The sequence below is a fragment of the Tiliqua scincoides genome, chromosome 2 (assembly GCF_035046505.1).
Source record: "Tiliqua scincoides isolate rTilSci1 chromosome 2, rTilSci1.hap2, whole genome shotgun sequence".
NCBI lineage: Eukaryota > Metazoa > Chordata > Lepidosauria > Squamata > Scincidae > Tiliqua > Tiliqua scincoides.
The window spans coordinates 20922849-20994937 of record NC_089822.1 but is presented as its reverse complement, the minus strand read 5'-3'; the positions used below and the strand labels follow the sequence as shown (position 1 = coordinate 20994937).

Genomic DNA, 72089 nt, shown 5'->3' with positions numbered 1-72089 from the left:
ATTCCATATTCAATCTCTGTGTCAGCTGCCAATTGACTCCATGGAAAGCTGTTGAAAGTCCACTGAACACTATCACAAGTGATACTTCATTCAGCTCAGTGCCATTGTGAAGCGCAAAGGTTGACAGATCTTGCACATCCACCACCTACAGACCTTGTAGCACTTACTCATCTCAAGCACCCATGCCCAGAGGAAAAGAAAAACAATTATCTTGACTTGTCGGGTTTTAAAAATCCATATTGCATACACACAACTAAAAAAATCCCTCGTACTGGCTGAGCTGACGACAAACAAAAAAGAGCAAGCAAACAAATGTGAAGAAAAACATTATGCAGACAACATTCCAATATTCAAAATCCTATCCAAAGGATGTGAAAAGCTGTAGAGATAAAAAGCAGCAATGTGCTAGTTAGATTTCAACATTGCTACTGCAAGCAATAGGAAACTACAGAAGGAGAGGCAACAAATAAGCAAGAAGAAGAGTGAGAAGGAAGCGAACATTCCGGGTTAATGTACTGGGCCATTAATAGTTACTAGGCACACTGTGAATCTAAAGTTGTGAATGAGCCAGGCGCTAAGGCGGGGTTCCCAAAGTGTGTGTTGTGACTTACGGCATGGTGGTATGCTCACAGGTGCGCTGCAGGATGTCCATAGTCACCCCTCCTACCTGTTTCCCCTGAATCTTGAATCTCATGAAATCTTGCAAGATTTGGGTGCCACCATCTTGGATCTTGTGAGATACTGCGAGATCCGAGATGGTGGAACCCGGCTAACGTGGGAAGAGGCTGCGGGGGCGCTGTGACGCTGGTACTCTTGGCAATGCCCAGTGTGCCTGGGCTCAGTGTGCCTGGCAATGCCCAGTGTCCCTGGTAACTATTGGCCCAAGAGATGTCTTTAATGGAAAATCTCTGTGGAAGGTGGGAAAGTTGCTGAGTGTGATGGAAGCGATAAAAATTGACTCTTCCTTCCTTCCCCTACCACTGTTCAAGGAGGAAGATGTATGAACACAACAAAGTGATTTTTCTAGCAGCTTCTGACTATGAAAAGACAGGCATAGTTTCTGCTGAATGAGACAGGTAGAGACAGAATGAATGGAGAAGGTGAGAGAGAGCAAAGTAAGCACTGAAGCACCTTGGGGTGCACTGCCTCTTTCTGGGAAGCTGATGAAAATGGAAGCTGTTGTTGTTTGTAGGACTGCTCTGCTTGCTATCCACAATCATCCAATGGGCAACATGAATATTTATAAATACAGCAAATTTTACAAAGACACCATAATCATCTAGTGATCTTTCTGCCAAAGGAAGCCAGAGAGTAGTTGGCACTACCCATGGAATTTCTTACCACCCAGGGAAGTTGGGAGCAAATTCCTCCAAATGGTTAACCATCCTCTTTGCTTTCCCCCTAATCTCTAAGCAGTTGGTGTTGTTTGATTATGCACAGTTGACCCTTAGGATCCTCGGAGGATCTGATCCTGGAGCTGCTATGGATATTGATATCCATGGACAATGAAATCCATAGATAATGGAAGGACCTCCTGAATGTGACTTGAAGGGTCTTTCGGTCACATCGAGGAGCTTCTTTTGAAGTGCGCGAAGGCAACCTGCGGCCTCCCTGGGCCACAAAAGGCCTCCTGGAGGCATCTGGAATGCAGTTCCTGAGGCCCAGGGAGGCCACACTTGGCCTTCCCACATCTCCCATCTTCCCAGACCTCCTAGATTTGACCTGAAGATGCTTTCAGTTGCATACAGAAGGTTCTTCCAGACGCAGGGTTGGCATCTGCTTTGAGTCAAGTCTTTCGAAGTAGTTTACATGTCCTATCCATCAGACATAACATAATTGCAAATGAAACTATGAGCTAGGGTGGTGCAATGGTTTAAGATCTGGAAGATCCAGATTCAAATCCCTAACCAACATGAGGGATAGAAATCAGCGGAAGAGGCTTCTGCAAGTTCCACCACTCCCAGGACTGCCGTTCCTCTTGTTCTGCCCTCCATGAGTACTTCCTCTATGCCCTCCCATCACCCTCCTCACACCCCTTCATCACCCAATACTCACCTCTGCTCTGGTGGCATCCAGGGCTTCTTCTACGGCCTTGATGGGGTAGCACAGGCGTTCCTGCCGGTGCTGCTTCCTCTCCAGGTGGTGCAAACGTGTCTTATGGCACATTTGTGACACCCTCCACCAGTGCTTGGATGGCAGTGCCAGCAGTAGGGCAGCCTAGGATTGGGTTGCCTGCTGGGCTGCAGATCTGAGCAAAACCTACAAAGTTAAAATAATTATGTACAGTTAACCTGGAATGTTTATGCAATAACTCTACAACATACGATGTCTCTCTAATACCTTAAAAGACTAGAATTCATAGCAATAGCATGGTCAAAAGAAAAACCCAAATGAATATGAAAATGAATTTGAAAAACTAGGAGAAATAGAATCCCCTTAGATAGTCAGAGGAAAGTTAAATAGGATTGCAGCTCTGTGGAGATAAAGTAGTTAATATGTAGATAGAGCACTTTTACTGAATTAGTTTGGCTTCTGTTCAACTTCTTGCAATATCAATATTAAATTTCCATTTAAATCTCTAGAACAGATGAGTAAGGGGAGATTAATATATTTTCTGGATTTTTATATACATCATAACTCACTATTTTCTGCACGGACATGAACAGAAGCTTCAACTTGGCTTTAAATAGATGCTTTGAAAATCAGAATACGTATATTGTCCATAGGAAAAGAAACTCTTAGTCTTTACCTGCTGCTGAAGCAATAGGCTGTATAGGTAGCTTTACTGAACAGTGTAAAAACCCACAGCTGCCCCCTCTAAGTTTTGCAACTGCAATTCCTGGTTTTGCCCATCTGGGGGATCATCACAGGTACTCCAAGGTGAGCACGCAGAAATCTTCCTGCTGAATTGGCTTCATTCCCTGGGTCTGTTTACACAAGCAACTATAGTATCTGGTAACAATAGTCCTTTGACCAATTTCAGGTGTGATTTGATCTCATTTAGGGGAGAATCAGAGGCTGGAGAGTCAACTACTGCTGCCAATAATCAAAATTTCTTGGCTCATTGACATTTCACACTCAGCTGGTGCAAGCAAGAGTACCAAATCCTTTTTTGGAGAGTGGAATTCCTATCAGGCCTAGAAATGATAGGCCAGGTCCAGTTCCAGGCAGTTGTATTCCAGTACTTGTGGGGTTGTGGACCAGTAGCAGAGTTATTGTCAGGAACCAGAGATATTGTATTTCTGGAGACACAAGTGACACTGGTGTACCTGGAGGGGCGGGAGGCTAAATGTTGCAGCCTCCCTAATGCTGGTTAAAGCGATCCCCTTCCCCTTGCCTGCAGAGCCCCTAATGGCTGTGAAAGCAAAAACTTTTGCAGCCACAACTGGCTCTGCAGGCGAGAGGAAGGGGCTGCTTTACACCATTGTTCAGGAGGCTGCAGTACTTAAGTGTTTTGCCAGGAAAGCCAGTGCTCTGAGATATGAGGTCACAACCGTATCAGGTGCCACTGTGTTGAAATTTGGGATGCGATGCCACCTGTAGGACTCTGGAGGGCAGTATCCTTCCCTCTATGAATCTGAGGGTGCAATCCTAACCCACTTTCCAGCCCTGACATAAGGGGCAATGAAGCTCCTAGGTAAGGAAACAAACATTCCCTTATTTTGAGGAGGCCTCTGCGAGTGCTGTCCAACTGCAGGATGCTACACATGTCCTATTGGCACAGCTGTGCCAGTGCTGGAAAGTGGATTAGGATTTGGGCCTTAGACTCTGAAGGTGTGGTCCTAAGTTAAAAATATTTCCTTCCTTCCCCCCTCTTTCTGTCTCCCCCACCACCATCAGAAGAAGGGTGCAAACTAACCAAGCTCTGTCTCCATAATGGTGGATAGCCATTACGTGTAATATCTCCCCACACACTTTCATTCAAGAAGAGCAGCTTGAGGGTTCTCTGTTCTACAACTATAGGAACCTCTGTTTCAAAAGATGTGTATATGATCGTGAAACAGTAGGTCAAATACTTTTTTTGAAACCTTAACCAGCCTCTGGTGTATGTTAATTGATAGCAACCTAACCGGGTGGTGGATTTTACCATAGGGAAAGGGTCCTTCCACCCTCTGCTCTGCTTCCCCCGCCCCTGCCTTCCAATACTCAGATCATTTTCTGTTGGATAGTAGCCCTGAAGCTTGAGAAAGCCGTCTTGCCTTTGTTTATTTCCCTTCTCAGATCTACAAATTCATTTCAACAGATTCTTTAAATCCTCTCACATTAGCTAGTTTTGGAACTTGCCCACTGCACAGACTGCTTAGCTTTACTTTCATCCTGCCCCTAGGGTGACCAGCTACAATGGAGGACAGAGTGCCCTTATCTCCAACCATTGTATAGAAGAGGGGATTTTGGCAGGTGCAGTTCAACGTGGAAGGGTTTTAAAAGCTGCATCTGCCAAAATCCCCCCTTCTAGACAATGGTTAAAGGTATAGCCACTGTATCCTTCTCTGTATCTGGTCACCCTACCTGCTCCTATTTGTCATTCTCTGTTGGTCATGATTTATGCAAAAATAAGGGCCTAGCTAAACAGTACTTTCAAATAAGTTCAACAGAATTCTGATGGTTACCCCTCCCCCAAAGCAATGAGGTAGACATCAATTCTCAGCAAAAATGTGGCATCTGTGTCTTTTCCCACCTACAACTATCCTGTTGCAACACACCCTTTCACCACATGGCGGTCTTTTCAAACACATGTCTAGAATCCTGCGGGGAGAACCGGACAGTCAGTGTCAGGCAGGAAAAGGGTTAAGAACCCCCTTCCCTCACTGCTTCGCTAAAGAAAACCACTCCTTCCCAAAGTGACTTTTCTGTACTGGAAGTCATCAACACCATTTTGTAACTCATATTGGCATGTAGCTTTTAGTTAGGCCCTTCGACCATTCCTTTGTGGTCTTGTGCAACCTGCCAATATAGTACCAGAGCAAGGGAGGAAAAAAGCCCAACGAGGTCTTCCCAGACCTCCTTCAGCCATCACAATGACAAAATAATTGTAGGACCAGTGCAGATTAGTTAGGAGAGGGCAGGCAGTGTGTGACAGAACCTAGATGGCTATTAAAGAAGTTGCCAAGTAAGGGCATGCTGTTCTGACATTGCCTTTGTTGCCAATGAATATAGAGTGATTTCTCTGAGTGAATGTCACAGCATCAAAATCTGCATAATTGGAATCTGCCTTGGTGGTGGCTTCATTCGACTGCGAGGCTGCAACGTGTAAGGCTCGTTCACAGTTAGCAAATGGTAACATCAGCAAGCTCCAAGTTAGTTTAGGTGGACAGAAAACAATACTGGAAAAAGAGCTCCCTACTTCCTTGCCGGTTTGTCAATTTCAGTATTTAACATGAATCATTCTTTTCTTTGTAAGTGCATAGAAGAGTCTTTTTTTAATGAACACATTAAAAAAAATAACCCAACACAATTTCAAAAGCAGCCTGTGCTCAAATGTTTGAAAATATTTGGTGTGCAACTCTTGGTGCAGCATTGCAGGTTTAACTGACAATATCATAATGCAGTGGTTCTCAAACTTTTTGCACCAGGACCCACTTTTTAGAATGAGACCCATCAGAAGTGATGTCACTACAGGAAGTGACACCATCAAGCAGGAAAATTTTTGACAATCCTAGGCTGCAGTCCTACCCATGCTTACCCAGGAGTAAGTCCCATTTACTATCATTGTTAAAAGCATATACATAGTAGCCTGTTAAAAGTACTGATGTATAACATTTCCCCAAATGCAGTCACATACCATTGTAGCATCAAATCTAATATATTAAAAATAAAATCCCGTTAGGGAGAAGGGCGGGATAAAAATAAAGTTTTATTATTATTATTATTATTATTATTATTATTATTATTAAAATATTAAAATAAATTGGGACCCACCGGAAATTGGCTCATAACCCACATAGTGGGTTCTCACCCATAGTTAGAGAAACACTGTTATAATGCATTCAAGGTATTTGAACTGCATTAACATCTTAATGCAATACTGATAATGAAACGTTCTGCATCCGTAGTTCACAGACTTTTTAGCACTAGAATCCACTTTTTAAAATGGTATGTTATTTGGGACCCACTTTGCTTTACAAGACAGAATGTCAGAATGCCAGATGCAAGGGAGGGCACCAGGATGAGGTCTCTTGTTATCTGATGTGCTCCCTGGGGCATTTGGTGGGCCGCTGTGAGATACAGGAAGCTGGACTAGATGGGCCTATGGTCTGATCCAGTGGGGCTGTTCTTATGTTCTTATGACAAAAAAAAAAAAAAAAAAAAAGGTTTCAAGTCACTCAAGCATCTGTTTTTATCCATTTTACTATGGTTGGGGGGGTGCGTATGTGGAGCTCCAAGTTCATTGAATTGGGATCATTCTAGTGGCCTTGCATTCCCTTTTGCCTGGCTTTTGATAAGAGCTGAAGTACATGTGGCTCGGTTTTGCTTTCCATATGGCTCAGTTCATTTTCCTATTAAGTTTGGAGGGGGAACTTCATTCTTGAGAGTTTGTTGAGGGCTGATTTCATTGGTTTGGATCCCTTTTGAACATAAGAACATAAGAAGAACCCCACTGAAGCAGGCCAAGGGCCCATCTAGTTCAGTTTCTTGTATCTCACAGTGGCCACCAGATGCCTCAGGGAGCACACAGTTTTGGTGGCTTTGTGTTCCCCTCAGCCTGCCCTTCAAAGTTGATCATGGCACATTCACCTACTCATGAATAACTGCACATGTGCTGCTTTGCTTTGGTTTGGTTTCCATAGGGATCAATACACTTTCCTTGTCAGCTACCAGCCTTGCGAACCACCAAAAACTGGGTCACAACCCACTGGTGGGCCCCAACCCACAGTTTGAGAACCACTGCTCAGCATACATCTGACGCAATATGCTTTTGCCTTTGAAATAAACCAATAGTGTCTACCCACAGCAGTCACCTTCTTGCTGCTTATTACTGAACTCCTGTATGCACCTTCCTGGGAGGGGCAAACCAACTCTGAGCTGCCTGTTGTGTGGGGCTGCTGCAGCACTAAAAATGGCAGCTGTGGCATCCTGAGTGTCCCAGGGAGCCACTGGTGTCTCCTTGGGGGAAAGTGACATTTGTCCCCTTCCCCGGGTAAGGAAAATAGCCCCGCAATGGGACTACCCAATTCTGCAGTGGCTCTATAGGGCCACAAGGCCTGACATGGGGCTCTGGATCTGGCAGAGCTGAACTCCTCCAGTCCCACCCCCATCCCACTCCCTCCCACTCCACAACTTCTCCCCGCCTTCCCCCACCCCCTACCCCGTAACACCTACCTCTACCTCCCCCTACACCCACACTTACCTCTCTGTCACTCAGTGCTTTCACGGAGTACCTGGGGGCAGTCCACCAGCCTCCAACCGGCACTGGCCCAAGCACAGGCTCGCGCTGAGCCAGCACCCATGCTCTGCCGGCACTAATGATCACAGGCATGTTTGCAACAGTGCACGCTGGCGATTGTGCCCTAAGTCTCATTGAACTCAATAGAACTGACTTCTGAGGATGTATAAGCTTGCACTGTAAAACTAATATACTACCTTTTGGAGCTTATCATAGATTGTTACATGTAATTGATTCTGAGGCTATGCATGCTTTTAGTTGTTCTTTGTTGATTTTTCACTAAACCATTCATTTTCATTATTAGAAGCATCTTTAATATTGGGCGCAATCCTAACCAACTTTCCAGCACTGAGGTGAGGGCAATGCAACTCTGAGGTGAGGGAACAAACATTGCCTTACCTTAAGGAGGCCTTTGTCTGCCCCCCCCCCCCAACTGCAGGATGCAGCACATACCCCACTGGCACAGCTATTCTAGTGCTGAAAAGTTGGTTAGGATTGCACCCTTAGTTGTTCATATGTTAAATTCAGCTTCATTTCAGTTTCAGTTTTTTTTTAATTCCCATGCATGTTTGTTTCTTTCATAAGAAAAGCCCTGCTGGATAAAGCAAAAAACCCATCTAGTCCTGCCTCTTGTATTTCACAGTGGCCCACCAGATGTCTCAGGTAACACACAAGACAAGAGGAGACCTGCATCCTGGTGCCCTCCCTTGCATCTGGCATTCTGAAGTAGCCTACCTCTAAAATCAGGAGCTTGTACATACCCATCACAGCCTGTAACCTGTGATGGACTTTTCATCCAGAAATTTGTCCAATCCCATTTAAAAGGCATCTAGGCCAGATGCCATCACCACAACTTGTGGCAAGGAGTTCCACAGATTGATTACACTCTGGATAAAGAAATATTTTCTTTTGTCTGTCCTAAGTCTCCCAACAGTCAATTTTATTGTATCTTCCCTGGTTCTGGTGTTGTGTGAGGGGGAAAAGAACACCCCCCTATCCACTCTATCCATCCCCTGCGTAATTTTGTATGTCTCTATCATGTCTCCTCTCCGGCACCATTTTTCTAGAGTGAGGAGCCACAAACACTGTAGCCTCAGCCCAATAATCATTTCGGTCACTCTCTTCTGTTCTTAACTTTTTTTATTCCCATACATTTTTGTTTCTTTCCATGGTGGCCAACTTTTGTTCTAATAGTGCACTAATAATAATAATAACTAACGAGGTATTTATATACTGCCTTTCTGGTCATCAGATTGCTCCTCTGACTTTATTCAAGGCTTTTACGTAGGCAGGCATTTCTAAATCCCTCAAGGGGATTTTTACAATCATAGAGGTTCTCTCTTTCAAGAACCAACAACATTTCAGATGGATCTTCCTGGTTTGGTCTCACTTCTGGCCTCCAGTTCTCCCATGCAGGCTGACAAGCAACTCCATCTCTCACATGGAGGGCAGCCAAGATGCTTCTTGCTCACACCAAGAGCAGGTGGAATCACTCAGCTCGGCTTTGTCAGCTGCTTCAAGGTCTCGCCATTCTCAGCTGTTCAGGGAGCTAGATGTTGTTATGTTTTTCTGGGGCATTCTGGGAAAAAATGGTGACCTCAATTCAGCCTTCATTGGTGGCCTCAAAAAATGGTAGCCTCAAAAAAAAATTACCATTAGCTCAGCTGCCCTGGTTAACAGGTGAACACCCCAAGCACCCAGTGGTCTTCTACAGAAAACATACAGTTAATCCTCATTGTTCATTGATTCTGATCCCTGCAGATTCACTTGTTCACTTATATAAAAGTACAAACTATTTCTCCACACTTGTGTTTTCTTAGCAACCATGCATATTAGTGAAAAAATTCACTAATATGAATTCACTGAGAGAGAATTAACATGCACTCCACATGTAGTGGAAGCAATGTATTCGTAAATCTGTGCATGAATCTACTCTGGAAAGTGCTATATGTATGGGAAGTGTTCTTTATAAGAATGGTACATGAAATAATAAGTTTACGGTAATGAAAAGTGAAAGTGTATAGTGAAGAGGGTCACAGGAACCTAACTCCATTTTCCCCGATAGGATCAATGTTTCAGTAACCATGGTTTCCATTACCATGGGGTTTTTCAGGAGCATAACACCCATGGTTAGCAAGAACTGACTGTGTATTATCTTGACCGGTTTTATTTACGCTATCTTTACTTGTTGAAAAAGCTTGCTTTAATCGAAGACAGTAGATACTTTGCAGTAATATTGCTTGATTCCAGTCACACTGCATCATGGGTTTTGAAGGCTGCGTAAACTATTTCCATGCATCTACATTTTCAATGCTTGTTAGAATGAAGATGGATTGAGATGGATGGTTGAACTATGCTGAGAATTCATATGAATCTGTATCACTAGGGGCGCAATCCTAACCAGCAATCCTAACCTTTCCAGCACTGGCACAAGGGCAATGCAGCTCTGAGGTCTGGGAACAAACATTCCCTTCCTTTGAGGAAGCCTCCGTGCCTGCAGGATGCAGCACACGTCCCATTGGCACCGCTATGCCAGTGCTGGAAAGCACTGACATAAGGGGTTAGGATTGCGCCCTAAGTAAATACAAGGCAAGTTACTCATGACACAATGCCCAATGCACAATTTCTACCAATTAAAACTTATGCGCATTTAGAGAATTTTGTAAGCTATATTATTAACCTATTAGCAAATTACCCTAATGATTGATCTATTATTTATGACTTCTTTTATTTAAACAATGATTATTTTCATGTCTTTGTTGTACTGTAGATTATTGAAATAAATGAGTTTATTCACAGTATTAACGATCTGTGAAACGTATACATTAATATTCTTCTTCTGACTGAGATATCGCTATACACAACAGTGTTTTGTTTTATTTGTAGTGTTCTGCTTGTTTTGTACTAAATCCTCATCTGACCTTTCTGTACTGTGAGAGTTTGACCTAAAGGTTAAACCTCAAAACTATAGAGTTACATATCACCATATGTCACTGCTATAAAGTACAATTCAAAGTGTTATTCAGTTTTAAAGCATCTAATAGGAAAATAAAGTTTACTGTTCATACCTCTTAGGCTCAGAGACATTTTAAAGAGGATCATTATGGGCAAGCAGTACAATGTCCAGAATGTATTGTGTTGAAGGAGAAATCCACTTATCTTTCACATTTTTTTAAAGTAGCCTTGACACTGCTTTTAATTAGAAAAAGATATTTCAGTATAAACTAAGGGTTATGCCATCTGCTCAGGCCATCTTCTCTTTCATATTTCAACTTCTCCTTTTTGAACCTGAAGTCATGATGCCAAGGCATAATATTTCAATCATAACCATGGCAACAAAGCATGAATTGGTAAACAGCAGATTGTTTCTTTCTGGCATGATCATGAGAGAAGAGTACCAGGTAACATGCAAGCGTGTGTATGCACAGAGAGAGAGAGAGAGAGAGAGAGAGAGAGAGAGAGAGAGAGAGAGAGAGAGAGAATGTAGACTTTCCAGTCTTAACATGTTCTAACTAAATTGTCCAAGAGTCTGATAAGGCTTTAAACAGTGGTATCACTAGGGTCAGTATCATCCAATGCAGTAACTCATGGTTTCACCTCTATGGACTACATCCATCTCTGGAGCTCTGGACATGTCTGATCTGCCTGGCTGGCCATCACCCACCCTCCCATTAGGTAGGCCCAGCCTTACAGCGAGTGAAAGATAGAGGCCAGGCCAACTGGGAGGCCAGGTCTACCATGCAGGAAGTAGGGCAGGAGGGAGGTGGGACCGGTGGAGTCCTGCTCTGCCCTATCCTAGCCACCTTGTCAGGCTGCAAAACCTGACGCAGGGGCTCTCAAGTCTGCACCAGCAAAATAGCCTTGAGAAGGCCCATTGCAGTGCTTGGGGTTTCCTTGAAGAGAGCTCTGGTGGCCCTAGTGGTGCTGCTAATTGCAGCAATAGCCATTTTGGTGCCATTGCACCCAGAGGCGCCACCAGGGATGGGATTGGACTGTGGGACCACTGTGTGGCTGACAGTCTCTCTTCATGCTGACACCAGGCGATGACATCATCACTGGGTGTTGCTGAAGGGAGCTGCTGATTGTGGCTGATCTGAATAGCATCCCTTGAGCTGCAGCAAGCCACTAGGTCTCACAGGTGGATATGAAGTTATGTCATAGTAAATCGGACTTGCTCGGGTAAGTGTGGGTAGGATTGCAGCCTAGGATTGTTAAAAATTTTCCTGTTTAATGACGTCACTTAGAGTCATGACACACTTCCAGACAACTTTCTAAAGTGGGTCCTGGTGCTAAATGTGTGAGAACCACTGTTCTATGGTACTGCTGAACCATTGCTAAATCTTATGCTTGTGTTCTGCAGGGATGGGCACTCAACTTGGGGTGACTTGACTAAAGACGCGCAAAAATGTTTTTGACAACTCGAGTTGTGGATGTCAAGGACCCCGATTCAGTTTGTGACTCAGGACTAATGACTCGAAAAAAGAGTCAGGACTCAAAATGACTCAAGTCACAACTCTATTTTTTTTCTGTGTATTACTTACTTTTTCACTGTTTTTGCATCGTGCTGAAGACCTTGTGGATAATCTGGAAACAGGTATTATGAAGGACAGCAGCAGACATGTTGGGAAGGTAGGTTCCAGGAGGCAGATGCTGGGGGGAGGGGGTAGAGCGGAGAAGGAAAGCTTAATTTTTGTTTTGTTTTTTTGCGGGAAAGTTTTGCTTAGGAAAGCCCTTGACTTATGACTAGACTCATTTCTCAAAATGACTAGTTTTGCTCACATAGAGCTGTGATGGGCATGCAGTGTGACTTGCAAGTCAAATCAAGTCACAGGGTTGCCAACCCAGTTGAAGAGTCCATTAGCAGCAATGGCTCATTAGATTGTTCTTGGACCATTGGATGATACTTTCTGAACAAGCCCCTCTTTGTGTAATGAGGACTGGGATCATGCATGCCCTTTTCTTCCTATAGGTTTGCCCCTTTCCTCCTCCTACTCATAATGATGTGGGAGGACATGTATGCTTTGTTCACAAGATCCTTCTACTTGTCTACATGTGATTAGTACAACTAAGGAAAAGAGGAAAGCACACAGGAAAAGCAGGAGGATGTGGTGATCCCACTTCTCATTGCATAGAAAGGTTACAGTTTGGCAAGTATCATCTGGATGGAGACACCAGCTGGATTGCCGGTGATTGGGCAATATTTCCATCATCTCCACCTAACCAAGAATGCCGGCAAGGAAAGATCAGTTTGCTCCAACTGGATTTAAATACTGGTTAAAAAGTACATTGATTTACAGTGGGCCCTTGGTATCTACATGGGTTCCATTCCCAGAACCTCTGTAAATGATGAAATCCATGGGTTTGGGCACCTGAAATCCTTGGAACATAACAGGAGTGTTGCATCCAGAGGAACATCTGAGGGCCTGGAATGACTCCCCAGCCCTCAGAAGGCCTTCTGAGGCCTCTGGAAGGCCAAAAAAATTGCAATTTAAGGAGCATGGTAATAATCTGGAGAATAATCTGCTTCTCACTCAAGTGAACTGAAAGCAAATCCGTGCTCATATTGGTGGTAGGGTGGAAGGAGGTGGTGATGGCGGCAGGCACAGAATGAAAGCCATCCAGAATCCACCGCCCCCTCTCAATCCGCTGTAGAAGCAATCCAGATGCATGGGCCGGCCTAACAGAGATTATCAGGAAGAAAGAGGAGGACGAATAACTGCAGAATAGTACTAACAAAAATATGAACAATGTTAACAATTTTATTCTTCGGAATAGTTGACAGTAGGGTACACTCACATATATTAGCTTTCCGGTTCAGATTCCACATTTCTGGATTATGTGCAAACATGCACTAAATCCTTGCAAATAAACAAGGTTGTCAACAGAGGCATTCCTGGAAGGGGGGGGGCAAAACTGCAAGTGTCTTCAGGCTCTTGAACACTCGTGTAAAGCGGTTCATCCCCCTCCCCCTCTGAGCCAGCCATGTCTACGAAAGCACAGTGGAGGCATCTCCTCTGCTTTGCTCTTGCCTTCCCAAATGGCTCAGAGGGGGAGAAGCTGCTTTACACGGGTGTTCAGGAGCCTGAAGACACTTGCTGTTTTGCCCCCGTCCAGGAATGCCTCTGGTTGTCAACATCTGAAATATTTTTATGTCCTTTGTGGAATCCCATTTTCCTGGTGGAGAGGAGAACTCCTGGCCCTGAGTAGCTCTGCTAAAGCAGAATGCAGTTTAACATGAAGGTGTGGGGCATCCAATTCATGGTATGACAAGCCCCAGTATGAGGAGAAACGTGGCAGACTGACATAAATGCAAGGTAGTTGGTGTGATCTTTGCATACTTGACAGTATCTTCAAGGGGACTTCGGTTGAGCTGAACTAAGTGAGTATCAATTTTCACCAACAGCGCCTGACAATAGATTGTGGGTAAGTCTGACAAGGCCCTTGGGATGGAATGCTGCCCTCTGCCACCATATGGCTTGAATGGGGTTTCATCCCTGTTACAATATCCTGAAAAGAAAGAATTCATTGCTAAATCGATGTATGGCTTGTGTGTAATCCTATGAAGCTAATGATCTGTGAAGGACAGGTTAAAAATGCTTTTTGTAAATAAGTATATTATGCAGCCTGTCAGCTGCAGTTTTATTTTGTGGCATGTATAACTTTGGGTATGCAATAATTGTATTTCTCTATTGAGATGGTATTAGACGGTATTAGAACAAGGATTAAAGGAATTACTTAGCCACTATGGCAATCCTTAATGTTATTCTTGACCCCAGTCATTGATTGATTACTAAACTTGTTATTTGTAGGGCAATTTGGCCTCTTGTCTAAAGTTTTTACTTAAGGGGAAAAAATGGTTTTTTTTTTTGTAAAGTGCACTTGCTGAAATATTGGATTCACATTCTCCTTCCACATTCTCTCTGTAAGGATAAAAGGTGCCTTTTCTGCACAAGCTGAACCTTCTGAGCTGTCTTCAAGAGCGGCTCCATTAAGAATGCATTGCAGTAGCCAACTCACAAGATTGTCAAGGCAGATTCCTATTCTCCAAGAGTGGTGGCAGCTGAATACATGAGCTTGAGTAGTTACAGGCATCATCCTATCCAGCCCCAAATCATTGTATATTCTGCATTATAGCCCAAGAAAGTAAGGTCTAAATGCCCCTGAAATTAAGGGGGTTGAAGTTAGCCAAGATGAGAGTTCTTTGGATATAAGCCCATGTGTTTAGCATGCCTGTACGTTAGACAAGGGAGTGGACTCTTCACTGACACACCAAATCTTGAAGAAATCATGTAGCTCAGCATCAGAAGAAAGATTTTTAAAATTGAACTAATTTGTCAGAACTAAAACTATTTTGACAAGTTTGCAAAAACTTGAACTCCATGAAAATCATGTGCCCAGAAGCCAAATCTTATCCAGTAGTGTCTGATCTGGTTTTGGTTAAAAAACAATCATGCCCATTATATTTCTTGCTGAGTTTCTTGTAATCATTTAAGAACTATAAAACTTTTAAACGTTTAGAGTTATCCTCCGCAGTTTAAAAATGAACATTAGACCTTTTCATGAAGCGGCATTTGTCCTTTGAAGTTTTGGTCGTAAAAATGAGCTAAGTTCCTCAAAAGGCATAAGAGGGTAAGTTACAAGTGACTTTCTTTTGTAATTTATGGCCACTGTACACGATATTTACATTTTACCAGAGTTTCACCTTGACTGTTTTGCATTTCACTTGCAAAGCTAAAGATGGAATCAAGCCCTTCACTTAGCATTACTAAGGGAATGTTGTTATCACCAATTAATGCTACTGAGAATTGTCACCATCCTTATACTGGATACTGCTCAACTCATCACAAGACTAGGCCAGTTCACAAAGGCTTATGTTCTAATCAATCTGTATGCCTTGAAGGTGACCCAAGGCTCCTTGCTGTGTTTGCTGCTACAGATGAACATGACTAGCTCTCTGGAAGTGTTTACCCTTTGAGGTAGTTTATTATCATTGCCCACTTAGAAGTGGGGAGCTCTTGTGGAACAGAAACTTGCACTGTCATGATTCCTGTGGTTAACCAAACCCAATGCTTCCTTTTGGCAATGCCACAAATAGGTGTCAAGATAGAATGGCAAGGGACGATACAGAGGGGTTCTTGGCTCCCCAGCTGGGATCTACGTTCTCCAAACAGAGCTCAGTCTTAATGTGCTAGAACCAATACAAAAACTTTTGATCCAAGCAAGCTTTTTGTGGTAGTGCAAGAGCTGACGGTATGATGGTCCTTTTAACTGGCTGACTTTAACCAATAGACCAACTGACACAGGATATGGTTCTGGTGCTGGTCTTTGACCTGAAAGATCAAAAGATACTATAAGGAAACCCCAGGGCAGCAAACAGACCTGTCCCAACATCTACTAAGAAAGTTGCTGAGCCGAGAACCAGAATCCTCCTACCTCCCAATGCATGTAGAGCCAAATAACGATCACAGATGAATTTGAAGTTTACAAAAATCTGAAGGTCCTACATGGTAATGGTTAGAGGACCTTCTTGAAACAAGAGCTTCAAGCTCCCCATTCCTGATTTCGCTTAAAATGCTTTGTTCAAATCCCTGCTAAGTCACAAAACTTCCTGGGTGACCTTGGGCCAGTCACTAACTCAGCCTGCCTCACAGCGTTGTTGTGAGGGCAAAAGGAAGGAATAAACTTTGTACACTTCCCTGAGCTCCTTGGAGGAAGGGTTGTATAAAAATATGAAAAAAATAGATAGATACATGTGCACGCATACACAACATTTGCTTACTTGCTTACTTACTAGCCCTGAACGTCTGAGGACTGGATAATGAATAAGCATGTGAGCTGGGGTTTTCAGCCATTTCTCTGAGTCAAATACCACACATTACCACTAGACCACACTGGATTATGTTAATATGGGTATAAAAGTTCAGCATTCCAGTTAAATTTATTGAACCATTTCTATCCACTATTGTCTGAGAGCATGTACATAATTTAAGCACATAGAAAAACTCATGTTGACAGCCTCTGTTAGCTACATACAGAGTCTCCCAGGATACTTCAGACATATCCTCCTGTATGGAGCCCTTAGGCAAATAAGGAAGGAAAGAGACAAGATTTACACTGTGCCCTGGAGGTAAACAGATTCAAACTCTGTCAGACCCACAAGGGAAATGAATTCCAGAGCCATGATTCCTCTGATGAAAATGCTCTCCTTCCTGAATACAGATGCCTAAGTCATAGCAGGACAGGTAGTAAAAGCATTTTAATCGAAATCAGGATTGGGGAGGTTGAAGCTCATGTTTCAAGCAGGTCCTCTAACAATTACCAAGTAGGACCTTCAGACTTTTGTAGACTTCAAATTCATCTGTGATCGTTATTTGGCTCTACATGCATTGGCAGGTAGGGAGGATTCTTGACTCAGCAACTTGCTTAGCAGTTGTTGGGACAGGCGTCTCTGCTGCCCTGGGGTTCCTTTACAGTATCTTCTGCTGGGGAGGGATTGGCACAGTTCAAAACAGCATGCAGGCAAAGCAGGGTTTTGATAGCTCACTGCACAAGCCAGGCAAGATGTGTCTGAGCCCAGCCAAAGGAATTGACTTCGCAGCAAGGCACCACCATTTGCGTCACTGGCCAGAACAAAGAAGAGAAGGAAGTGGGTCTAGAACCCACACTGGCTACTCCACAAAGCTGCTTGCTATCCATCCAGCCACAGCAGGAGACAAAAAGCACCTCATTCGGCATTTAACATTGTCCATGACTACAATCAGACACACTTGCCAGGGAGGCCATAGCATATGGCCTATTGGAACAGTGCTGCATGGGCCAATCATTGGGCTAGAATGTGACACAGGGCATCTATCGCAGCAGCCTACAACACTCACCATATACCATGGCAGCAGAGAACCATGATCACTGAAGGGTTCTCCCCCTGGGGGCTCAAGGAGTTGCAGAGTGAGGAAGATACAAACCCTGAGAGACCCTTCCTCCTGCAGTGTTCCACCCTAAGACCAACTGAGGTAAGGAACAACTAGGTGGGGAAGAAGCCATTTCCACTTTGGAGCCCTTGGTTGGAACCCCTGGAACTTTCCAAAAAGGAGCAGACACTCTCTGCTCACAGCTGTTGCAAAAGGAAGGGACGCTTCAGCAACACAGTTGATAGCAGAGGCACATGTGATAATCTTGGAGAGTCAGATGTATGCCCGCTATTCCCCAGGGGAGATAGATGGGCTACTGCCGTTTCCCGCACCTCTAATTTCAGCACGCTTGGGGTAGTTTCTAGTTTGTTGCCCTGCTGCAATTGTATAGTTATTTATAAAGTGACCTGGTCAAACCAAGCCCAGTCAACCCAATCTGGTGTTTTTAGTTTTTATTGGGGGTGGATGCAGAAGTAATTCATGGCAGAGGCAAGATTTGGACTGAGGAAATCCTGACTCATTCCTCCAGTGATTAACAGTATACTACACCAGCTGTCAAGTTTGTAAATTAAATATTAAAACAAAAGACATCACCAAAAAATGCCCTTTGAGTTTCTAGTCATTATGGTAATTAAACCTACCTGAAAAAAGCTTATAGGTTCACAATATATACCTGGAGCCCTGTCTGGAGCCCTGTCTCTTTATATTGAAGAGTGGGCCATAGAACATTGACAACTGCTACTGGGTTACAAAGCGAAAAGGAGGATAGGGCAAATTGGATGGGACCGTTTGAGCCCCTATCAGCTTATATAGTATCCAGGTAAGCACTAGGATTGAGGGGATGTGCTCCATGAGCACTATATAAAATGGGAGAAAAAGATGTAAGCCCCCTCTTCCCCCCAAATAAAAGGGCCTAGTCAGACATGCCTCTGAGCATGTCATGTGACCTCATGGGTAGGTGGCTTATTTTTGAAACAGCCACTCAGAGACAACTGTGAAACTGTGGCAGGGACAAAGTCCTAACTTCTTCCGCCTGTGCTGCAGTTTACTCTGTTTCATGACCCCTCTGAGCAGTCCAGAGGGGTCATGAAAAAATAAGCAGTCCATCCACTGGTACGTGTTGCATGCTTAGAGGCACATCTGACTAGGCCCTAAGAAGTCCAGTTCCTGCCTGCCTGGATCTCTCAGTGTGGCAGCCTGGGGTGGTTACTGGAGCTAGGCAGTTTGACTCTGTTGAACTGCTCTAGTGACTGCACTGGCTGCCTATTCATTTTTCAGTCTCAGTTCAAGGAGCTAGTATTGATTTACCATATTTTGTATTCGGCTTTCTACCTCAGAGAGGAACCAAAGCAGTATTGACCTTTAAAAGCTGTTCACTGAAATCTAAGTGGCCACCTTCTCCCATACATTCCAGCCCTCCCTCTTAGGTCATCTGTGTGGGCTCAAAACATGTCTGTTTCATCTGGCATTTGGTTGATGGGTTGATCTCCTCTCTGTGCCTCTGTCAGAGTACTGTGGCTTGACTGCTTCTTTCCAGACCAAATAGTTACCACCCTCCTAATGGTGTGTGTGTTTAAAATTATTTCTGTTTTACATTGTACATTTTATTATGGAGCTTTGTAAGCCGCCTTGGACATTTGCTTCAGCACAGGAAAAGTGGGATATAAATCTTTCAAATAATAAAATAATCTTTGAAGAGGGGAATACACTGCAACATTTTGTTCACAATTCCCCATTTGTAGCAAACTTCAATTGCCTATCACTTTAGTCGTAGAATGCAACCACAAGCAAACCAGAGGCTTCTGCGTAATATGAGGTTTCCTGGCTGAGCACAAGTATATGAACTTGGAAATTTAAAGAACAAAATATTTTATGGACTCACCCCCCTCCCCCCCCCCAAAAAAAAACATTGAAGCTTATAGGAACTTTGAGAGTCAGCTAGGCCTTGTAGGATCCTGCGCCAGCTTGCCATGGTCAACTTGCCATGGCCAGATCCAGCCCCTATGCCAGCTGGATGAGGTACATTTGTACCTGGTGGTACAGGAAGTGGGAGAGGGTGGCAGGCGGGCATTCTGGGGTGGTGAGGGGGCATTTTTGAGTGGGGGAAAGGTGGAATGGGAGGTAGATTGGGCTCAGGAGGAGTGTGGGATCCCCTTACCCTATGGTAACATCCAGCAGTTTCCTAACCTGCACTGAATACAGCGCAGGCCACTGCAGCCTGACTGTACTGGCACAGGTTAGGATTGGACTACCCGTTGAGTTCCTTACAGTATTCCAGGAATCAGTGTTCATACAGTGGGGTTAGAATCCTTCCATCCCTTTCCCATCCTCCATAAACATTGCCTCCAATGAAGTGTTTGAGTTTGGGATCAGCTGCCAGTCCCAAAGCTATGTCATGTACAGCACAGGGGGAAAAGGAGTGTCCTTTCTCCTAGTCCTTCTTAAGTCTCCTTCCCCATCTGTGAACAGTAGTGCAAAGCTCCTGTTCAACACTGACTGGAGTTTTGAAAAGCAGCACTCCTCTTAGCAGCTAGTGGGGGTACTCAGCAACATTTTGTTGTGGGTCTCTAATTGTCATAATCTGTGTACCGATATCTGATCAAATTTGTTTCAGAAGACTAAACTTGCTTAATAGAGTTCCTGAAACTGATCAGCTGCCAGGCACAGAGAAGAGTTATATTTTTACAGTATAGCATAACAATGAGTTTAGAAAGACCATCCTGAAATGCACATTATATGACTATCTTCCTGTGGATCATTCCAAACATGTAAACCAAAACTGCATTAGCCTTTGTTGGCTATTTTGATACTTTAAGTTATCCAGAAGTCTTATCTGTCAACCAAATTGTATAATGACTGACTAATTTAATTGAAAGCAGATAGTTTAATGAATGCATAATCGGACCTTCAACAATGAAATCCATTCTTCCTCTTCTGTTCGGCATACACTTTGCCCAGGTAATGGAACTTGATATGCTGAATGTCAAATCACTGTTGAAATCACATGTTGATTATGAACAGTAGGGGGTGGTGTTACATCAGCTAGAGAAAAAAATACTGACATTTCAGGGAGAAAAAAAACACCAACTTTTGTTGCTGTAATGCAGAGAGGAATAACACAGGCAGATGGAGAAACATTAATTGATGACATTCTTATTTTGAGCATATCTAGAATGTTTTGTTCCCATTAAATATCTATCATTAATCAGAAAGAAAAAGGCCACATTTGGGGGGGTGGGGTCGCAGACAACTGCTACACTATTCAGTGCAATGTTTGTGCTTTAAATCAAAGTTTTTGCTGAGACTTTGTGCAAAAATGAAAATAACTGAAAGGGACCACAACCAGCGGGCAGCCCAGTACTGAACTACCTGACGTGCAAGGCTGCAGCGGCGCCAAAAATGACTGCTGCTGCATCCAGCACGCCCCAGGCAACCACCGCTGCCTCCTTAGGAGAAGGGGACTTTGTTCCTGTCCCAAAGGTAAGGCGGGTAGCCCTGCAATGGGGCTACTCAATTCTACGGCAACCCAAGAGTCGGCATAGAATTAAGAGCCTCCATGTTGGGTGGGCTGCCTGACGCGGAGGCTCAGGTTCCGGTGGAGTGAAGCTTCACTGGTCCTGCCTCCTTCCCACCCCACCCCCTCCCCCGGCACACCTCCCTGCTTACCCTCTGCCTTCAGCCTTCCCTGGAACACGTTCTCCTCACCTCCTCCCATCTACCTGTTGCCTGACGATCCACGCAACAACAATGGAGCTCTGGTGCTCTGAGGGTTGCAAATGTGCCTTATGGCATAGGATTGGGCCCTAAGACAGAGTTAATTTAAAGTAAATTAAAGTTAAGATAGAATGGAGCAGTCCACATTGTGCATGTGGGCTAGCTAGATGTACCTAGGATTGCATCCGTCAGTTTGTAGAATGGCTGTTTTACTCTTGTACAGGAGCACTGTGGGATAAATATGGTTCTATTTTTGCAACTATTTCTGCAACCTCTTGCACTTGTGGAAACATGAGTGCTATAAAAGAACAGCACGAACATTTAAGCACTTGCAGAACAGGGCCACTATATTGGCTATTTTCCTGCACTCACGATTCCTTGCTTCCAATTTCAAAAATCCAGTTTATGGATTTAATGCTGTGATGAAATGCCATTAAGTCTAATGGAACTTTTTCCCCTTTGGACTTTACCATTAAGAACATGAAGGTTTCCCTTTGTTGGGGTTTGACCTCTTAGAACTGGTTAACAGACTTCCAGAGGAAGAGATCATGAACATTGGCACTGAAAGAAATGTCAAATCTTCTAGTGCAAATTTGCTTTGAAATGTTCATATTTACAGTCTACCGCAGCAGAGTGAAGCTTGAGCTGCTCTAAGTTCTTGCGGGGGCAGGGGAGGCAAATCCTTGGGATTGCATCGCTGGGGGGGGCGCGCAGGGGCTGGCATGTACTTACCATTCCCTGCAGCAGCTGCCCGGGGGTGCAGGGAGCTCTGCACAACCCTCTGCAGGGCTCCTCAACCTTCAGAAAGTGAAAGTGGAGTGATTGCACCCCACCTCTGCTTTGCAATTGCAAACCGGAAGTGGGACACAATCGTTCTGCTTTCATTTTCTAAAACTCGGGGAGCCCTGCGGAGGGTCATGCAGGGCTCCCCACACCCCCGGGATGCTGCTGCAGGGACTGGTAAGTACATGCAAGTCCCTGAGCCCCCCTTAGTGACCTGATCCTGGGGATCATGTTGCCGCATTCCCCCCACCCCCACCCCCTCCCCTTAAGGGGGCAGAGTCCAGGTCCCTCAGGCTGGGGTGTCACGATGCCCCAGTTTGAGAACCACTGATCTACTTCCATGTTTTGTCCATATAACTGAGATAGAAGTACTAGATTTAGGGATTTAGATTTAGGAATTTTAAGACAAAAAAAGGTGTAAAAAACTGAATAGGTTATGAAGTTATTTAACTTTTGTTTATAAAATTCAAGGCAAACGACACTGAGGTTCATTTATCTCTTCAAATTAAGACTGAATCCCAAGGTGGAATTTGCAGAGGTTTGAAATTCTGAGAGTTACAATGTTGCCACATGTGAGGACTCAACATAAGATCATAAGAAACATCTTGCTCAAGTAGATCATCCAGTTCTATAGTCTTTGTTCAGTATACTATAGTGGCTGAACCAGCTAAAAACTAGGTATGACATTTCTATACTGCCTTTCCCCTGAAGCATTTAAGGCAGATAACAGTTTAAACCAACAGCTTATAATCTAAGAGATGTGATGGCAAAGGAAAAATGGGCAGAAGAGGCAGATTAGCACATGTAAATAGTGACTCTATCATACTGTTATATAATTGACAGCCCAATCCTAAACTGTGCTAGTGCAGCCAGGTGACATGCCCTGCATTGCATCCAGTGCAACTTAGGTGCTGGTTGGAGGTCTCCTTGGGGTAAGGGGATATTTTCCCCTTTACCCCATGTTGAGCCCCAATCACCCCTGTGTGGCTTCTCAAATATGCCCACTAGCTATATAGCTGATGAAAATCTGGGAAACCCAGTGTAATGCCAGGTGGACTGCAGGGAGTTAAGATACGGCAGAAGCCTTCTCCATCAGTGTGCCCCTACCAATCCTGATCTGCCGCTGTACTGCCCCCCCCCCACCAATATACCCTTCTGCACTTTGACCCACCACCCTCTTCCAAACCCCCTCCCAAACAGCCCAGCGCGAACTTACTAGTACCTGCCAGAGCAGGTCCAGATGCTATATTGCCACGCTGGAGTGGGCCTTCATGTCAGCCTAGCCTGTTCATGAGTGCAAATGTGCCTTATGACGCAGTGTCATAACTGTGTCATATCTACTCAGACTTGTTGCCTGCATGGGATTCTGGGGACACTACCACAAGCTTGCGACTGCAGCTACCGGCAAGCCATATATACTGGGCCGAGGAATGCATACATGATAATCCTTCACACAGTGTCAAATCTGGGAGGAAACCAGTCTGCTACAGGACCTCTTGTGGATCTGCTTATCATGCAGGAGTGTATAGGAGCTCAGGGACACAGCTGTGGGGCTACAGCTACTGCAGAAGCAAGTTTTGGTATGCACAGGACACTTTCCATTCTAGTGTGAGCCTAGATAGGATGATGCTGATTTTCTACATGATTTTCTACATTTAAAAGATTTTTAGAGAGACTTAGGAGTGTATTTGATTTTCCATATTACTGTATCTCTCTGACGATGCCACATGGGTTCCATGTGGGACCTGGGCTCCAAAGAGCTGTCTCCATCCTCCCCCACCCTGTTTTGCCCCACCCTGCCCCATTCTGCTTGCCTGTCACCACCCTCTCCCACTCTGTTTCACCCCCCCCTTTGCAAAGCAGCCCAGAAGAAACTTTGTACCCCCTGATAAAACTCCTCTCAGAAGCCCTAAAAAAGTCTCTTAAAAAGTAGACCTTGCACAACCTGCAGCACCTGCCTCCTAGCTGAACACTGTTTAGCATTCATGCATGGTAGCAGAACAGTGTCTTTATCTCCTGCTTTTGGAACCTAATTAGTATTGCAAAAAGCAGAGAGTTGTCAGTGCTCAGGTGGTGGGTCACAATGTGTGCAAGCCTTGTCTAATCCATCCTCTGTTTGGTTGTATTGCCCAGGCTGGGACATTGATATGATTATATGAAATAAAAGAATGCATCCCCTCAGTAGCGTCGCTATATAAGTGCAGGGGGTAGCAAATGCAGCGGGCTACAGCTGCTGAGAGGGGCAACATCAGGGGCTGGGGGCAACATTGGGGCAACTCCGCCCGCATGCGAGCTGCCTTGGGCTGCTGCAGCCCCGCCAGGTGCCCTGGCTCTGCGTTTGGGCAAGAAGGAGGCGAGGAGACGCGCCACGTGTCTCTTGCTGGCGGAGCCTGGATGGGGTCGAGGTGGCGGCAGCAGGCACTGAGCGGAGAAAGTTTGCAGCTCTGCTCCATTGTGCCTGAGGCCTCGGCGGGGGCTTTGGAAGGCTTTCGTGGGGCAATTCAATGTGGGGAGAGGAGGTGCAGGAGGAGGAGGCAGCGGCGACGGGGCCTCCTTCTCCTCCCTCCCTCTGCTGAGAGCCAACAGCTGCAAGCGCTGAAGGCTTCGTTTGCCCCTATCCCATCAGAGCTAGCAGCGGGAGGGAGAATGAGCTGTGTCGCCCCCCCCCGCCACTGCCGCCTCCTCCACCACCATCACCACCTCCTCCTGCAGGCCTCAGAGCACAATCCTATGCATGTCTACGTAGAAGTAAGTCCCATTGTGTCCAATGGGACTTAATCCCAGGAAAGTGTGGACAGGATTGGAGCCTCAGTCAGTCAGGCACAACTTCCTCCTGCCTGCCTGCCCCAAGGCCCAGGCCTTCCTCCCCCCAGCCGCAGCAGGAAACCCTTCCTTTCACTCACCCACTCAGGGTCAATCCTTGGCACATCTACTCAGAGGTAAGTCTCAGTGTAGTCAAAGGGGCTTACTCCCAGGAAGGTGTGGAGAGGATTGCAACTCAGAGCCCAAGCCTGTGCTGGTCTACTCAGAAGTAAGTCCCATTATAGCCAATGGGAATTACTCCCAGGAAAGTGGGGCTGGGACAGGAGCCTGAGAGCCCAGCCCACCTCAGGCATGTCTACTCAGAAGTAGGTCCCATTATAGTCAATGGGGCTTACTCCCAGGAATCTGGGGCTGGGACAGGAGCCTGAGAGCCCAGCCCAGCTCAGGCATGTCTACTCAGAATTAAGTCCCATTATACCCAATGGGGCTTACTCCAAGGTAAGCGCAGATAGGATTGGAGCTTCAGTCAGTTAGGCGCAACTTCCTCCCCCCTGCCTACCCTGAGTTCTCTTCCCCCCCCCCCGCAATCAATGTGAACAGCGGCTTCTCCACAGCCTCCTCTCCCCCCCCCCCCGCAGTGGCTGGACCTGAGTTGTGCCACCAAACAAAACTGTGGTGGGGGGCATGCCCCACCTCCCCTCACATGTGCAGGGCTCTCCTCAATGTAGTCCATTTCCCCCTGTGGCCTAATGTGCCTGGCTGATGGGGTGCGTGCCAGTAGTGGTGACTGCTTCTCTCCCCCCCCCCCCTTGAGCCTGACAGGACTGCAGGAGCAGCCCAGTGTAAGACCTCAGAGGGAATGGAGGTGAAGTAGGAGGGAGCTGGTGAGCTTGGGGGATGTGGCAGATTTTTTAATTTTTCACTTTTTTAAAAAAGTGGGTGTGAAATCAAAACCCAGAAGTGATGTCACTTCTGGATGCGACATCACTTCCGGGGCAACATCTTGAGCTCTGCACCGGGCAGCAGGATCGTTAGCTATGCCACTGCATCCCCTAACTTTAGAAGAACTTGTGGTGTTCACCCAATACCTCCACCCAAAAGCTTGCTAGTAGCATTGGGTTAAACACAGTCAATCGACTCCTGAAAGCCGTCCACCCACCTCCCCTTCCCACTGTGCTGGGGTCTCTAAAACATCTGTTTGGGTAGTTTGAGAGAGGGAGGGCAGGGAGATGAAAAGACAGATATGGTGGATCACAGTGGTGGTGACAGCATCAAGCACCCAGCGAAGCAGGAATTCTTCTCCCAGAGTGAGACAACATGCCCCAGCAGCCCCACTGCGAAATGTATGTTCTGGGTGTCTTTCCAAGAAGGAGGAAGGCCTGTCATTGTCACTGCCACTGCTGTCTGCCTAACCTGTCTTCCATTCTCCCTGCCCCAAGGTAAGTTTTTGACACCCTGGGATCAGCCAGATTGTTGGACTCTTTCAGGCAAATTGTGAGTGATCCCATTACCAAAGCCCAAGGACTGAATCCTAACCAGGTTTCCAGTGCCAATGCAGCTGTGCCAACAGGGCATTCGCTGCATCCTGTGATGGGGAGGGCAGTCACAGAAGCCTCCTCAAGGAAAGGGAATGTTTGTTGCCTTACCTCAGGGCTTCATTGCGGCTGCATCAGCACTGGAAAGTTGGATAGGATTGGGCCCTTAATGGTTTGCACACAGTCCATTGCAAGGAGCAGAAACCATCAAGCCCATTTGGGCCAGGTTTGCCAACAGATTCCCAGGGTTCAGCTCTGGGAATGTATATGTGTGAAAGGAAATTAGGCTTTATGTTCTTTAATCGCTTTGCATAAGGAGGAGGGTGTCCTTGTTAGGCTTAGAGGCACATACAAAACAATTTGTCTTCCACAGTCAAGCAGGCAAACCCTCCCTGGCTAAGTTCCCTCCCTTGCCAGCCTCCATGTCATATTAGGACTTCATAGATATCCTGTTCCCTCAAGCAAAAGCTGTGCCTCCAGACTGGAAGATATGGATGCATTTTATCTTTCTGTAAGCATGGATTGCTTTCTAGCTGTTTTTTTGCACACTGATGGAATCGGATGGACAGAAGTCAGGCAGGCTCACTGATAGGGAAGAATCACAATAGTGATCTCATTCCACAACTCAAGAGTGCAGGATTGAAAACCCCAAAACTGCTGCTAGGAATGAGCTATAGAATGAGAGGCCAGATTGGACTGGTTGTTCTTAAACAAAAATTTCTGGTCCACCAGCTGGGCAATGTAGAAGCTCAGGAAAGGCTCGCTGCACTGCCAGAACTATGTTCCAACAGCACTGTGTGCTTTTACAGCAGTCGCAAAACACAATTTGCTAGTCTGTGCAGCTGGACTGTCACTACCTACGGCAAGTGGCCACGCGCTAGTGACCTCCAGAAAAGCCCCATTGCTGGTAAGTCAGCATGGAAGTGGGGGGTGGGCAGAACAGGGATGGGAGAGGGAGGAACAGGGAAGAAATGGGGTGGGGAGGAGTGTGTTGAAGCTGGGAAGGGGTGGTATCTGCGGCAGCAGCTCCACTGATATCCTATCCCCCTTCTCAACCTCCATGCACCTACCCAGTCCACTCGAACTTGCATCAGAAAAATTGCTGGCACAGGTCCAAATAGATCCATTGTGATAATGGAACAAATGTTCCCTTACCTGGAGCAGATGATGGCCAGAAATAATCTTTGTTCTCACACAGAAACTCATTAGCTGCAAATGATAAAAGAGAACACGTGCAAATCTTTATCATGTTTTCAACATATGGGAGAGTCCAATGATCTCATGCCCACTTAAACTAATTAGTTCCCCCAGTTTAACCACGGGGGGAACTAATTAGCAGACTGCAAAAACTACCACTGTACCCCAGCACCAGCAGGAAGGAGACTAGTAGGTGGCTTGCCTGGAATACTGCAGGGTACCTCCTCCTGTTTCTCCAGGCAGCAGTCCTTTCAGCACCACCTCAGCTCTCCAGCACTCAGCAGTCTCTGTTTGATTAGTCAGTGAGCCAGTTCGTGGTCCATCCTCCAGTCCATCAGTCAGTGTGCCAGTTAGTTGTTTGTCTGCCACTCTGTGAGTTGGTGTGCCAGGAAGTGGTTTGTTTACAGGTCCGTAAGTTAGTGTGCCAGAAAGCCAGTTAGCGAGAGAGTCAGTCCGATAAGTAGACCCTGTGAGTCAATAGGCCAGTAGGTCAGTTTAGCCAGCAAGTCTCCTCTCCCTCCTCCACTCTCTCTCCAACCACAACCCACAAACTCTCCCTGCATCATGTGCTGCTTGTATCCCCGAAGACCTAGTGGCTGCAGCTGTGCAGCACACCTCTGCTAAATGCCCAGGCCTTAATCCCCAGATTCACCAGAGCAAAGGTCCGCTGCTGACACCACATCCTATTTCCTCACAATATCTTCCGTGATTCCAATACAAGCTTCTCCAAAGGTGTCATTTCGCAGTTCAGCAGTTGAGAGGTTCTCTGCAAAGTGACACCTCAGAATCAGTGCTGTTGAAACAATAGCCCACATGATAATTGGGCTCTTCCAGGAACACGGCACCATCTCCCTCTCTCACTCCTCTTGGTCTGCCCTTGAACCCAAAGCATTCCTCACCTTCTGAGGTCTCCTTCCATCTCTTCCTCCCAGAGTCTCAGCAGAAGCAGTGCTGCTGAAAGGGTGGTGCTGGGAGAGCCCAAGTATCATGGGGACCGGATACAGAGCTTCCAGGAGGCACATCCAGCTCATGGTCCTTATTTTTTACACCCATGGCCTGGTCCATCAAAGACAGGTTTGTTCAGCAAACACATTTTTGGTGTAATGATTCACTGAGTTACCCTTGAATCTACTCATAGTGATTTGTGATTTAGAGCGTCAGTTATCCCATTGTCTAAGGACAGCAGCATGCTCGACTTTTGCCAATGTTCAGATTTATTTCCATGTCAGAGAAAGCATGCACTTTGTACCATCTGAAGATGGTGCAAATGTGTTTGTGCAGTGTACACAGCTCAAGACGCCTTGTATTTTGGCTTTGTGACCCCTATACCCGCAGGGAAATATCGCTGTGATGGAAAATGGAGTATGTGAAATGACCCCACCGTACCCAAATAGTACACAGTGGGCGGATCAATAATTGATGGACCGGGGAGAAGAAAGTACAAGAAATAAATATAGCATCTTTCAATCTAGTCTAAAGATAGACTTGAAAGTAGCTGCCCCATTGCTTCACCTTTGTCCTGCCAGACTTACTGATTGTAAGACTTCTGACTAGGGACAAAATGTCTACAAAATATCTAGCGTGCTTTTGGCAATTATAAAGAGTAAATTATGAAAGAACAGTTAGAGATTTGAGCTGAGTAAATAATATATATAAACAGCCTTCTGCAATGTTTTCTCATGCTGTGGTGTGACTTAGAAACCCTACCAAGAACACCTATATTTACTTATTTAACTATCAAAATATCTGTATCTTTCTTTTATATCTGAGAAAGTAGAATTCTCCCCCTAAAGTGAGAGTGGGGGTGAAATTTTTATTAGTTAAAAGATTTATATCCTAAACTTTAGGCTCAGAACCTCCCGACACAGTGCACAACAGATAAAACAATATATAAATAAATATAACACTAAGGGCGCAATCCTATCCTATTCTGGAACAGGCAAGCCAAGTGGCTTGTGCTGTATCCAGCACAGGATAGGAACCCAAAGTGGCTCAGCCAGAGGAAAGGGGAAACTTATCCCCTTACCTCTGGGTAAGGCACCCTGGCACAAGTCCAAGGAGAGTGGAGCAGCTTGAAGCCACTCTGAACTCCCCAGGAAAGGGGTTGGGATTCAGCATAACTCTCCCCACCCAACCACCCCTGGGGCTACCCAGCGCCCTCCCTCTCTCCCCCCCCACCCTGAAACACTTCCTTCCCACCTACCTCAGAGTCTTGCATCGGCTGATGCAAGACCTGTCAGAGCGGAGGTGCAGAGGCTTGTGCCAGCCTCCAGTGGCCAGTGTGCCCTCATGTGCCGGCCTTGGCGACTCACGAGGAGGTGCAAACATGCCGTTCAGCACATTTGCAACCCTTCTGGGCCAGCACAAGGGACCAAATTTTGCTCTGGATTGCACCCTAAATGTGTATAATGACACTGAGCATGACATTAATGTCTCTTTTTATGGGCAGAAAATAAAGTTATACAGTAAGTGACTTGTTCATGGCTAGATTTGTAATGGGATTTTTCATGATGCACCTGAGAATTCGCTGCTTAGTGGAATTCACTTCCTAGCGATCATGGCTTCAAATCCCATTGAAATCAGTGGGACTTAAATACATTTTGACTAAAGACCCAATCCTATCAAACTTTCCAGCTCTGGTGTAGCTACGATGCAGCCCCATAGTAAGGGAATACATGTTCCCATACCTTCAGAAGCCCCCAGTGACTGCCCCTCCATCACAGGATGCAGTGCACATCCCACTGACACACCAGCACCGGAAAATTGGATAGGATTGGGCCCTTGGTCCCATTCCAAGGCTCTGACTGACTGGCTGGAATGTGCACAGTGACATATCAGAAGTTAGCAAAGGGTACAGACTAGACTATGTAACTGAATATATACTTCGGAGCAGCGATTTTCAACCACTGTTCACACTGGTGTGCCTTGCATGGTTTGCAGGTGTACTGTTGGAGTTTGGGGAAGGGTCATATATTCATAGGGTCATAGGAGGATGTGAGCCCCCAGCCTGTGATGCCTTGTCAATTGTCCAAAAAACAACAACACAACAACCTGACATTTTATCATCTTCTCAGTGTGTCATGAGATGAAAAATTGCTGACATAGAGGGTTGGTGTGAGAATAAAGTGGGGAGGAACCCAGAAGTCCTTAGAGGAAAGCTGTAGCCCTGGATTATTTTAAGAGCTAGAAATACTGCTGCCTACCTTAGTAACATGGTCTGTGTGCCACTGCTGACTTGGTGACGTAGCCTGGGAGGTGCCATCTTGCCATTCACTTTAGGTAGTAAAATGCCTTTGGCTGGCCCTGTGTTCTGTCCAGCACAGTTCCTCTTGTTGTTTCTTGAGCATCTGTTTAGGGCATTGCAACTGTTTATGTGCTCTGCACTCATTTTATCACAACTTGAAGTCTTCTTGGAACCAGAGGGCAATCTGAACTCTTTGGAGCTCAGTTTTGCTTGAAACTGGAGAATCTGTCATTTTCAGCTGTGCTTGAACCTCAGCAGTTCCTTCAGCCATCTCTCTCTCTCTCTCTCTCACACACACACACACACACACACACACACACACACACACACAAAAGCAAAAAGATGGTTAGTGATCAAATAATCTTTTCTGTTATTAACCAGCAAGGGAGGCATGCAATTTGTTCTCTGTGCTTGAGAGATGAGAATGAAGGCCGTCTTCAATTATCAGTGAGGACAGATGCTTCAAATGCAAATGCTAAGCAAAACATTTTCCAGTTAAAAAAATATAATTTCTGCAACAGGTCATGAATTCCCATCTTCAGAGCCATCACAGATGCACTTTCTTTGGCAATCTACTACTCATCAGGTCTTCTTGTGAAAGCCAAAGAGCAAAACCTGAGTGGTTTGTGCGGGACCAATACTACTGTATAAGCCTTTACTAAACACCTGCTCCTCTGGTGTTGTTTACCTCTGTGAATTTGCCTGAATTAATTGCAGTGCCATTTGTGGCTCTAAAATTAACCAGCTGCTAGTATTTCCATCGTGAGCATTTACTTTGAGAAATCTATAAATTGGGTGTGAAATTCTCACTGAACTTCAGTGCACAGGGCTAGCAATTCAAGAAAATACACCCTGGTCCACACCTGACATTTCAGAATAGTTTTCTAACGATGTGCAAGGAATTAAGCGTGAGACATATATTTAGGATAATTCACATGGGTAGCACTTTGTATTCTACCCCTTATTCTGCACAAAAATGAGTAGCGAAAGACGTTTTCATACAAACTGCCTGAAAAATTCAGATACATGAGAACCGTGATTGGCGATGTGACTGTAATATGCACCACATATGATGTGCATTGGTTGCTAAATTGAAGAGTTTTGACACCTTCCTTCTACTGATACAGTTGAGATTGGGGGGACAGGTCACTGAACCATACTATTTCAAATGAAATTCATGTTTTGACTTGTGGCCCTGGAGCTGTGCCAGAATATCACATGTGAATGTGGATTCCAGGTCTGGCCTGCCAGTATGAAGCGGCAGTTTGAAGGAAAGTGGCAGAATAGCAAGGGTACCATGCAACCGTGTACCTGCCCACTGCTACCCCCAGCTACCCACTTGGTCTGCCCACCCTGTCCTCACCCTTTTCAATCACTCTCCAGGTGGGGATGGTATTGCCCAATATGTTTTTCTTTGTCATGTTTGTCTACATGCCAAGTGAGCATGACCCAGACCAGTCTTTATTTAGGCTGATGGCAAGGAAGCATCAGGCCCTGCAAGCCTTAGGGGAAAAGCCAAACTTTGGTTCTTCCGAGCAGTTACCTCCCACCTCTGATCTAATAGATGGGTTAGGAGAAGCCTTGTCTATCTTTGCTTGAAACTGGAGATAATCTTTGGGGATAATTCCATGACTGACCACACCTTTCTTGGACAATAGATTTAAACCTGCAAACAGGGCTACATACTAGGCTTTTTCTGACTTTAAAGTAAACAAAGCTCTTAGTGCACAACAGATGCCTTCAACCTTGGCTTCCCTAACCAACTTAGGGCACAAGCCTAACCAGGTCTACTCAGAAGTAAGTCCTATTTTGTTCAATAGGGCTTAACTCTCAGTAAAGTGTGGTTAGGATTGCAGCCTTAATTGCAAACTCAGTCAAGAGAGGTATAGTAATTATGGGACAGGCCTCTTGAGCAACCAAGAAGTCCTCTGCTGCACTCCTTGCAAGGTATATATCAACAGAGGCACCTGTCTCAAACTGGGTCTGGGCCACCAACAGCCACAAAAGAAAGCACCCTGATGAGTTCACCTCACAATAGCATCAATGCTTCTCTGTGAGAATTTTGATCATAAAAATATGGGTCACAAACCCCTTGTGTTGCCCTGTTCATCCCACCACTGTTCACCTGTTGCCCGTGTGCTACTCCTGCCACTGTTCAACAATCATTTGTGTACTTGCTAGCGCTATGTCAAATATCCCCATTCTCTCTGCTACCCAAGAGCTGCTGTGCCGCCAGCAACCAAGTCAGGTGTGGTTGTGGTTGTGAAGAATATTTATAGACCACTTTTCAACAAAAAAGCTCACAAATTGGTTTACACAGAAAATCAAATAACTAAATGGCTCTCTGTCTCAAAATGGGTTCTCAATCTAAAACGATGCAGAAGAGACATAAGCAAAGAGTCACTAGAAAAGATGCTGTGATGGGGTGAAGAGGGATGGTTATTCTTCCCCTGCTAAATATAAGAGGAACACCACTTGAAAAAGGGCCTCTTTGCCCAGTTAGCAGGGTATCATACCAGCCTGCTCTCTTTCATTTGCAACCTTTGTCCCTTCTTCCTGACACCCTTCCTTCAAAGAGAACTTCAAACCAGGGATGTGGGATCTGGGGGCAGCAGGTGAGGCAGAACTGCCACATCATAGTCCATGGAAAAGCACTGCAGTCACCCCTCCCACTTACACCCAAGGAAACTCCTTACATCTGAGAAAGCAGGTGTAAGGAAAGGCTCCTCTGCTGTAAGGAGAGCCTCCTCAGGTGTAAGCAGGCAGGGCAGCTACAGTGCTTTTCTGTAGAAAAATGATGGGGCGGTTCTTCCTCACCTGCTGTCCCCACAACACACATCCCTGCTTCAAACCCCAACTCCAGTACCTGCTGAGATGCCTCACAAGAAAGGAACCCTTCTCCCTGCAAAGCAGTCTCAGTTTGTTTGCCTTGCATCCCGCCCACCCAGAAAGAGCAGGTAAGGCTACCATCCAATTCTCCTAGGTTTGCTTTTCGAAACCATTTCTGCCCTTCTCCCCACCTTTTGACCACTGGCACCCTAGCTCCACAACCTCTGCATGCAAGCTTGTCTCATCGGATACAGATAGGTAGCCCTGGTCACTGGCAACTTTTTAGCAGCCTGCAACTTGCCCCCTTATATTCTGTGTCGTGTGTGCCGACAAATAAATGACACACGAACAGCCCAAGCCTATCCCTCACCCCATTACAGTGTGTAGCTGCACCATGTGTTGCATGGTATGGTGGGAGGGGGAGCCAACCAAAAGGCCAACCCCAAGTAAGTAAAAATATATTTTACTTACCTCTGAGTAAGCCTCCTGGCCACCTATGGGTCTCCCTCACTAGCTATATAGCTGGCATAAGTGCAAGGAATGGAAAGGGACAGACTAGGAAAGAAAGGATAAGATTCTGGCACAAGTTGCTGCCACCAGAATCCATCCCATTCCCTGCCCTCCCTCTCCCCACCAAGACAGGCCCCTGCCACTGGGGTCAGTGCAACCTGGGCTCTGTGACAGTGGTTGTGTATGGAGCTGCCACCTCTTTGTAGAAGCTACCCTGAACAGCTTTGCAACACTGTGATGTTTGCACTTTCACTGGGCCTTTTACAACAGTGTATCAGGGGATGCACTGTCACAAAAGGCCCATAGGATTGGGCCATTAGTGTTCTATGTTTTGCTCCTGAACATGCTCTGTAATATGACAAAGTGACAAAGTGTGGAATGTGTCAGGTTCTGCTCTACTGGGGTTTACTAATAATGGGTGATGAGAGAGGAGGAAGCTGTAGGGCGGGATGGTATCTGAGTGGCCTCAGGATCCTTTTGTCTGCCATCTGAAAACTGAACCAACCTGGGGCACATCTGCACACTCTTTTCTTTCACTCCTTGTTTGATGCTTGATCAACACACAATGCAATGACTAACAGGTGACCTTGACAAGACAGCTATCTCCAAGCACATTCTACTGCTGCCAACGAGAAGCTTACTAAGCTAACGCAAGTGATGGGAAAACGGAGCCTTTCCAGCTACAGCAGCTAAAGTAGCTTCTGCACACCTACTAAAAGTGTGGGTAAAACTAATAATGGGTTAGGCACCATTCACAAGTGATGTTGTCCTTCCCGTAGAATGTACAATGTACATTAGATAAACAAGGCTAAATGGGTTGTGGGTGCACATGCTTGTGGGAAACAGATTGACAGAAAGAGATGGGAATGTGAGTGACATGTAACGCATTGAGATACAAGTCGCACATCAGAGATAATAATAATAATAATGCTGTTGGCAACCTTCAGTCTCAAGAGACTATGGTATCGTGCTCTGAATGGTGGTTCTGGAACAGCATCTAGTGTGGCTGAAAAGGCCAATTCGGGAGTGACAATCCCTTCCACACTGGGAGCAAGTGCAGTCTGTCCCTGGCCTGTCTCCCTGGCTATGGGCCTTCCTTCTTTACCTCTTTGCCTCAGTCTGTTGGCCAAGTGTCTCTTCAAACTGGGAAAGGCCATGCTGCACAGCCTGCCTCCAAGCGGGCCGCTCAGAGGCCAGGGTTTCCCACCTGTTGAGGTCCACTCCTAAGGCCTTCAGATCCCTCTTGCAGATGTCCTTGTATTGCAGCTGTGGTCTACCTGTAGGGCGCTTTCCTTGCACAAGTTCTCCATAGAGGAGATCCTTTGGGATCCGGCCATCATCCATTCTCACGACATGACCGAGCCAACGCATATACCACCTTTCTTGGTTGTCAGATTTCTCCTCAGACTTTATTCAAGGCGGTTTACATAGGCAGGCTGTTCTAAATCCCCTTAGGGATTTTTACAATTGAAGAAAGGTTCTATCTTTCAAGAACCACAACATTTTAGATGGATCTTTCTAATCTGGTATCACATCCTGGCCTCCAGTTTCCTCCCACACAAGCTGACAAGCAGCTCCTTCATCTCTCACATGGAGGGCAACCAAGATGACTTCATGAAGGGAGACCATTTGATTTTAATAAGAGATGGGCATAATCCTCAGCAGTATAGCAAGTTATTTATTTTTTTTTTTTTTTTTGGAGAAGTTAAAGATGAAATTGCAAAAAAGCATACACTTTTACAGTAATTTGTGCTCAATATATTTTTGTATATCTCATAATAACTGTAATCAGTGTAACATAATCAAGAGGAATGCATCCAAATTTTTCTCCATCCAGATTTGTCTATGGATTTTGGAATTCTATATTGCCTGTTCCTGTTGTCAAATTAGAACTGATGCATTAAGAATTTTCCTTGGTTCACTTTAAAAAAAACCAACAACTGCTAATGGCCTAATCCTGTCCCCCACCACTAGCGCTGTAACAAAAAGGTTATGGGGGGAGGGGCGCGTGACCCAAAGGCAAATGAGAAGTAGGTAGAAATTGTTTTTACTTGTTACTTCACTTGTTAAATTGTTACTTACCTCCGCATAAGCCCCCTCTCGGACTCCTCAGACACACACCACCTAATTTGGAGAGAATAAGGAGAGAAAAGAGGGAGGGAGGTTTTCAAAACAGGGGATAAATTCCAGCCTGCACCATTGTTGCCACATCCACCCCCCAACCTCCTCTCTGCTCCCAGTTGCTCCCCCCTCCCTGCACAGAAATTCTCCGACCCTCTCACTCCCCTGTGTTCCTCTCACCTCCTGCTCCCCTCTGCAGCCTGAGCAACCCAATCCTATCCCATTTTCCAGCGCTGGTGGTTGGCAACCTTCAGTCTCGAAAGACTATGGTATAAGCCTACAGCACCCAGTATTCCCAGGCGGTCTCCCATCCAAGTACTAACCAGGCCTGACCCTGCTTAGCTTCCAAGATCAGACGAGATTGGGCATGTGCAGGGTAACAGTACTGCTGTGCCAATGGGGTATGCACTGCTTCCTATGATGGGGAGGGAGTCACAGAGGCCTCCTCAAGATATGGGAACATTTGGGGCATTGAAGTTGCACCGGTACTGGAAAGTTGGATAGGATTGGGCCCTTACTTGGCACCAGCAGTCAGTGTCTTCACCACCAGCAAGCATATGCAGCCACCAGTGACAGTGCTGGTGGCTTCACTGAGCTCACCAGCGGCCTTTGGCAAGCGCAGCAATGTTGTGCTATGTGCTGCAGATCAAGGTATTTCTGCATAGAATTTGACACTTCTCCTGGCTGAACACACATTCTGCTGGTGACCTTTTCCAGATATGATTGGGCCGTAAAAACTGTACGGAGTTTCCTATGCATGTGCAATTTGTTGCATCTTTCAGTTGCTCCAGTTTCCTCTCCCCAACTCCCACACCTGCACAACGCAAATCTATGCATTGATAAAACAATACAAAAGATAAATCAAACATATGGGTGCATTAAGATTCTTTTTTGTATTGTAGTTTTATTGATGCTACGGAAAGCTATTTAGATTGTCAGGATATCACAGGCTGTCTTTGTCCAAACCTCTGCATAATTTCCTTATGCAGCTATGAAAAGTGTTAGCACCTGGGGAAGGGCCAAATCCTATCCATTTTCAGCACCAACGCTGAGCTCTAGCACCAGCGTTGGGTGTCGCAAACATACTTTAAGTCATGTCTGCGGCACCCAGAGAGGAGGTGCTGCCGCCTCTGGGCAAGCATCAGTTAGCACTGAGCCATAATGCTGCATGGAGGGCCAGCCGGTGCTCCAGAAGCACTGGTTGGCGGTAACTAGTTTTGAGGTGGGTGGGATGGGGCAGGGGAGGGCAGAGGAAGGGGAGGAACTGGCGTGGGAGGGAGGTGGAACTGTTGGTACTCTGAGAAAGAAAGGTTCCCTGTGCAAGAACCGAGTCATTACTGACCCTTGGGGTCACGCTACTTCTGCGACGCTTTCATGAAAGACTATAAGTGGGGTGGTTTGCCATTGTCTTCCCCAGACATGGTACCTTTCCCCCAGCAAGCTGGGTACTCATTTTACCAACCTCAGAAGGATGGAAGGCCGACTTGACCTCGATCCGGCTACCTGAAATTCTAGCTTCTACTGTGCTTGAACTCTTCTACTTCTACTGTGCTTGGGGAGAGTTCTTGGTTGCTGCAGCCTACCACTCAGTGCCACACGAGATTCCTGGTGGAGCTCTTCTCCACTGCAAAGCCCGACATGGTGTCTCTCAAGTCTGAGCTGGCAAAATATCCGGTGCAGACTTGAGAAGCCCCATTGTGGGGCTTGGGGCTTTCCCCCGAGGAGACCTCCAGAAGCCTTGATGGTACTGTTGGATGTAGCAGTAGCCATTTTGATGTTGCTGCACTCAGCGTAGCTGCCAGGTTCAGGATTGGTCTGTAAGTCAGGGGTCTCCAAACCCTGGCCCGGGGGCTAGATGCGGCCTGTGGTGAGCCTCTATCTGGCCCGCGGCCAGCCTCTAATCCCCTGAGAGACTCTGGCCCAGTTGACCAAACACAATTGGAGTTTTGCTTGCAGGGTGGGGAAATGGGGGTCCATTTAAGTTGGGCTGTGTTGGTGCTTGGAGAAATCCTGGACATTTGAGCCCATTCATTCATTTGTCTAAGTTCCATCTCTAATGTGGCTATTTAAATTTTATATTTAATTTTTTTTCCAACCCTTGACACTGTACCTGATGCGGCTCTTCTGCCAAAAAGTTTAGAGACCCCTGCTGTGTCAACCTATGGTATGGGGGTTGGAGTGCTCTCTCAGTATCCAGTGGTGCTGCTCCAGAGGGGCTGGATTGAGGCTTGTGTGCCCGCCTCTTAGATAGTAGAAAGTATCTTAGAGAGTGTGTGTTTTCTGTTGTTTTCTGTGCGAGTTGTTGCCTCCATCTTCAACTTTAAGCCATTTGAAATAAATTGCAGCTTAAATTTGAAGGCAATTTCAGGTAGTTTGGTTTGTAGTACAGATCCCATCTTTGATATTTAGCGAGCCTGCGATCTCTTCAGCTTACAAAGTCTGTGTGTCGGCAAACTGGGATGGCTGTGTTTATTCCTTTTTCCATGCATACCTCAAAATGACTAAATTACAGGTATTTTACATGTGTTTTGTGGTTACAAGACAGGTACGGTCCGCTAGTATAATTTATCTTGAAAACATCTTGTTTTACAAAATTACAGAAAAGCACAGCAAATTGCTTATTTCTAAGGCTATGACAAAATCTTCAAAGCCCACAAGATGCCTTCCACAGAAGAACTTCGTCAAGCAATCACCAATTTTCATCAAAGCAGCGGGTTTGAAAAGGTAGAGTACAATTGTGGATTTAAAATTTTTGATAATATTCCATACTTATTAGCTATTTTGTCTTTTGTATTTTGACCTAATTCAACCACCAAGAGTATCGGCCCTTATGTAAGATGAGATACACACACACATATATATAGACTAAATCAGATTAGCTTCAATCAAGGTAATTGTGTAGAAGAAAATTGTTCATCTCTAGCGTGCAGCTGCCATTTGGATCTAGCGTTTGATCCCAAGTGACTGCTAGAGTTTATACAGAGGTTCTTGTCTGATCCCAGATATTATTATTATTTTTATTATTTGAAGACATAAACCTGAACTGTGTTCTCTAGGCTAGCAGGATAATATATTTGGAGAATCTAACCTACTACTGATAACTTCTTAAAAACCATTGCCAGGATGTATACTGTGGCTGTCATCTTTGTGCTATTAAATTATAATATGTAACATAAGAGCTGAGGCTGCGGTGCAGCTTGAGGCTTATGAGGTTCCTGCATTAAATGCCACCTCAAGGATTTTTAAAATGGAAGAGTGGGTTATAAATGTTTTAAATAAATATGCACGTTTGGCATTTGCAAAATTGTCACCGGCTTCCTGTCCTTCTTTTCAAGGATCTAGCAGTGCAATAGCTACTCAGAAGTGAACCTCACAGAGAGCCCGATCCTGAAGCCATCAGTATGCGTGTACTGCTGGCTCCAGTGTCACAAACATGCCGTAAAGCACGTTTGCATCACTGGGGAAGGCGGATGTGCCGGTGCTGGGTCAGTGCCAGTAGGTTCAGCGCCACAGTGCTGGGAGATGGCTGGCCGGCCAGCCATCCCACAGCACTGGCTGAGATGGGGAGGGGGGGGGGAGGTGGCTGGGAGAGGGCAGAATGGGGCAGAAAGAAGGAGGAGAAGTTTGAGCCTGCAAGGGGGTGGAGACAATGGCAGTATCTGCTGCTGCATCTTGAACCCCCTCCCCCTGCAAGCCTGAACCGCAAACCGAAAGGGAGAAAGCAAAGGAAATAATTAGGTTTTTAGCACAGCTGTAACTGGGCAGCAGTAGTGTCCCATTCCTGCCCCCTACCATTCTCTCCCCAAAAGAAAACAGCTAAGATAGAAGCTCCCATTGTTGACATTCAAAATGAACCTCAGAATTCCTTGAGAGAACGAGATGAGTGACTCTAATATTTCCTAATCCCTGTGCCCACAATATACAGGTCCAGCCTTGTTATACACGGATTTTTAATACACAGATTTGACTCAACACGAATGGTCCCTGCAAATGAGAAGGCATGTGCTGATCTTTGGAGAAGGGGAAAAATGCATCCCTTTAAAATCAGTTTAAAAAACTGCTTTCTACTGTTGTAGGGAGACAATCATGCAAGGGATTACAGGTATAACCTAATTATCCATGGATTATTTGGGGTGGGGGTGGGAATCCACAGATTTTTCTATCTCATGTTGATGAGAAGTACACCTGAAATTAAAGGAAAACAATCTTTTAACAATAGCCTTGTTAATGTAAGAGAAGGCAGCTGGCTGACAATCCATGAATCATTCTCCAGGCTTCACTCCTCCCTTCCCCCTGAGCACATGAAAGAAGGCTAAAGAAAGAAAGAAAGAATGGGCAGTGATTATCCCCTATTCTTTCCCCCTTGCTGGGGCTCCTGGTGAAGGGAGGCATTGCTGCTTTCTAGCAAAGCCTAAGCGCCTGGAAAGAGACTGATTGCCTCTGTGTGCATTACAAAAGGTCACCAAGGCTGTTTTTAAATCACCAGAACAAAGGGACTTTTTTTTCTAAACTGATTTGCTTTAGTGCATTTTTTGCCACCCACATGAGTTCTGGGAATGGAACCCTCACAAATAATGAGACACAACCTGTACTGCGGGCCCTGGGACTTCTAATGTTTTACACTTATTTTAATATTTTGGAAGCCACTTTGTTATTTATAAGGAAAAACAATAGATAGATAGATAGATAGATAGATAGATAGATAGATAGATAGATAGATAGATAGATAGATAGATAAAGACCTTGCCGTTTCTGGAGGTCCACAGCCCATTGTTAAGTGGGAACATGCTGACATTTTCTATTTCGTTTGCAAATGAAGCTACTTATGCATACTTGTGGAGGCCCTGATGTATAACCCACTGCTGCATTTTGAGGTGGCCCCTATTAGCTTCCAAGTGGATAGAGATGACCCATCAGAGGTGCAACCGGATGTCACAGAGTATCCTCTAACCCTTCAGATGTTCAGGCCTCATAGGGGTATCAGAAAAGGAGAAATGGGAAAAGGATGCCTTTTTATTTTCCATACCAGGCTTTCTCCTGGAGTGCTGTATAATAGTAGAGGTCTGTTTGGGGTCCCCTTTATGACTTTGCCACTTTTCAACTACTTCCTTCGTTGAAGCCCTTTTGCTTTGTCCAATAGAACTGAATGGGAGTCATTCCAAACAGATAGTCCAATTCCAGTTTTCCTGCGGCGCCCCCCCCCCCCCAGCCACCAATGCAGTGGAACCAAATAGTGACTGCTGCATCCAATGGTGGTGGGGGAGGGGCAGTTGCGGAGATCTCCTCTGGTATGAGAACAATTGTTTCCTTACTCTGGGGTAAGCCTCCACAATTCAGGAGAGTGTCTACTTGGTCCTGTGCTAGCTAAATAGCTGATACAGGTCTGTGTGACCCATGCTGTGGGTTCAGGTCTGGGAAGGGGGATAGGATGTTGATACTGCCAGAACCACTGTCCTGCACCTCTTCCTAGGCTCAATTGGCCCACTCCTGCCTCCATTCCACCCTTTCTACCTCCTCCCCTCTCTCCTGCTGACATAGGGCCCAATCCTATCCAATTTTCCAGTGTTGGTGCAGCTGTGCCAATGGGGCCAATGCTGCATCTTGCAGTGGGGAGGCAGTCCCAGAGGCCTCCTCAAGGTATGGGAACACTTATTCCCTTACCCTGGGGCTGCATTGCAGCTGCACCAGTGCTGGAAAGTTGGATAGGATTGGGCCCATAGTTGCTTCAGTGAGCAGCAGGACAAATGGAGTGAATGGGAAGGCGCAGGTCTTTGCACTGGTAGTCCTGCAAATGCACTAACTAGTGGAATGCCTTTTATGACTGGTGCGGCCTACTTCATGGCAGTTGGTGCCAACAGAGGACAACATGTGGCATCAGCAGATGATTATAGGATTGGGCCCTTAAGAGCCCCACCTGATGTTTTGTGGTTTGACGTGATGAATTGCTAGGAACTTGCTTCTTGAACTATTTGCACAATTATTTACATAAAACAAATGATGGTGCAATATTATTCACAAATTCTCAGGAAGTCTGATAACTGACCACATTAAAAACAACTCTTTAAAGTGCAATTAAAATATTGTTTGTTTGTTGTTGATGATGACGACGACAGTATGTAGTAGTTCCAAAGTCTGATTATACAGGAGATTTTTCTAAATGTGAAATTGTAGGTGTGGTGGGGGATGGGGGAAATTCAGCCACTCTTGCCTTTCTGTATTAGAACTATACACAAACTAAGGCATAGCAAGAAAGAGTTCTCTGTTATGCTATATTTTTGCTAGGATGATTTCCCTTCCTACATAGAAAGCAGAAGTGCAGATCATTGAAAGGCCCATTTAGCAGGTTGGGATAGTTTTCTCAGTATATATTTTACATCCTAAGTTTTATTTTCTCTACTACCAAGTTTTCCTCCTCTTAATTATTTCATACATGACCTAGTTTTTTTTACAGTTAGCTGAACATTTTCTGCCCCCCTGTCATCACGTTGTATGTTTTGCTGTGGGCTCAAATAGTCCCTTGTTTTCATATAAATAAATTTTAAAAAATATTTTTGCTGGATTGTGAAACATTTGGAACTCTGACTGGATGTGCCCATACACCTGGTTTGCTCATTTTATTTGTTAAAAAATGGTCTGTGCCAACATGCTGAAGGTGATTGAAAAGAATAGTACCATTATGCCATTTCTCTGTTCTGAACTCAAATGCTTTTTCAAAGACATCACAGATACTCTAATATATATTGTAAGCACTCTGTGAACTAGGCAAAGAGGCACTTTTTCAAGTGGTTGGCAAAGACTATGGTATAAGCCTACAGCACCCGGTATTCCCAGGGGGTCTCCCATCCAAGTACTAACCAGGCCTGACCCTGCTTAGCTTCCAAGATCAGATGAGATTGGGCATGTGCAGGGTAACAGTTGCTACCTTTTTCAAGTGGTGCTCCTTTTATACTTATTGGGGAAGAGTAACTGTCCCTCTTCATCTCTGCACAGTGACTGGTTGCTGGTCTTCTTGCATCTTTTTAGATTGCGAGCCCTTTTGGTACAGGGAGCCATTTAATTATTTGATTTTGTCTGTAAGCCACTTTGTGAACTTTTTGTTGAAAACTGGTATATAAATAATGACGATGATGATAGGCTTAGTTAAGAGATGGGGCTACATAACACAAAGTAGTTAGACTTGTTGAGTGTCCCATTCAGCAGCTATACTTCACCCAGGTTCTAAGGTTCTAACTAGACTTCTCCAGGTTTCTGGAGACCCCACCACCTGGAAGTCACAGCCCTGGTTGAAAGACCCCTGAGATAAATTCAATGAAGCACTTTGAATGTTTTAAAGTCCTGTAAATGCTAAGTACTATTAAATATTTCTACATTACTTTGATCAGTAGTTTAGAAGACTACAGCTCTTGTCATGTGAAACATGTTTTGTTTTGTTTTTAATAGATAAAGTTAGGGAAAAATATGGAATTGCTAATTATAAGCATTGTTTAGGTTTCCCCTTGTGGCCTGACCACTCTTTCTCTAACTACTTGCGTAAATTAAACAAGTTTTGAAAGCTCCCAAGAACGGCTAAATATGGGCAGATGCACTTAACTACTGGTGAGTGACAGAAGTCAGCCTGCAAGAAACAGTGCCACTAATGTAGCTCTTGATTAATCTCTAATTACACTTTTGTCATCTTAGCAGGGAGACAAAACTATCACAGTTTTTAAACAGACAAGGAACATTTTGGCACCTAGCAACTGACAATTCTTTCATATTAGCTGCACTGGACTCTGAGCAGCTACGGAGAAGGTGGGATCACTGCTCTGTTATTTATAAATCAGCCTTTCCAGAGGCCTTCACAACAGTAGATAAATTAGCAGCTTAACAAGCCATTACTGACTAAAAACATGGCATGAGTTGAAGGCCCAAGTCTGGAGTTAAAGCTAAACAATTGCAACTCAGTTATAATCATGTTTGGATCATGGATAGAGAAGAATGCTGGGTTCCTCCCGCCACCATGAACCATTTAGGTGGCAAACAAAATAGATTTGTTGTTAGTAGTACCACAGTTCTTGTAGCTTCTTGGTCACTCTCTCTATAGCAAGAAATCTATAGGCCAAGGTGATTCATGTGAAAATGTATGAAAATGCAATACAAGCAACACGATAAACAGAAGATTGGAACCACTGAGGGAGACTTTTAAAACTGTGGGTCTGGGACCCACCAGTGGGTCATGACCCAATTTTTGGTGGTTTGTGAAACTGACAAGGCAGATTAGACTACGTACATCAAGCATTAAACAAGTTGCAACTTGGGAGAGGGAGCACTGCTGCCCAATCACCATTATAGCCACAACCCTTGGCAGCAGCCTCTCTAGGGCCTCTAAAAAGATTGGGAACCACTGACCTAAGTAAGGAGCAACAGCAGCAGCAGATATCAACCAAATAGCATATCTTGGAGGAAAGTGGGATTTTATTTGTTGGCAGAAGATGAGTATGCTTCTTGATGAACCATTTTATGGTATGTCCTGTGAAGCTTGGCAGGGCATGCCATAAAGTGGGTGCTGCCTCTCTCTCTCTCTCTCTCTCTCTCTCTTATTTGTGTGTGTTGCTTGTGCATGTGTGAGAGAGATGAGTGTTACTAAGGAAGGCAGAAGCTGAAATATCTACTAACTAAAACGTTTCGAGTGATCTCTGTTTTGTCTTATACAGCCATGTGCAAGTGGTGTGTACACACTCCCCCTCCACAAACTTTTTAACCTATAACTTCAATCATTGGGATAATACACACGTGTAGAATCCTCTCCAATATTTGAGAGAGAAAAATTGCTGCAACAAATTGCTTGAAGACAGGTTTGAATTTGAAATATAGATCAATGTCCAGTACCTGTTCATTTCTATTTTCTCCTCATTTGAGTCTGCAGCAGAGTTTGGGACAATAAAATGTGACATTTTATTTATACATACTTAAGGCCGAACAAACTTACTTAAGGCTGAACTTAAACATACTTAAGGCCGAACAAATAGGAGCCTATAAGACCTTTAGTGTTGGAGGTGTTTTGCTGCTACCATAGATTTATTTTGAAATTTTGAAATTTCTTTGGCACATTGTGGCAGAATGGTTAATAAAGTATATCCAGATTTGCATTTTCTTGCTTTTAAATGTTTTTCACTTTCAAAATCATTTTAGTCTTTTTGAAGCCTACTTTCTTTATCTGACTCAGTCTCAGCCATCACTTCCTAAACTAGTTCTTTTTACCAAGATAACTTGTAGAAATGTGGTTGACCCCTGTAATGTGAAGTTTCAGCTTTCACGCCTCCGTTAAAGTGATTTCTGAGAAGGCCCTCAGCCTGAAACCCTAATACGGGGTGCCCAAACCCCGGCCCTGGGGCCACTTGTGGCCCTCGAGGACTCCCAATGCGGCCCTCAGGGAGCATCCAGTCTCCAATGAGCCTCTGGCCCTCTGGAGATTTGTTGGAGCCCACACTGGCCCGACGCAATTGCTTTCAGTATGAGGGCAACTGTTTGACCTCTCGCAGGAGCTGTGGGATGAGGGCTCCCTCCACTGCTCTCTGTTTCACGTCTGTGATGCAGCAGAGGCAGCGAAGGAAAGGCTGACCTTGCATTGTGCCAGGTCTTTTATAGGTCTTGAGCTATTGCAAGACCTTCATTCATTCATATAAGTTCATCTTTAATATATGCATTTATGTAAACTTATGTAAATTTATTCAAATTTTAAATGTAAATTGATTCTTTTTTCCCCCAGCCCCCAGCACAGTGTCAGAGAGATGATGTGGCCCTCCTGCCAAAAACTTTGGACACCCCTGCCCTAATGCAACCTCAGTTGAGTTGTGGGGAGGACCCAACCCGGTTCCTGCCCTGGGCAGGGAGGAGTTGTTTCCTGAATAGGTCTGCCCCCTCCTGCAGCAGTCCTCTGTCTCTCACCTAGTAGGGGCTACTCAAATTAAATTGCATAAATCTGTTAAAACCTGCAGACCTTGGAGGCATTTCCATCATGCCCATATTTGAACCTTTCCCCTCCCTGCTTTTTCTGCTTAACCTCCAGCCTGAAAAAGAGTTCTGGGGAAAGCTTGCTGACTGGTGTGTGACCTTTAAGTTGGTCCTCATGACATTATTGTGCTCTGCTTTGGGGGTAAATTTAGTTTGAAGTTCAAGCTTTTGCTCAACGTTTTTGTTTAGGCGGATAAAAGGCGTGGTGACAAATGTCTGGCAGCCAAGAAATGAGAGAATTTAGAATTGCATGTAAATATTGATAACGAGGTTTTGCTTCTGTGGTATTTACATTACTATGAATGTTCATTCCTCCCCCATCAGAATTTTTTACTAGTATAATCAGTGGTTGGTAACTATGTAAGGTCCATACACAGTATTGTGTATAGTTAGATATGGGTAGATGGGACCCATCTTAACTTATATAGTTAGACTCCTTAGCCTGGGAAGGCAGCTCATCTGAGAGAAGAAAAACTCATGGAGATCCCAGACCTCCATTGCTTTGTGGCTACATCCAGTTATGGAAAAGGCTTCAGGAGTCAACCTTGAGGCAAAATCCGGAGCCGGAGCCCCTGAGGCAGTTCATGGCTGAACGCAGTCACGTTCTGGCAACTCCTGCGACGCCGCTGGAACCAACCGTATTGGCTTCTGCCTTTCCATTGGACCATTTCAGCGATGTGGAGAGGGGGGATTTGCTGCATGGGTAACAGTCTATCCTCCATATCTACTTTACCCAGGCTTCGTGCACTGGAGAGGACACTCTGTTCCAGAACCACTATCCGGAGCGTGATACCATAGTCTTCCAAGACTGAAGGATGCCAACAACACAATTTATACACCATATTAGTCACATGCATGACTAGATCATTTTCTACCTACTTGAAAATATGCCAATTTCCTTGTGAGTAAGAAAGTCCCCTTTGCCTACTGACATGCCACAGATGTGTGCTTTTTCAATTCAACTTTAAAAATTCCAAATAGTGGTATATCAAGTGTTTCAAAACACCAAAGCACTTGAGACTTGTGTGAACCAGCCCCCCTCACTGGAGAAATACCAAATAGGTGAAGCTAAAAGGCAGATTTGGTACAAATATCCAAACCCATCAGCAATCTATACACATGGTAAAAAAAATACATGCCTGTTACATTGGTGATTTCTACTAGAGCAGGGCTTTCCAAACCCTGGCCCGTGGGCTGGATTCCAGGGTTTGGAAAAAGCTCCCCCACCCCATCCCATGAATGGCACTTATCGTTCTGCAAGCCTGTGCCCAGATCAGCTCAAAAGAAATGCAGCAGCCTGGCAGAATGGTAAGTGCTGTTCAGGACAGGGGACTTTCTTGGGACACAGCAATTTTCAGTTTCCAGTTTGGAGACCTCTGTGCTAGAGGCTTATAGCTTATATATTAATTTTGTGGAGGTGTTACTGTACTTTCTATCTCCCTACATATTATTATCTGCCAGTTATTATTAACGTATAGACATTACTGTGAAAAATTGTTTGGAATATGGTGGACCATATCCCATGAAGGTGTCAGGTGGCATTCTCTAATTAGGCGGTAAGGTCACAACACTGCTCCAAATGTCTCTGAAGAAGAATCTTATTAAAGAAGGAGAGAAAGACAAATAAGACTACCTGTCTCTGCTCTTCCTCATCGTCTTCTTCATTCTGCAAGTGAGAGGCACAACCACGGAGACCTCACGTCTCTCTGTCTGTATGCCACCTTCAGGGAATAATGTTTACTGCATTAAGAAGTCAGAACTGCTAGTTATTTTTAAGCAATTATACTACAGAACGAATGCTGGCGATTCATATAGAAAAAGTAAAATCAGACTATATATATATATATATATATATATATATATATATATATATATATATATATATATATATATATATATATAACATTGTAAAGATGTTGGCTCTAGGAAGCTTTATTGGCTCTAGGAAGTTATTGGCTCTAGAAAGCTTGCCTATATAAACTGCCTTCAGCAATATCCAAAGAGTACTCTGAGAAGGAGTATATAAATACAGTAATAAATATTATTAATTATTATTAACAGTATTTATATACCGCTTTTCAACTAAAAGTTCACAAAGCGGTTTACAGAGAAAAATCAAATAACTAGTCATTAGTCAATAAATAGTCATTAGCTCCTCCAAAGTGCAAAAATGAGCAGCCAAATTCTAAGCCCACTGGCACCCAGGGCTTCAGCAGTGCCAGAATGGCTACTGCTGATCCTATGTGCACCAGGCTAGTGCTGGGAGTCCCTTACCCCAGGTAATGCATTTGCTCCCTTACCCCAGGTAATGCAGCCTTAGTGCCAATAGGTCTTTTTGGATCTAAGCCCGCTTTTGAGCAGGTGCAGCCTGTGTTGGGCTGCCTGAGCCGGGAGGGAGGTTAAGATTCTGCAGCAGTGGCTGCCGCCATCTCCACCCACCTCCCAGGCCTGCTCCTAACCTCCTTCCGCACCATTCTGCCCACTCCTCACCTCCTCCCCCCCATCCCGAGAAGCCTTATAATCGGTTGGTGCTGAAGGAGTACTGGTCAGCTGTCCACGTGGTGCTGAGAGCTCAGCTGTTGAGGTACCAGTGGCCCCCAGATGCTGTGGACATGCCTTACAGCATGTTTGCAACACCCAGCACCAGCCAACGAGGTCATACAACATGCTTTTGCTGGTACAAGGCTGGGCAGACAGCATCTGAACAAAAAGCACAGATGCAGTTGTCCGTAAATTGGGATGTCCATAAGTCAGGATGCCTGTAACCCATGTATATGTACTACATGTACATGTAATAAATAAATAATAAATTCAATGACTTGGCCAAGCAGTCTTCTGTTTAACCCAGCGGTTTTCAAACTCTCAGGGAGAGTTTGAGCTGATCTAAGTCCTTGCAGGAGCAGGGGAAAAGCAGTGACGCGGTCCCCAGAATCATGTCACTCAGGGGGCTGCAGGGGCTTGGCTGGACTTACCAGAGCCTCCTGCAACCTCCTGGGGATGCGGGGAGCCCTGCATGACAGACTCCAGGGCTCCCCAAAGCTTAGAAAGTGAAAGCGATCGTGCCCCACCTTCGCAAAACTGGAAGTGGAGCGCGATCACTCCACTTTTGCTTCTTAAGCTTTGGGGAGCCCTGCAGATGGTCGCACCAGGCTCCCTGCACCCCCGGGAAGTTGCAGGAGGCTCTGGTAAGTCCAGCCAAGCCCCTGCAGGCCCCTGGGCGACACGATCCTGGGGATTGCATCCCTGCCTCCTCCCTGCCTCCTCGCTGCCTCCGCCCCTTAAGGGGGCAGAGGCCAGGGCCCTCAGGCTGGAACGCCCCAGTTTGAAAACCCCTGGTTTTACCCTCCTCTCTTTCGGGATCAATTTTCCCGATTGTTTCTTGGAAATAGTTTACAAGGTTGCTGTTTGTCATCCAGATCTAAAACTCTCTTTATTCCTGGATGTATTTCATTTGGGCGAGAAGGTGGTTGAATTTCCAAGTGGTTCACACACAGCTGGTGGTGGGGATTACAGTTCCTTGGGGGCCTTATGAGCTGGGAGATTCTTGCATACTGAAAAAATGACACAAAGATTATAAATGAAAAAAAAGCCACAAAAGATTATATATAAAGAAAATGGTGTATTCTCAATTTCTGCTCATATCCAAATATCTAAAGTTTTCTTTAAAGATGACACCTCTGTTTTAATGAATTGCTTTCCAAAGGTATTTTTTCAAATGATATGTTTCACTCTGGTGATTAAGTTGGAATAAACAAATCTAAACTTGTATCAATACTGAAAATAATGCCCTTTTATTAACCCCGTGAATTTATTAGGAATGCACAGTTAAGGATTAGAAAGAACTTTTGGCATGGCTGTTTAGGATCATTAGACAGGTCAATGTAACCCTGATCAGTAAATCACTTCAAGGCAGCCTCACTTAACGATTTCTGCCTGGCAATTTGTTTATCAATCATTATAAATCCTTGCTTCAGAAATACATCAATGGTAGGCATTTACTATCATCTCAAAATGCTAGCAGTAGTTAGTTCCTGGATGTTATTGTAAAAATATAATTGCAGTAAAAATATTTCCTGTTCAGCAGATATTTCTGTCAAGTTCTCTATGTGTGTTGGGCAGCCCAATCCTAAATTCCCCCATGTCAATGCAGTGGGGCCAGAGTGGCTTGCACTGTATCCCATGGGGCAGCCATTTTCAACCACTGTGCCGTGGCACACTGGTGTGCCACGAGTGGTCCACAGGTGTGCCACAGGAATTTGGGGGAAGGTCATTTATTAATAGGGCCAATGGGAGATGTGAGGCCCCCACTGGCAGCATGGTGTGCCTTCTCAATTGTCAAAAACCTGGTGGTGTGCCTTGACCATTTTAGTGCCTTGTCAGTGTGTCGTGAGATGGAAAAGGTTGAAAATCACTGCCATGGGGGAATTTTTCAGTCTGGAGGTCTCCTTGAGACATTTCCTTGAGACATTTGTCCCCTTGCCCTGAGAAAAGCTCCAGGCATGACAACAGGTCTACTTGGACCTGTGTTTGCTTAATCACTGGTGCAAGTCCAAGTGGATCTGTGTCAGCGAATCTGGCCTGGGAAGGGGGATAGGGTCTGGTATGCAACAGTGCCACTGACTCTGGCCCCAATCCTGGCACATGGTCTGCCTGCCCCCTCCCCGTCCTCCCCTCACCTCCTCCATTGCAAGAAAATGTGCACAGACTGGGGCTTTTTAAAATGCTTACATTTGACTGGATCACGCCCATCACATACATGCAAATTAGTCCCATTGATATCAGTGGGATCTGCTTCAATTCATATGTTTTTGCTGCCCATTGTTCTAACAAATTCTTGGGTTGTGTTGTTCATGTTCCATTTTTCATTTTTTTTGATGTAAGCCACTTTGAGGCCTGGAAAAGTATGGTACAAATACTCTGAATAAATAAATGACCCCTCTCCCTCCACTATAAATATAGTTCTCCATTCTATTTTGAACAATCAAAATTACCTGAGTACATAATAAATGCATATATAAGTAGCACTTATAATCCTGTATAGGTATGTGTAAGAACGTCTCTGCCCTCAAAATAATAAACAAACTTTAAAGAAAAGATATCCGAGCTCACATTATTATCTGAAGAGGTCTCAATGACATGGGTTTGAATGACAGAAGAGTGAGGTCAAAGGGTTAAAGCCATCTAAAAAGAGAAACATAGGAAGCCCTTGAATCTAGGATCAACACGGAGCCCAGGTACTCTTGGTGCATTCAGGGACTCATCAAGTTAACAATGGAAGAGCAGAGCGATTTGCTCTTTGTTGGAAATAAAGCAACAAAGAATCTAGCTGTGAATCTAGCTAGAAACTAAGGTGAAAGATAAAGGTTCTTCCTTGGAAAACAGACAATGCATGAATAGAACTTCTCCAGTAAATACAATACATGCAGTCAATGCATAAATATTCTATATATGCAGATACAATCAACATGGATGCAAAAGCCTTGTTTGGGTTCACTCATCCTGGGTTGATCTCTCAAGTCACTAGAAATTCAGAAAAACTGATTTTTAAATCTCGTAGAATTGAGAAATACTGGACTTTAGCCATGAGGCTCTTTGATGGCTAAATCCTATCCGGACTGTCCATTGGCAGAGCTCACATTCCATTGATGGAAGGTCCGGATTGCTGTTGTGTCAGCCACCACATCAGTGTGTGGAATGGTGCTACCAGCACCAATCGCTGGTGACAATGCACGTGCACCATTGAGCACTCAGCCACTGCTGGCGCCAATAACTTGGTGGTGCAGGTGGTGGACCATGTTGGGGAAGGGAGGATTGGGGCAGGGATCTGGGTCAATCAGGAACACGTCAAGCAGGAGTGGATACCTGATATCCTATACTCCGTTCCTCACCTTGACACACCCATTTGGGCCCACTCGGACTTGCACGAGCCAAAGGGCTGGTGCAGATCCTAGTAGGCCCACTGGAAACCACAGCATGGTAGAGTAGGTATATAAAACATCTACTCTCCTTTGCATCATGGTCCCTGGCTAGCCTACAGCAAGCAGCAGAGCCCACTCCAGCGATGTTGCACAGTAAGGGCTGCCCAAGGATAGCATTGGACCATGGGTAACTCTGGTCAGTCATTCTCTGTCAGTCTAGTGTATTGAGTTGTTGTGAGGCTACTGCAGTATTGTTGTAAATCTACTTATACCATAGTTGGGCAAAGAGGCACCTTTTGAAGCAGGGGAAAGCAAGTGTCCCTCTTCACCCCAGAGTGGAATCTTTTCCAGTGGCTGATGCTGGTGTCCCTTCTGTATTTTTTTTTTTAGATTGTGAGTCCTTTGGGGATAAGGAACCATTTGATTTATTATACTATGTAAACCAATTTGTGAACTGTTCTTGTTGGCAAGTGGTATATAAATATTATTATCATGAGATTTTCGAACAATAAGGTAGGTGTTTAGCTACCTAAGGTGGGAAACCCCTGCTTCCTCTCTCTCTGCAATCCTCCATTAGCTCCACCCCTGCTCCCTCTCTCTCTGCAATCCTCCATTAGCTCCATCCCTGCTCCCTCTCTCTCTGCAATCCTCCATTAGCTCCACCCCTGCTTCCTCTCTCTCTGCAATCCTCCATTAGCTCCACCCCTGCTTCCTCTCTCTCTGCAATCCTCCATTAGCTCCACCCCTGCTCCCTCTCTCTCTGCAATCCTCCATTAGCTCCACCCCTGCTCCCTCTCTCTCTGCAATCCTCCATTAGCTCCGTCCCTGCTTCCTCTCTCTCTGCAATCCTCCATTAGCTCCACCCCTGCTCCCTCTCTCTCTGCAATCCTCCATTAGCTCCGTCCCTGCTTCCTCTCTCTCTGCAATCCTCCATTAGCTCCACCCCTGCTCCCTCTCTCTCTGCAATCCTCCATTAGCTCCACCCCTGCTCCCTCTCTCTCTGCAATCCTCCATTAGCTCCGTCCCTGCTCCCTCTCTCTCTGCAATCCTCCATTAGCTCCACCCCTGCTTCCTCTCTCTCTGCAATCCTCCATTAGCTCCACCCCTGCTCCCTCTCTCTCTGCAATCCTCCATTAGCCCCACCCCTGCTCCCTCTCTCTCTGCAATCCTCCATTAGCCCCACCCCTGCTCCCTCTCTCTCTGCAATCCTCCATTAGCTCCACCCCTGCTCCCTCTCTCTCTGCAATCCTCCATTAGCTCCACCCCTGCTCCCTCTCTCTCTGCAATCCTCCATTAGCTCCACCCCTGCTCCCTCTCTCTCTGCAATCCTCCATTAGCCCCACCCCTGCTCCCTCTCTCTCTGCAATCCTCCATTAGCCCCACCCCTGCTCCCTCTCTCTCTGCAATCCTCCATTAGCCCCGTCCCTGCTCCCTCTCTCTCTGCAATCCTCCATTAGCCCCGTCCCTGCTCCCTCTCTCTCTGCAATCCTCCATTAGCTCCGTCCCTGCTCCCTCTCTCTCTGCAATCCTCCATTAGCTCCGTCCCTGCTTCCTCTCTCTCTGCAATCCTCCATTAGCTCCACCCCTTGCTACCTCTCTCTCTGCAATCCTCCATTAGCTCCACCCCTGCTCCCTCTCTCTCTGCAATCCTCCATTAGCCCCACCCCTGCTCCCTCTCTCTCTGCAATCCTCCATTAGCCCCACCCCTGCTCCCTCTCTCTCTGCAATCCTCCATTAGCCCCACCCCTGCTCCCTCTCTCTCTGCAATCCTCCATTAGCCCCGCCCCTGCTCCCTCTCTCTCTGCAATCCTCCATTAGCTCCGTCCCTGCTCCCTCTCTCTCTGCAATCCTCCATTAGCTCCGTCCCTGCTCCCTCTCTCTCTGCAATCCTCCATTAGCTCCGTCCCTGCTCCCTCTCTCTCTGCAATCCTCCATTAGCTCCGTCCCTGCTCCCTCTCTCTCTGCAATCCTCCATTAGCTCCGTCCCTGCTCCCTCTCTCTCTGCAATCCTCCATTAGCTCCGTCCCTGCTCCCTCTCTCTCTGCAATCCTCCATTAGCCCCACCCCTGCTCCCTCTCTCTCTGCAATCCTCCATTAGCCCCGTCCCTGCTCCCTCTCTCTCTGCAATCCTCCATTAGCTCCGTCCCTGCTCCCTCTCTCTCTGCAATCCTCCATTAGCTCCGTCCCTGCTCCCTCTCTCTCTGCAATCCTCCATTAGCTCCGTCCCTGCTCCCTCTCTCTCTGCAATCCTCCATTAGCTCCGTCCCTGCTCCCTCTCTCTCTGCAATCCTCCATTAGCTCCGTCCCTGCTTCCTCTCTCTCTGCAATCCTCCATTAGCTCCACCCCTGCTCCCTCTCTCTCTGCAATCCTCCATTAGCCCCACCCCTGCTCCCTCTCTCTCTGCAATCCTCCATTAGCTCCACCCCTGCTCCCTCTCTCTCTGCAATCCTCCATTAGCTCCACCCCTGCTCCCTCTCTCTCTGCAATCCTCCATTAGCTCCACCCCTGCTTCCTCTCTCTCTGCAATCCTCCATTAGCTCCACCCCTGCTTCCTCTCTCTCTGCAATCCTCCATTAGCCCCGCCCCTGCTCCCTCTCTCTCTGCAATCCTCCATTAGCTCCACCCCTGCTCCCTCTCTCTCTGCAATCCTCCATTAGCCCCACCCCTGCTCCCTCTCTCTCTGCAATCCTCCATTAGCTCCACCCCTGCTCCCTCTCTCTCTGCAATCCTCCATTAGCCCCACCCCTGCTCCCTCTCTCTCTGCAATCCTCCATTAGCTCCACCCCTGCTCCCTCTCTCTCTGCAATCGTTCATTAGCCCCATCCCTACTCCCTCTCTCTCTGCAACCCTCCATTAGCCCCATCCCTGCTTCCACAATCTTCCTTTCTGCCCCTCCACTCCTGCATCATCCCCCAGGGGCCGGTGATAAGAACAGGCCCTCAGTTTGGCTGTACGTGCCATAAGAGGCGACTAAACAGCCACCGGGTAGATGGGACTGGTCAGCCTGGGAAGGCAGCTCATCTAAGAGAAGGAAAACTCTGATCCCAAACCTCCACTGCCTTGTGGCTACATCCAGTTATGGAAAAGGCTTCAGGAAACAACTTCGAGGCAAAATCAGGAGCTGGAGTCCCTGAGGCAGTTCATGGCTGAACACAGTCACGTTCCGGCAACTCCTGCGACGCCGCTGGAACCAACCGTATTGGCTTCTGCCTTTCCATTGGACCATTCCAGTGACATGGAGAGGGGGGATTTGCTGCGTGGGTAACAGCATATCCTCCATACCTTCTTTACCCAGGCTTCGCACACTGGAGAGGACACTCCAACTTCGCCATACGGCGTTGGCACAACACGGGAAGCAGCAGTTTACCGGTTATAAGTCTTCACTCGATTGGCGTAGAGTGTGACGCCAGGGGCTGCTTCCGACGGTGGGAGAGATCATTGCATCTCATTGGGCAGCTACCGCCCGCCTTAAGCTGGGCAGTCCCCAGCCAGTAAGGTGTTGCCTCGCCACGGTCCGTTAATCTCATGGGGTGCATGGGGTTTAGGGTGAAAACCGACAAGCGGATCGACAACTCTGCACCATGCAACAGAAAACAGAAAACCCCGTCCCTAAAACTGGGCACCTGGAACGTAAGGACAATTACACCTGGCTTCTCTGATGACCTGCAAGAAATAGACGACGCACACAAAACAGCTGTCATCGACATGGAGCTGAGCAGACTGCAGATGGACATCGTCGCCCTTCAAGAGACTAGGCTGCCAGATTCCGGATCTGTCAAGGAGAGAAATTTCTCATTTTTCTGGCAGGGAAAACCACCAAACGAAACCAGGGAACATGGTGTTGGCTTTGCGGTCAGAAATACCCTGCTGGAATTCATCATCCCACCTACTGTGGGAAGTGAAAGAATTTTGTCCCTGCAGCTCCAGTCATCAGCAGGACCTGTCACACTCATCAGTGCTTATGCACCAACTCTGTCGTCTCCAGCAGAAGCCAAAGACAAATTCTACGATGACCTGGCCACCACTATCAAGAAGATCCCTGTAAAAGAGCTATTGTTCATCCTCGGCGATTTCAATGCTAGAGTTGGTGCTGATCACAGTTTGTGGCCCACTTGCTTAGGTCAGTTCGGCACTGGGAAGATGAATGAAAATGGCCAACGCCTGCTAGTTTTGCTGTCATCATGGTCTCTGTGTCAGCAACACGTTCTTCAACACGAAGCCCCAACATAGAGTCTCTTGGAGACACCCAAGATCAAAGCACTGGCACCAGCTCGACCTGATTCTCTCCAGACGCTCCAGCCTCCCCAGCATCAAGATCACACACAGTTATCACGGTGCTGCCTGCGACACTGACCACTCCCTGGTGTGCAGCAGAGTGAAACTGCAAACAAAGCGACTGTATCACACGAAAAGGGAAGGAAGACCTCGCATTGATACCAGCAAGATCCAGGATCAGAGGAAAGTGGAGGAATTTGCACGAGCACTTGAGGAATCTCTTCCAGGCCCGGCCGATGCAAACGCATCCAACAGATGGGAACATTTCAAGAATGCTGTTTACAACACCGCCTTGTCCATATTTAGCAAGAAGACCAACAAGACGGCAGACTGGTTTGAAGCCCACTCTGAGGAGTTGACACCAGTCATTGAGGAAAAGATGAGAGCTCAAGCAGCATACAAGGCCTGTCCCAGTGAGCGCAACCTGCAGGTTCTCCGAGCTGCTCGCAGCAAAGTCCAGCAGGCTGCCAGGAGATGTGCTAACGACTACTGGCTCCAGCTCTGTTCCCAGATACAGATAGCAGCTGACATGGGCAACATCAAGGGGATGTATGATGGTATCAAGCAGGCCCTAGGTCCAACACAGAAGAAAATTGCCTCTCTGAAGTCTGCAGCAGGCGAGGTCATCCAGGATCAGGCGCAGCAGATGGAACGCTGGGTGCAGCACTACTCTGAGCTACATTCCAGAGAAAATGTAGTCACCAAAGAAGTGCTGAACAACATTGAGTGCCTGCCTGCGTTGGAGGAGCTTGACAGTGAACCAACCCTAGAAGAACTTCACGTGGCCCTGGACTCCCTTGCCTTTGACAAGGCACCAGGAAAAGACAGCATCCCTGCTGAAGTCCTAAAGTGCTGCAAAGAGATCATCATCACTGAGCTGCATGAAATTCTCTCTTTGCTGGAGAGAAGGTGGAGTACCTGAAGACATGAGGGATGCAAACGTCATCACGCTGTACAAGAACAAAGGCGACAGGGGTGACTGCACACTGGTCACTACCCACTCTGCCAAAGATCTCCAGCAGCTCATGGATCATTTTAGCAAGGCCTGCCAAGATTTTGGACTGACAATCAGCCTGAAGAAAACACAGGTCATGGTTCAGGATGTGGACTCACCTCCCTGCATTACAATCTCTGCGCATGAACTGGAGGTTGTCCATGACTTTGTGTACCTTGGCTCAACGATCTCCGACACTCTTTCTCTAGATACCGAGCTAAACAAACACATCGGTAAAGCAGCTACCACGTTTTCCAGACTCACAAAGAGAGTCTGGTCCAACAAGAAGCTGACGGAACATACCAAGATCCAGGTCTACAGAGCTTGCGTCCTGAGTACACTTCTGTACTGCAGCGAGTCATGGACTCTTCGCTCACAACAGGAGAGGAAACTGAATGTATTCCACATGCGCTGCCTCCGACGCATCCTCGGCATCACCTGGCAGGACAAAGTTCCAAACAACACAGTCCTGGAACGTGCTGGAATCCCTAGCATGTATGCACTGCTGAAACAGAGACACCTGCGTTGGCTTGGTCATGTCGTGAGAATGGATGATGGCCGGATCCCAAAGGATCTCCTCTATGGAGAACTCGTGCAAGGAAAGCGCCCTACAGGTAGACCACAGCTGCGATACAAGGACATCTGCAAGAGGAATCTGAAGGCCTTAGGAGTGGACCTCAACAGGTGGGAAACCCTGGCCTCTGAGCAGCCTGCTTGGAGGCAGGCTGTGCAGCATGGCCTTTCCCAGTTTGAAGAGACACTTGGCCAACAGTCTGAGGCTAAGAGGCAAAGAAGGAAGGCCCATAGCCAGGGAGACAGACCAGGGACAGACTGCACTTGCTCCCAGTGTGGAAGGGATTGTCACTCCTGAATCGGCCTTTTCAGCCACACTAGACGTTGTGCCAGAACCACCAGAGCGCGATACCATAGTCTTCCTAGACTGAAGGTTGCCAACATCCAAGGTAGGTGTTATTGAATTAACTGGTTTGTTTTATCCGGACATTGAGTCCTTCTCAAGGACCTGGGATGCCTGACTTTTATCCTGTTTCGCTGTTATAAACAATGTCACAAGATGTAAGCTGTTCCCAGTAAAGCTGCTTTTTGCAGTTGATTGATGGTAATTTCTGTGGCCTATTATTATTATTATTATTATTATTATTATTATTATTATTATATTCACATCAAAATGACAACACAGCTGATAATGATAGCAACATTTATCAGCTGGTAAATCCTCAACCACTCGGACATCTACCTGACACCGACGAAGGACGGATGCTGTGCCAATTATGGCGGTCTTCTGTAATTCGACTGGAGTTATTGCCGGGGCATCCAGTTGTGCAAAGTACTCATTAAATTGTGCTGATATTGTCCCTAGTGCACCAATTACTATTGGCAGCACTTTTACATGCTTCATCCAGATACCTGTCAATTCTGTGCACAGGTCGCGGTATTTGGATACTTTCTCCTGTTCTTTCTCCAAAATTCGTGAGTCACCAGGAATGGCAACATTGCTGATTAACACGCTCCTGGCTTCTATGATGGTAATATCTGGAGTATTGGCCTCCATGCGTCTGTCAGTCTGTATCCGAAAGTCCCACAGGATTTTGACCTCTTCATTTTCTACTACCCTTTCCACCTGGTGTTGCCACGGCTTTTCTGATGCGGGTATGTTGTACCTTCTACATAAGGTCCAGTAAACTAATTTGGCCACATTATTGTGCCGTTCTTTGTAATCGGTGTTGGCTATTTTGGGACATTCGCAAATGAGATGATTGGTTGTTTCTTCTGATTTTTGGCATAAACAACATTTACTGTCATCACTGGTGCCTTGTATTTTTGTCTTCATTACATTCGTTTGCAGAGCCTGATCTTGTGTGGCTAGAATCAGTCCATCAGTCTCCTTCTTGATGGTACCTGTTCTTAACCATGCCCAACTCAAGCTGTTATTGCTCTTACCTTCTATACCTTTAATGAATTGTCCATGTAATGGGTTTTCTCTCCAGCTGTTGACTTGTTTTTCATATTCTTGCTTTTTGTACTCCTCTTTGCTTTCTGTAACTTTCATTAGATTTTCCAACTGAACTGCTTTTATCAACTTTTTCAAGCTTCTCATGATACAGTCATTCAGTCCTCGTTTTTCCTCTTCTACTGTTTGTTGTACTTGCAAAAGCCCCCGGCCTCCGATTTTCCTTGGTAGGTACAGTCGGTCAACATCACTTCTAGGATGCAGCGAGTGGTGAACGTTGTTTATTATTATTATTATTATTATTATTATTAGGTTGAAAATAGACTTTATAAGGTAAGCTGGACACTGTTAAAAAAAAAGGGGCAGATATATATGGGATAAATAAATTTGACCAATGCCAAATGTTTTGCAATTATGATTTCCTGTAACCTTATCCTATCTATCCCTGCCCCCGCCGCCAATGCAGCCACGCCACTGGAGCTCAAGCTGCATCCTACATGGGGGTTGGGGCTGGGTGGCCAGTTTGGCGGTCTCATCCAGGTAAAGGCATATTTGTTCCTTAGCCTGGGGGTACGCCCTTGCTGCACCATTGGGTCTACATGAACGTGCACCAGCTACTTTGCAGTGGATCTGGGGACAGAGAATGGGGATAAGATATTGATGGCACTGCTGTTGCCGATACTGCTCCCTTCCTGGCCTCAATTCACCCCCTCCTAACTCTCTCGGCTTCACTCTTCCCCCTCCCTACCCAATTCCCCCAACAAAATACCCATGCCAGGGCTCCTTTGGAGGGTGCTGGCATGTGGCGGCAGCCACTCACTGCTTCTGGAGGTGGTCTAACTGTGCCGAACAGCATGAGCCATAAACTATGTTGTGCCACTGAAAGATGAGCTCTGGTGGTGTAGCAGGTCCATAGGATTGGTCCCTTTGTGATTTTTTTTTTTTTCAAGAGAGCACCATCTGCTAAATAGGCATGCAAATTGTTCAAACTTGAAAATATTCTTCTATTTTTTGTCCAACTCTTGGGGACCAAGCACTGCCTGGATGGAGCTGTGCAGACTGCACCCCCTCCCTCTCCATGCAATTGAATGACAGCAGGAGCCGTGAAACAGGACCCTCACCATCCATGCTACATGGATCCAGAACATACGCTGGTAACTCTCATATCCATAACATAGATCAGGGCAATTTCAGCAATGGTGTAGAATTAGGTGCAGTCTGTAAGATCTCTGACCACCTTACTTATGCATGGGCAGCCCAATTCTGAGCTACCCAGTGCATGGAGCTGCCACAGCGCCAAAATGGCTGCAACGATATCCAGTGCCCAACGAGGTAGCTGCCAGTGGCTCCTCGGGGGAAGGGAAGCAGCCCCACAATGGGGCTACTTAATTCTATGGCAGCTCTGGGGCTGCAGAAGAATTGATGGTCTGTATGGTCCCACATGGGGCTGCATGGAAGACAGCATGGTCCCACATGGGGCTCAGGATCCAGTGGAGCACAGCTGCACCCACCCTGCCTCCCTCCTTCCCTGCTCCCTCCCCCTGCCAGCCCAGTACTATCCCAGTTGCACGGATGAATGTACTGTGCATGTTGAAAAGTGCTAATGCAGTCATCCATAATTCAGACATCAGTCACTCATGAGCCAATGTATAGATGACATCCTGTACTTTCACCCTGATATTGAAATAGGAACATAAGATTTGCTACTTCTTTAATCAATACAGCTGTCTTCCTACTGCTTACCACTTAAACCATTTGATCCTGCAAAACCAAATGTAGGGGCTCCATATGTTCAGTTTCTCCATCAGAAGGAAGCAAAAAAAAAAACACACAACACACTTCTTATCCTTCTTGTTTTTAAAATCCTCTTGCATAATACAAGTAGACTAAAAAGAAACATTTTTTTGAGACTGTGGTTGCCTTTCTATAAAACCCGGCATTAACTCCGGGTGTCTCTCACACCCGATCTCGCAGCCAAGGCACCAGCTCTCTGTATTGTTTTCTAATCAGAAGGGTCACCAGAGCACTGACTCCGAACAGTGCAAATGTGGAGCTATTTTCTCCCCTATCAGACAGCACATCTATAGATTGCTTAGACAGGCTGACAGGATACAGGGCTAATGACACATGAAACATGCGAGATGATGGATTATAAAGTAAAATTTCAAATCATCCCATAAGTATTCAGATTAATTTGAAGTCGGCTGTCAGGCAGATAAGCTTCCTGTTTTAGCTCTCGAGACAAAAGGCTACTGAGATCTTTAGTCTGTCTTGACAGAAAAGGGGTTTTCTTTCTCTCTCCCCCCCCCCTTCTGCTGCAGCTTTCTCTCCTACTGGCAGACTGTAGATGCAAAAGATCTTGGACTAGGGAATGGGGAGGGTAGAGAAGCATCGAAGGGGTCCCAGTCAGATAAATGGACATCTGTGACAGTCAGCTCTTTGACACAGGAGTCACTAAACCTTGTATGCCTTTCTCACGGGAATGATATACAACTGTTACAGTTATCTCTAATGCATCTACCAACATGCAGTTTGAGACTCATTCACAACTTGAAACCAGATCACATTTTACAGTGAAAAGACCAAGTCTTGAATAGCATAGACTCTCTGGTTGGTTTTTCTTATCACAATTCTTCAATAGCATTAATCAGGTGTTTTGTTTATTAAAGGTTCAAACGCAGCCTCAATGAATAGCTGGTTCATTGTTTCTTACCTGTATTGCACAACCTTGCTACCAAAGGTCAGCTCTAACTTTAAAACAAATCCCTTCCTGGCATTTTTAGGCATAACGGTCTCCCCAAATACAGCAAACAAAACACCAAAACACTATATAGTGTTTACTCATGCTCTACTAAGAAGAGCATGATCATACTGTATATGAACCCCTAAATAATATATATATATATGTATCCCTAAATAATAATAAAACTGGTTTCCATAGCACTCCTCCTGCCAAATCCTTTACAACTGTTCTCTGCAGTAATCATAATAACAATACAGTATAACAAATAGAATAAAACCAAATTTAAAATGAGTGCTAAAACATATTTTAAAAAAGGGGACAGGGAATCCAGAGGGAAAGGAAAGAGAAAAAAGGAGAGTGGGGGGGGGGGTATACAGTAAAGAAAGCTGATAGTTGCTTGGGAAGGTGAGTCACAGAAGGTACATTAGTGGGGATCTGACACTGGCTATTGATATATTGGAAGGCTTTCAGAGATATAGTTGAGAAAGGAACCTGTTTCTCCCTTGCAGGCTTCTCTGCCTCCAATCTTTCTGCAGCCCTACTTGAGAGTCCCACAGTGTGATATAAGGGGTGATGCATGGAGCTGGTTTGATCCTCAAAACGTTGAGCTTAGACCAATGTTTCTCAACCAGTGGTACTCGTACCCAGTGGCGTTGCTAATGATTGTGTAGCCCAGTGCAAAGCTCAAAATGTTGCCCCAGAAGTGATGTCACAACCAGAAGTGACATCACACTCGGGCTTTTTAAAAAGTGAAAATTGGGAGGAACCCACCTCCTCTCCCCAGCAGCTCACAACCCACTTGCTCTGCTGCCTCCCCCCAGTCAGTGGCGTAGCTAAGGCATCTATCTGCTACCTGGGATCAAAGAAGATTTTGGTAGCCCCCCCCCCATGATAAAATCAGATTTAATTAAGGAAATAAATAAAAAGTTATTGGTTCCATGCTGAATCCTAATAACATCTCATTGGCACTCAGAACAGTCTCATAGGTTGGTATGGAGTTAAGCAAATCCACTTTTTGTTCCACAAGACAGTTGTTTTCATTTTCTGGTTAATTAGCCATAACGTTTGATAGAATACAGATATTCTAGTGCAGTTTGTTTCATTGCACTCTGTATTAAATTACCTTTCCAATGATATATAACATGATGGTATTATTCTTGCATCACAAGATTTTCATAATTTTGGTCATTAGTGTCAAGCTCAGCTTGTTGCCCCCCTCAAGCTTGATGCCCGGTGCAACTGCCACCCCCTGCACCCCCTTAGCTTCGCCACTGCTTGTACCACTGGTAGAATTTGAGGTGGTGTCTGGTGGTACATGCGGGACCCCCAGACACCCACCACCTGGTACTGAGACCAGCAACACAACACAACAAGCTTCAACTTATAGGAGGTTCAACTCAAAGCTCCACTATGTGCTCTTCACATGCTAAAAAAGCCCTCCCATCTGCTCTGAGCCTCTGCTCTAGGATACTAGGATATTGGTGTTTGTTGCATTGCATCTGGCCTCCCAATCCAGAAGTAACTGGCAATGACATCATTGCAAGTCAATTCCAGCAGAACTTCTAATTGGTGGACCATGTAAAGTGGTACAGCTGGGGACAAACATTGAGAAATGCTGGCTTAGACCATGTAAGCATGGAGGAAGTCCTGCCTTTTTGCAGTTTCCCCCATCTATCAGGACTAAAGGCCTGAGCAGGGACATCAGACATCTGAAGTAGAGATCGTCTCATATAATTTGATGAACCTTTATCAGTAATATAATATTCTTCTATATCATGATGAAAATGATAATAGTTGCACTGGGTTTTTAAAACCAAATAGTTGTTGGTAGTGGAAATAATAATTAACCATGTTGACATGAGTTGATAATTAAGGACCCAGCAATGTGCAGTTTCCGCATTCATACACACCCTTTTGATGAAGATGCCTACATTTCTTGAACACTTGAGTGAAAATATATAGATACAGATACCAATAAAAGCCCAAACGACCTTATTTTGTGTCCCGAAGCTCTGACAAATGCTGAAGACATGGTTTCAATGTCTTAAGGACGGGCCTCCAAACGGATTATTGATCTTTCATCCCACAGCTCTCTGGGTGGGTATTGAGTATCAGCCGCCTCAAAGGTTGGCGCCAAGCTTCTTCTTCTGCACACCACAAACCAGAATTAATTGCAAATCAATCGAACAAAGTACAACTGATCAGTAAACCAATTAGTAATTTTAGCTGTTCATCCTGTCTTCATTTACTGAGGGAATAGAGGTGGGGAGAGGGACAGTCATTGCTCACCAGCACCATTTCCCATTTATTTTCTGCCTGGCTAAAATTGTCCTTGTCAAAACACATTTTTAAAGAACCATTCACCATGGTTTGAATGTCCCAGCAGCTTCACATTGTATTCAGCATCTTATCTATTCCCTATTTTATTATCTTTTGGAACGCAAAGCTAAATTAAAATAATAATAATAAAAATAATCTGTGTTTGATCTTTGGGGCATTCCTTGCCAACCAGGGCTGGCACTGAATTTTACCTAAAATTCTGTGGCAACATTGAAGATTCCTGCTCAGGTGACAGGAAGTCAAATCAGTTTTGTTAAGATGAGGACAGTATTTCAGGGGACAAGGCAGGTCTATAACAGGCCCTCAGCCAGAAACTCAGTAGAGAAGGGACACAAGATGACCGTGGACAGGAGGGCAGAATCAATGCAGAACCTTAATATAGGTAACTTACAACTTAATTCTGTCCCCCACCAGCCCACAACGTGCAGTGCCACTTTTGGAGAATGTGCTACATATTATGGTGGGGGAGCAACCAGACACCCTGGGAGAAGTAGGTAAACATCTTTTTTACGTATCTCTCCATAGACGCTTTAGTCTTCAATGGATCTCTTCAGACCTACACCAACTGTTTAGCTGACTTAAATCCGAGGAGATTTGGGGACACGTTGGTCTAAGAAAAGAGAATAGGGTCTTGGCATGTACCACTGCCACCAAGATCCTCCCAGTCCCTCCCAACCTTGACTCAGCTTGTTCCCTATCCTTCGAACTGCCCACAATTCTTCCTCTCCCTGACTTACCAGCAGTGGGCACTGTTGGCCATGCATAGCCTTCAGTCTTTTGCCCTGGTGGCCATGGCCTGTAGAATGATGGAGTGACTTTTGTTCTCCAAAAAGTCATTCTAGGACTTATGCAAATGGACCATGAAATCCATCAGCAAGCCCTGGGTAGAACTGGGCTGCCAGTATATTTACACAGCAGTCCAATGCATATTTACTCATAAGGGTGCAATAAAAATAAGCATATTGTTAATAATAAAGCTGCAATTCTGTGAGCCTGGTGAATAATTAAAGCTGCAATCCTATACACGCTTATGTGGGAGTAACAGTTCAATCCTATCCACAATTGGGCTTACCGCATAAAGACAGCAATATGCATTTCTCATTGCCATTAAGTGTATTTGTCACTGTCTGAACAATGGTGAAGGGCAGCTGAGTAGCACCCCAGAATGCCCTGTGGCAGCTAGTAATACTCAAGAAAGTTGCGTGACCCACCAAAAATTGGGTCACAACCCACAGGTTGGGAACTGCAGCTCCACCATCATATATGTGGTCAGTCATTAAATTACATGTTATGTGGTGCATACCTGTATATACAACACTGGATATTTGATCCCCAAGAAAGATGCATGATACAGTCACCTTGCTGAAGCAACACTGGGCTTATTCTGGATAGGTGGCCACTGAGATGCTTCATGATAGAAGAAAGACAAGACACAAATGCAAAGTGTTTTCCACATAGATGGCCCTGTAGCAATAAAAATGAAACAGATTATTGTGGAATAAGTCTGTAAATTGAAATGTTCATTAAGAAATGTGGATCCATGTCAACAGCAGAACTGCTTAGCCAACATTAATGAAACTGGGACATGGGCTGAGTGATTTTCACCGTGCTGCATTGCCACACTTAAAAATGGCCTGATCCATTTAGAGAATTACTACATGCAAACTGTATCTCCATGCGATAGCAGCCAGCATGTGAATCCCTGACCCAAGTCACCGATGAGTGGAAGATGCACAATGACTTTAACTGCAGGAATCAAATCTTGTTTGTGCTCATCAGATTCTTTTACAAGTACATTCCTCAAGAAAAATATTTAGTTGTCTGTTGCTTCCTATTTTAAATCTAATCTTTTTATCACTTGTTTTCTTCTGTGTGTGTGTGTGTGTGTGTGTGTGTGTGTGTGTGCGCGTGCATATATATTTCACTGAAATATTAGACATCATTTGAACTATTCAGCTTACTTTGGCTTTCATCACTAAGAAACTCTAGATACCTTTAAAATGAAGGTAATCACGGGTAAAGAATATGTTCATACTAATGATTTAGTGGGGAAAAGATCATTTAGCACAAAGCAATCTTCACCTTACAGGCGTGAAAGCTGGATGTCACACCTGTTACTGACTGCAACCAGGTGATTGAAATTAACAGTTCGTTTCAATTGTTCTAATTGAGACCAATGGGACTTCTGGAATTCACTCGAAGGTAGCTCAAATTGCTAGCTTCCTTAGGTTTTGGCGATACTGACTTTCACCTTCCGTGCACAGTTTAGTCTAACTTGAAATTGACATCATTGGAAAACACACTCCCGTATTGCCTCAAAGAGAAAATACCACATTAGCGATGCAAAGGAACCCATTTTTATGGAGTTTTCATATATGGAGGCGGATACTCTTACATTGAAGTTACTCACATCCCAACGCAGAGAGACTAGAACATTAGAAGTTAAGAGTATTTTGTGTCATATGGAACTACAAACAAGCACTGTTTTAGACACAGCAGACGTTAGCAGCCTGTCGCCCTTTCCTATTACATTACAACAAGCAGCAACTGTTGCCCTGCACATGCCTGATCTTGTCTGATCTTGGAAGCTAAGCAAGGTCAGGCCTGGTTAGTACTTAGATGGGAGACCGCCTGGGAATACCGGGTGCTGTAGGCTTATACCATAGTCTCTCGAGACTGAAGGTTGCCAACCAAGGCTGATTCAGGCATTACAGCCCAATCCTAACTAAGATTGGGCCAGCACATGGAAGCGTTCACGACAGCAAGACAGTATTAGGCTGCTGTGAAATGACAGCTGGTGGCACATGCAACAATCCATCAATGGGCATTTTGTGCATCCTGCCTCAAAAGGTGGTGGCATTGCAGCCTATCCACCAGAACCCATTGTGGCTACTGGAGCCACAGGTACCAGTAGGGGCAGGGGGTGGGCAGAACAGCGAGGACTGAATGCTCTCCTTTCTGCTAGGCCTTCCATACTTAGTTACTCTTGGGATTTGTTTTTGTATTGTGGGTTTTTAAAATCAATATTTGATATTGTACTGTTCTATAAGGTTATTTTACTATTATTGCAATTTATATTTCACTCTCTCATTTTTCTGTTTTTCAACTGTATTGTATACCACTGTTATAGCTGGTCCCTCTGCCAACTGAGGCTTGATGTCACACACCCACAGTGCCTGATCCAGAAGTAGTTGCGGCAATGCAATGATGCCATTTCTATCAATTACTTCTGGGTCTCAGGCACTTGGAATCACTGCATGCTGCTCTGAATGGCCAACCATTTTTTCGCAGAAAAAAAGTGGTTAGCTGCTCAGAATAGCTCACAACTGCTCTGAGTGCCTACGGGTGTGTGTGTGTGCAAGAGATGCTACTGTAGCAGCGAGGAGGCCTAAGAATGCCCATGGGAGGTATCTTGACATCTTTCCTAGTGTGGTACCTGGGGTCTCTGTACCCTCCAGTTCCCCTTAGCTATGCCACTGTTGTACACTATCTTGAGAGCTTCATTTTTCAGAGAGACGGGCGGGATGTAAATCACTTAAATAAATAATTCATTAAAATAAATGCCGGTTTGAATGTTGGAACTGTCCCACAGACCTACGTAATGATAATAATAAGAGCTAATAACAATGGACAGCCATACCTGATTCTAGCGAAGGTCATGATTCAGCAGCGCAGGTATAACCAGGCTTTCCTTCTGAGTATTATAGAATGCCATTGGATCTTTACCATACACAGCAGCAAATTGTATCTTTATTTAACTGGATCAAGATGAATGTCTTTTGGATTTTCAGATATTTGTTCCAGTAATGAATGCCTTTTGAATCAAGAAAAACGGTTACCTTCATTAGATATCTTCAAAATATATCATGTGTTCAGAAGCAGGTTAACGTTTAACTCAGTTGAAACTCTCTGTTACATGCTGTGAACTATAAAGTATTAGGAAAAAAGCAAATGCCGAGTTGTAAAACATGACCTAGAAGGTGAATACAGTGGTCCTGATTGCCTAATTGGGTTGCTGCAGAAAATATGACTACCCTAATCCTGATATTTTAATTGTGCTACGGGAAGGAACTATTTGAATGTTTTGTGGCCATGAAAACATACTAACAAACTTGCAGCACATGGTTACAGGGGAGGAATACTACAGGCCAGTGTTTCTCAAACTGTGGGTCAGGACCCACTAGGTGGGTCACGAACCAATTTCAGGTGGGTCCCCATTCATTTCAATATTTTATTTTTTATATATTAGACTTGATGCTACCATGGTATTGACTGTATTTGGGGAAATGTTACAGATCTGTACTTTTAATAGGCTCCTATGTAGATGCTTTTAACAATAATAGTAAATGGAACTTACTGGGTAGGTTACACTCCTGGGTAAGTGTGGGTAGGATTTTAGCCTAGGATTGTTAAAAATTTTCCTGCTTAATGATGTCACATCTAATCGTAACATCACTTCTGGTAGGTCCTGACAGATTCTCATTCAAAAGGTGGGTCCTGGTGCTAAACATGTGAGAACTACTGCTACAAGCAGCTGCAGACCTGGCCCCTGTGCTGCCCAGGGGCACAGGACCACAAAATGCCACCCCCCCCCCCGGAGAGGAGACTCACCTCCATTATGGAGCCTCGTGCAATGCCCACTAGCCCTCTGAAAGCCTTCTGAGGTCTTCGGAGGGTTGTTAAACAGTATTTCCTGTTTTCTGACTAAACTGTAAGTATTGTTTAATGTCCCTCTGGAGTTCTCCAAAGGCTTTCAGAGGGCAAGGGGACACTGCACGGGGCCTCCCCGGCTCTTAGAAGGGTTCCAGGATGTGGGCGGAGTTAGCAGCAGCGGTGTAGCAGGCACAGTGGCCGCACGTCAGGCACAGCGCGGCCGCCCGCACAGGGTGTACAGGCATGGCATCCCAGGGCTTTTGCCCCCCCGACCCCCCTGTAGGACCGGAACTGACTACAGGTGTAAAGGGGTGCAGACTGAGACAAATTATGTTGACAATAGATGAACTTCTCTTTGCTTTATTTGGAAGCAGCTTGATGTACATGAGCTTTCGGCATTCCTCTTCCTCTTCCAACAAAATAAATTTGGGTTCTGATTATTGTTTTGACTTTTGTTGCTGTCCCAAAGAAATCCCTCCATTTTCAGAAAGATTTCAACTATATCTCAAAATGTCACTAATTTTTCTGTCCAATTTTGGACGGCAGTCATAACTCTGTGATGTTAAGGCTTCAGGGTCATACCTTGGGAATATATGAACTGTGTTTGAGTGGCCAGGTTTAGGGAACTTACCAATCAGCATGAACTGAATGTTAGTATACTGAAGGTTTTATACTCTCTGTAAGTCTTCCTCCCAAATCAAGTGCCTAGTAAGAGCCCTGCTCTATTCCACCCTTCCCACTCAGCTACAGTCATTGCTTCTCTGATCTGTCAGAAGACTTCCTAAGAGCAGTGACATAGCTAGATCATTTGATAACCTGAGCCGATAAATTTTTGACACCCCCATATGACAAAATCAATCAATCAATCAATCAATCAATTTCATATTTCATACCACCCTTCCTCTAAGGAGCTCAGTGTGCATTAGTCAGTTTTGAGTTAAGGGAATCCACTTTTTGTTACCCACTTTAAGTCAATTGTGTTTTCTTTTACTGGTTATTAGGCTATTGCTTTTGATAGAACACAGATATTTCAGTGTGGTTTGTTTCATTACATTCTGCATTAAATCACACATCGAATGATATATAACATGATTGCATTATTCCTAAAAACCACAATTTCCACAATTTTGGTCTGTAATGGTGTCACACCCCCAAGGGTGTCACCTTACTAACACCTTATTGGTTCCATGCTGTGTCATAATAACATCTAATTGGCTCTTTGAACAATCAGTCTCATTGGTTTGTTTTGAGATAAGGAAATCTACTTTTGGTATTTTTTGTACTTTATGTAACAACGTCTTATTGTATTTTTGTTTTCTGGTGTTTTGACCATAACTTTTAAAAGAACTGAGATATTTCACTTCTTTCTTTTTCATTGTATTCTTCTGTAAATGACACATCGAATGGTATATAACATGATGGTATTGTTCCTAACAACTGCGATTTTTGCAATTTTGGTCACTGGTGGTGTCACCCCCCTGAAGGTGGCACCTAGGGCAGCCCACCCCCCTGCCTCCCACTAGCTACACCACTGCCTAAATGTCCTGACATCATGAACTCTGAACACATGTGCGTGCAATGTGCATATGAACAGAAAGACGTGGAATGCTGTAGGGAAATATGGATGTAATTTTCTAGTTGATGCAGTTGAAACTGATACTGTCAAGAAACTTATCTATAATTTAATATGCTATTTTGTTACTCCTTTATTTATTCTGATTTATAGTATGTTGTGCCAGATTCAGGATGAGTATCAACCAATATGCTCCTTAGGTCGCAATCCTAAAGCACCCTTGGCTGGTGCAAGTCCCTTGTGCCAGACCAGGAGGGTTGCAAACATGCCATAAAGCACGTTTGTGCCTCCGTTTGAGTTGCGGCAGCCAGTGCAAGGGTATGCACCACCAGCCTCCCTGCACTGCCACGGGCCCTGGGATGCGTGAGTTTGCACTGGCCTTTCCAGGCTGGCGCGGGGGCCTGGGGGGGACGTGGGGAGCGCAGGGAGGAGGCATTTCAGGGAGGGCAGGCAGCAGGTGGGCAGGTGGGGAGCAGGAAGCGGAACCAGGATCCAGCACTTAGGCTGGATCCTAGACTCGTTCCCAGGCAGCCCGGGGAGCTCTGGGCTGCTTGGATTTCCACCACCACTATAGGTGGCTCGGATTCAAGTAGCCCCACTGGGGCTGCCGTGGTGTTGCCCAGGGTAAGGAAAATTATTTCCCCTTGCCTGAGGCTGGCCCGCAGTCAGCCCCATTGTGCTGGATACAGCACAGGCCCATTGGTCTGCCTGTTCCAATGCAAGTTAGGATTGTGCTGTTAATTTTATCCAGGACTGTGTGCATATCACAATTGCATTTTTTTGGTCAGTGAGGATTGCACATGGCCCTGAGTTTACTTTATGGTGAAAGAGGGCATAAAATATAAGCAACCCAAGAACATCCTTGTCCAACATCCAGTTAAACCAAAGTATTCCAATGTAGGTTGATTTAATCTTATTGAAGTACATAAACGCAAGTAGGCTTAAATTCAAACACTTCACTTTAACTGTGCTGAGAGATTATCAAATCATGAACTCCAAAGCAGCTCCATTTAAGCCAATTGGCTTTCTTTGGAGTAAGTGTTTCAAGCAGAAACTCATAGTCGTATCATGTTCTTTTTCTTGAAACTGATTAGAAACACAGTATGAAGTTTATTTAACAAGATGCAAAGTTGAGTGTTATTGCATGCTTAAAAGAGAGCTTTAATTCTGTTGCAGTTTTCCCCATTTTAATTGTTAATTTAAACCCGGCTAGGACAAGTAAATGGATACAAATGCATAATTCATTTGTTTGAAGTGTGCACTTACATAATGCATCACTTAATTGATGTTACATTAATCTGACTTGCAGAGAAAAGTAAAAATGCTGCAAATGAGGTTATTTTGCATTTTCTGTAATTGTATATTATGAATGGAATTGATAATTAGAGGTGTGGAGGTTTCTAAAAAGGAAGGAATTCAGTGTGTTGGAAAAACCTTATTTTTTCCAAAATGAGCTACAATGCAAAAATAATAAAAAATAAATAAAATAACATGTACTTTGAAGAACATCCCCTGGGGCTTGTTCCCAGATAGGTGTGAATATCAGATCTGAAATAAATTGACTTCCAGGTTTTGTCCTCAAAATTTTATCCTTCCCAAGATTTAATATATTTTTCCAAATATTTTCAGCAGGCTCAGATAT

General features: G+C 45.3%; 2 pseudogenes; both read right to left on the bottom strand.

Annotated features, from left to right (window-relative positions):
• Positions 1-36262: 36262 nt before the first annotated feature.
• Positions 36263-36381, bottom strand: LOC136643165 (5S ribosomal RNA; annotated as a pseudogene).
• A 6413-nt stretch (positions 36382-42794) lies between these two features.
• LOC136643163 (5S ribosomal RNA) lies at positions 42795-42911 on the bottom strand (annotated as a pseudogene).
• Between the last annotated feature and the right edge of the window lie 29178 nt (positions 42912-72089).